The sequence below is a fragment of the Hypomesus transpacificus genome, chromosome 12 (assembly GCF_021917145.1).
Source record: "Hypomesus transpacificus isolate Combined female chromosome 12, fHypTra1, whole genome shotgun sequence".
Classification (NCBI taxonomy): domain Eukaryota; kingdom Metazoa; phylum Chordata; class Actinopteri; order Osmeriformes; family Osmeridae; genus Hypomesus; species Hypomesus transpacificus.
In genome coordinates this window covers 10,275,710-10,347,798 of record NC_061071.1, presented here as the reverse complement: position 1 = coordinate 10,347,798, position 72,089 = coordinate 10,275,710, and the positions used below count along the sequence as shown (strand labels likewise).

The 72,089-nt window shown below is 46.8% G+C and overlaps 1 protein-coding gene and 1 long non-coding RNA gene across 2 annotated transcripts; both read left to right on the top strand.

The window, feature by feature from the left end:
- Window positions 1-1,008: 1,008 nt before the first annotated feature.
- On the top strand, window positions 1,009-13,465 carry xirp2a (xin actin binding repeat containing 2a). Its single transcript, XM_047030471.1, has 7 exons — window positions 1,009-1,143; window positions 1,797-1,866; window positions 2,201-2,304; window positions 2,733-11,233; window positions 11,426-12,297; window positions 12,808-12,941; window positions 13,379-13,465. Exons 1-6 carry the CDS (start codon window positions 1,024-1,026, stop codon window positions 12,900-12,902), a joined length of 9,762 nt encoding a protein of 3,253 aa, XP_046886427.1. The 5' UTR covers window positions 1,009-1,023; the 3' UTR covers window positions 12,903-12,941; window positions 13,379-13,465.
- A 2,897-nt stretch (window positions 13,466-16,362) lies between these two features.
- On the top strand, window positions 16,363-44,622 carry LOC124474842. The gene is made up of 3 exons (XR_006956864.1): window positions 16,363-16,483; window positions 43,523-43,577; window positions 43,977-44,622. It is a non-coding gene; the product is annotated as an uncharacterized LOC124474842 (long non-coding RNA).
- Window positions 44,623-72,089: the final 27,467 nt, after the last annotated feature.

Below are 72,089 nucleotides of genomic sequence, written 5' to 3'. Positions count from 1 at the left end.
CATGCTCGCAGACACACACACACCCTGCTCACAGACACACACACACCCTGCTCACAGACACACACAGACACACATGCTCTACGCACACATGCACACACACACATACCACAGCCAGACTCACACATAAAGACAGGTACACCCACACAGACACACCCTGCTCACAGACACACACAGACACACAGACACACCCTGCTCACAGACAGATGCATATACACACTCACACACACATCATAACATCCCACCCATAAGAAAAAAAGTGCAAATCTGCTAAACTGGTTTCCTCTAACGATACTGTTGGAAAACAGACACAGCTGGACACGCCTCTGATGAGCGTTTTTTTCCCCCTCGTTGAGTTTAATCGGGTGACAAACTTTTACTTCCTTTGAAGCCTTTCTGTTGACGGTAAACAGAAGTCAAGGAGTGCATCTTTAATATCGCCGAGGCAACAGACAGCTTCTTTCGTGGGCGAGAGACTGTGGGAGAGTCAGTAGGCTGAAGGTGTGAAATGAGTCAGCATGCAAGATGCGCATAGCCATCTCACCTGAGCTCACAGCCAAGCTAGAAAACAGGTTACAGTCATCCAGGTCAGCCCTAACCAGGGAATACTGAATTATAGATAGAGACAGGGAGGTGAGATGTAAGAGTGGATTTGGTTGCGTGTTGTTCCTGAGGTGAAACTTAGGGACTCTATCTGTGAGTGTCTTACACATTGTAGGGAAGCGGATTACGCCTGTTTAACATTTGCTGTAAGACAAACTGTACACTGGGTGAAACGGATTTGTTGATGTGGTACAGATCTGTGGAGATGGTTTAAAATGCAGATACCCTGCCAATGCTTGTCTTGTTCAAGCTTTATTCCAAAACAAAAAAACAATGTAAATGAGTCCATGTAAAGTATATCTGCCTGTCTGTCTGTGTGCCTGATGAGATGGACATAGCTCAGTGGCACAGCATTTGACCGCAAGGTCACAGGTTCGAATCCCCCCTGAGGGAAAGCATCTGCTAGATTGATGTGTAGTTGTCATGACCACAGTGTGTTCTCCTCTTCAGGAAGTGTCCAGCTCATCAGAAGTAGTGGTGAGGACCAGCACCAGAGAGGTCGTCCCTGGCAACCAGCAGGTGACCGCCCATCATGATCAGCAGGTAAGAATCAAATCAAACTTTATTTGTACTGACCTTTTTTACAAGCAGAGGGGTTCAACAATGCTTCTTCAACTCTTGACTCTAAGGCTCAGTTTCCCAGACATGGATTAGGTTGGATTACATCCAACTGTGTTGTCATGGTGCAGAGTACAGCTACAAAACCAATGAAATACAGAATATTAATTGCAAATAGTAACACACCACACTTTAATTATCTTAGTATTTGTGTCTCTTCCCAGGGGAAGTTTGAAGCCTTGCCAACAAGCTTGTATCTAGTCAATACTTCACTGTGTTTCCACAAGGCTGTACCAAAGCAAACCCTTAAAACATGTTTTTTCTACAGTAGCCTAAGAAAAAAGCACCTCATTAACTCCACAAACATAGCAAACAGTATAGCTAGCATGTCTGTATATTGCAGATTTATTGTCTATATGTTACATCAAACATCCCAAATATCTCAATTTTATTTGGTAAAGAATTAAGGAATGAATTCAAAGTACACTAACCTCATGTTTCAAGTTGATTGGATGGACTGTGGTGAATAAACAACATAGTTCTGGGCATTTTCAAGTAACTCTGATAAGAGAACAGTTTGAGGTCACTGCTGCAAAACATCCATTGTGAAAACCAGTTACCTTTTTTTCTCTTAACAGATGACTCATGATCAAAGAGTCCAGCATATGAATGTGGCCTCCGGATATGAAGACCGTTACGATGAAACAGGTAGAGTATAAAACCATTTCATCTAGTTCTTTCATATTGCAATTTGTAACACCCTCCTACATGTGTATTATGCATTAATAATCGCTGGATATCGACGCGTACCCTCCCACTGGTCTAAATTAGGGACGAGGTGTGGAACTAAAGGAAGCTGCAGATGGTTGTGCTTTCAGAGCCGCCAAATATAATCTTGGCACATAGGGAGCTGATATATTGTTACTTCAGTTTGAAATATATAAAGAAAAACACAGTTTGTTAATGAAACAATACAATTTCTTTTAATTTGTTCGTGCTTCCAAGCGTGTGTAACGAGACCAACGTTTCCCCTTTGCAGCAGTCAGGGTCATCGGACGGGAGGATTTGCCAAAGGTTTCCACTCAAGCTTTGAAGCAGCAGTATGAAAAGACGATTGAGGACGCTGCACCAAGCAAGCAAATTAAGGTAATGATGCTCGATGTTTGGCGGTTTGGAAGATTTTAAAAACATTAGCATTCATCTGTGGCATTCTACAAGGTCACAATCAACACAGTGATGCAGGTTGCGTCATTAAATCATTAGTCGTTAACTGGGATTGGATCAAAAAGTGTCACATTAGCAGTCATTCGGAATCTGAGTTCAGAGAACAATTATTCTCTTTAATCCACTTCTTATTCCTATGTACTCTGCTTTACTGCAACAACACTATTTTCCCCTCAGTTCTCTCCTCCAAATTAGTTTTTCCGCATTTTAAAAGAGGCTTATAAAGTATGCACCTCTTGGCAATTCTGATTACTTTTGGTCGACACTTTCTCTCTTTCCTCACTATCTTCTTCTGTCCCTGCTTTCCATTTCTGCCACATTAATATCAACAACAACACACACACACACAGATTGATCTGGACTTCAACCAGTTTCAGTGGGCACCAGTCGCCCAGTCCTCCCAGGAATCCAGCTATGAAAGCTTGTCCGCTACAAGGACAGCTGCAGCCTCTTCATCCTTCACTGCCTCTGCCTCTGCCTCTGCCTCTGCCTCTGCCTCTGCCTCTGCCTCTGCCTCTGCCTCTGCCTCTGCCTCAGCCTCTGCCTCTGGCTCATCCGTAGCTTACGAGAGCATGGAACACTTCCCGGCTCCTCCCCCAGACCTAGAGCAGGTGCCGGAAGATATCCTCGAGCACTCCCCCTCCCTGCAATCCCACCTCCAGGCCTCCCAGCAGAAGTATGCCATGACCAAGGAGCAGCTGAACAAGCAGAAGAGCTACAAGGAGCTGAAGCGTCTCTGCAAGCACGTGCACCCAGAGGTTCGCGACAACCTGGAGAGAGACTTCTTCAGCGAGGTCACGGAGAGAGATATCTCTCACCTGGACAGCGAGGAGGACGTGAGCGGGGATTTCCAGCAGGCCTGCTACGTGTTTGAGAACAACGGGAGCAGCCCCGGTAAATGCATGAGCCCTGAGCGGGAGTACCTGGAGTGGGACGAGATCCTGAAAGGTGAGGTGCAGTCCATGCGCTGGATGTTCGAGAACAAACCGCTGGATGCTATCAAGGACGACACCCCGGATGAAAACGATACGAAGAACATTGGCCAGCATGAGATCATCGCCGGGAAGGATGTCAGATACGCCACATGGATGTTTGAGACCCAGCCCATGGACGCCCTGGGAACAGAGACCCCTGATCCCACGGACCTGACTGGGAAGCAGGCAGAGCTGGCCAGGGGAGACGTCCGGACCGCCACCTGGCTGTTCGAGACCCAGCCACTGGACAGCATGAACAAGATCTACCAGGAGGACGAACAGACCATGGAGGTCGTGTTCACTAAGGACATCACGGGAGGGGACGTGAAAACCGCCAGGTACCTGTTTGAAACGCAGCACCTGGACTCACTGAGCCAGACCGAGACTATCGATGAGAGCCGCTTCCTCAACCTGAAGTCGGAACTGGAGGAGATCAAAGGAGAGGTGAAGACCACCACGAGGATGTTTGAGACGTACCCAATGTGTGTCATCCGGGGAGACTCCGGCCAGATGCTGGAGATCACCACCATCTGCAGGGAGGAGACGGCAAAGGGCGACGTCAAGACCTCCCGCTGGCTGTTTGAGACCCAGCCTCTGGACATGATCAACAAGGACCCTGCCATGGTCAAGCTCATCTGCGGCGTCTCTATGGAGGACAACCCTCAGGGGGGGGTGAACAGGGGCAGGTGGCTGTTCGAGACCAAGACCCTGGACTCCATTAAAGATGAGGAGTGGGAGATGTCCAGGAGCCAGAGGGAGGACATCATTGGGGCGGACGTGAGGAAGCACTGTCTCGTGTTCGAGACGCAGCCGATGGACTCTCTGAAGGACGACGCTAATGCTAGGCCTTTGCCCTCTGAGGAGATCGTGGGAGGGGATGTGCGTTCAGCGAAACATCTGTTTGAGACAGTGCCAATGGAGAACCTGAAGGATCTGCCTGAAGTGGGCAAACTCCAAAAGACTGTGGCGGCGGAGGATGAGAGAGGCGACGTCAGACACCAGAAGTGGGTTTTCGAAAGCCAGCCCCTGGAGAACATAAGGGAGGAGAGGAAAGAGATCACACGGACTGTGAACATCGAAGCTCTCGACAAAGGTGACGTTTCGAATTACAAGGAAAGGTTTGAGACTCTGGATTTGAGCAAATGTGAGGGGACTCAGAGAATACAAGTTGAAGGTGTTACAAGTGGGTCTGTGAAAACCAACAAGGTTCTGTTTGAATCCACTCCCACATACGCAATGCAAGATAGCTCGGGTCACTACCACGAAGTTAAAACCGTGCGACGTGAAGAAATCGTGAAAGGAGACGTCAGAAGCTGCAGGTGGATGTTTGAAACTCGTCCCATCGATGAATTCGATGAGAGCATCAACAAATTCCAGATCATAAAAGGTATATCGAAAGAGGAAATCGAATCCGGTGACGTCAAAACAGCCAAGTGGTTGTTTGAAACGCAATCTCTTGACACCATCAAATCTTTCAGTCACGCTGAAGCAGAAGAACACAAGGAGACAAAGGAGGGTGTGAAAATCGAGAAAGGCGACGTGAAGACCTGCCGGTGGCTGTTTGAGACTCAGCCCATGGATGTCCTGTACGAAAAGGCAGAAGTGAAGAACGAAAGCGAGGTTCAGGACGTCCAGAAAGGAGACGTCAAAACCTGCACGTGGCTCTTCGAGACCCAGACGCTCGACAACATCCGTGACCACACAGAGTCGGAGTCCCAGACGATGCTGAGAACGTGCACGGTGAACCAGGAGGACGTCCACGGGAAGGACGTCCGCCTCGCTCGCTTCCTGTTCGAGACGGAGAACCTGGACAGCATCACAGGCGAGGACGCCAGCTCTTTCAGGAGATTGACCAAGATCGACATCGAGTCCGGGGACGTCTCCAGGATGAAGTACATCTTCGAAAACCGGTCGTCGGACATCATGACCTCCACCTCGGAAGAGACCATGCAGAAGCTAAAGACTCTTAAGGCTGACGACATCCAGAAAGGAAATGTGGTGAACTGCATGTGGCTGTTCGAGAACCAACCGATTGACGCCATCCGGGAGAACCCAGAGGAGGGCAAAGACTCCCGCACGGTCACCGATGTCCAGGGTGGAAATGTCGACAAAGGCCGCTTCATTTTCGAAACCTACTCCCTGGATAAAATTCAGGAGGAAACCACTGAGACGGAGATTTCCAACCTCACCAGCATCATCAGAGATGAGATCGAGCGAGGGGATGTGAAAAACTACACCATGCTGTTTGAAACCCAGCCACTTTATGCCATATGTGACAAGGAAGGACACTATCACGAGGTGACCACTGTCACCAAAGAAGAAATCATGAGGGGAGATGTTGTGGGTGCTCGCTGGCTGTTTGAGACCAAACCTCTGGACTCGATACGAGACACAGAACAGGTCTACGTGATCAAAGCTGTGACGGAGGAGGGCATCAACAAGGGTGACGTGAGCTCCGCGCGTTGGAGGTTTGAAACGCAACCTCTGGATGAAATATCCGAGGACATGAAAGTGCAGACTAAGACCGTCGAGGACATTCAGGGAGGCGATGTCAGAACGAACAAACAACGCTTCGAATGTGATGACGCGTCCCAGAAATACGTGAGGACAGTCAGCGTGAGCGAGATCCAGAAAGGAGACGTCAGGAGCGCCACATGGATGTTCGAAACGCGCACGATCGACAAGATCCACGCAGAGGGATCCGAGTATGAAGAAATGGAGAAGGTGACGAAGGAGGAAGTGATGAAAGGAGACGTGAAGCAGTCCGTGTGGCTGTTTGAAAAGGAACCCTTTGACAGAATCAAAGAGTCAGACGGGACGGAGACGGTCGCCACGCGTGAGGAGATCCCAGCGGCTGACGTTAAAACCACAACGTGGCTTTTTGAAAGCACTCCGTTCCACGAGTTCAACAACAGTTGCGTGGAGAAGACTCAAATAATGGGGAAGAGCATCAAAGGCACTCTGGAGGAGCTGTACTGTCAGAAGATGGTGGATTCCCAGGGGATCCTCATTGAGGCTGACGAGATAGGGGACGTGAGGATGGCGAAGTTTAAGCTCATGAACCAGGATGCCCCGGAGATCCAAAGAGAGGAGATCATCAGGGGGGATCTGAACAACATAATGATGAATCTCCTGAACCGACGGGAGAGCACTGAGAAGGGCATCGTTGTCGACAAGGAGGAAAGAGGAAACATCAACTCTGCGGTGAGGCAGCTGTTAACCCAGGAGAAGGGAGTCTCCGCGGAGAAGGAGGAAATCATCCGCGGGGATATTCAAGAGGCCATAAACAACCTCCTCCGTGAAGAGGGCTCGTCCAAACGAGGGATTCTCATTCAGGAAGATGAAAAGGGGGATGTGAGGATGACCATCTACTCCCTCCTCAATAAAGAAGATGGGGCAGGCCTTGAGAAGGAGGACGTTGTTCAGGGAAACGTAAGAGGGACGCTCCACAGGCTCCTGTCCAACCCAGGGTCAGAGGACTCTAAAAAGATCAAAGTAGGAGATACAGAGAGGGGGAACGTCAGCTTTTATTCCACCTGTATTGAGTCAGGGGCTTTAGATTACCTTAAACAGCTTCAGTTGGAACCCAACGAGACCCCGGAAAAGAGAGAGAAGGAAAAGATCCTTGGAGGGGATGTTTTCGAAACCAAACTCACACTGACAAGAAACCAACAGCAGATTGGACGCACCGTGGCCGAGGACGACATTGTTCCCGGGGACGTTCACAGCACCGTGAAGGTGTTCATGACCCAATCAGCTCTTTCTCTGACCAACCTGCAGAGAGAGGAGGTCGTGAAGGGGGACCTGAGAGCAGCTCTGGACTCACTCACTCAAGCTGTTAACCAGAGAGTGGAGGTGGAGAAGGAGGAGGTGGTGAAGGGAGACATCCCAACCACTCTGCGGTCTCTGGAGGAGGCCCAACACCAGGCCAAGGACATGGAGAAGCCAGAGATCGTCCGTGGTGACATCAGAGGGGCACTTCAGTTGCTGGAGAAGTCTGTCACAACCAAAACTGAAGTCACAGTGGAAGATTTAGTGCCGGGTGACATCAAGGGCACCCTTAAGTCCCTGGAGGAGGCCAAACAATCTGTGAAAGAGGTGGAGAGGGAGGAGGTAGTCAGAGGGGACATTCACACCGCGCTGCAGAGTCTGCAAGAGGCCTCGAACGAGAAAAAGGTTTTCCAACACCAAGTGAGTGAACAGGGGGACGTGAGAGGGACAATTCAGCTGTTGCTCGAACCCTCGACCTCCCCGCGCATGCAGCGCAGGGGCAGCACCGAGGGAGACGTGAAGACCTCCATCAAATCCTTGTACGAAGGGCAGGAGCAAGCCCAAGGGGAGAGAGAGGAGGTGGTGAAAGGAGACGTCCAGGGAGCGATCAAGTGTCTGATGCAAAGAAAGCAGTATTCGAATCCTAAACGCATGTATCCTTCCAAGAAAGGCAAAACGACGGTAAGAAATCCATTACCCGCACAGCCAGCAGAGCATAAATACTCGCATGCGGCTCAGAAGACTGAGGGGGAAGCAGTCAATCCAGCACCTGCTGTGAAGAACCTGTCTCAGAGCACTGAATCTCAGAGCTCCGCACACAGGCATGTGGAGAGCAAATCAACGAAAAGCAAGACCGTAACCCAGGATGACTGTTCTGTGACTGCTGTCAAAACAGTCAACACAACTGAGGCCTCACAACATATGAATGTTAAAGACCAACAGCCTGCGAAACAGAAAATACCGCCTCCTCCTAAGCCTATGATCATAAAGAAGAAAAACATGGATGAAAACAAGTCTGTTATAGAAATTAATGTAGCAGAGGGGGTGCAAAGCACATCAAAGACAAATGTGGTTGAGAAACAGACACAGGAAAACCAGTCTGCCAGGGAGACCCAGGCCACGGTGATAGAGCACAAGAACATCACACAAGAGCACAAGAACATCACACAAAAGCAAAGTGTCAAAAACCTCAAAACAGAAGTAAAAACGCAAAAGACAGACTATCGCAGTCTTGAAACTAAGGGAAAAGGTTTTATTAAAAAAGCGAAGCCAGAGATCCACTTCCCCCCTCCTCCGACGTCTCCCCCGCCACCCTCCGAATCGGAGCTCTCTCTACCTCCACCTCCATCACCAGAATCCGGAGGCCTGCTTTCTCCCACGTCTCCCCCCCTGCTCGCAAGACAGGACAGCGACCTCCCTCCCCCGCCCCCTCCACCCCCAGAGGAATGCCTCAAGTCGGAGCCTGAATTCTTCCCTCCTCCCCCACCTCCGCCCACCACCCTGATGGCAGGCCAAGACTTCCTCCCTCCACCACCCTCCCAGCAGGAGCTTAACGCCATGCCCAAGACCGCTCCACCCCCGCTACCCCCTGGCAAGCCAGGGAAGACCACAGGGAGGCCTTTATTCAAAATCCCCAAGCCTGAGCCTCCCAAACAGCATATACAGGTCAAACCTAAATGGCAGAAAAAGCAACCTACAGCGACACCACCTCCTCCTCCACCTCCTCCTCCTCCTCCTACACAGCCAGTTGTAACTGAGACTGTGCACAAGGAGCTAACTAAAACCCAGGAGGCTAAGATGGAAATGTCTCAGCAGTCAGAAGCCGTAAACACGCAGGTTCAGTTTGAAACCACAGCTGTGTCCTCGGCTAAGGTGCCCTCGGTGACCCCTGTGGTAAAACTGACACAAGAGGATTTGCCGCGGCCTCCGAAAAAAGTTTTCATCCCCCACCTCAAAATCCCCCCCTCACCTGAACCCGCCCCTACGGCTAAACCTCGGCCCTACGCCCGCAAGTTCAAAACCCCCCTCATGCTTGCGGAGGAGCGATTCCGCCAGCAAAGAGAGGAGTTGGAGGCTAACAAAGTCACAACTCCAACTTCCCCACCGACTAATATCCAGATGCAGGCGTCAACGGTGACCTCCAGTGGAGCTGGAGTCTCCTCAGCGCAGCAAGCGGAGAGGACGGAGGTGATCGTGGAATCAACACAAGAGAAGCAAGAGCAAGTTCAAACGACGGCCAGCGTGAGCACAGCTTCACAGGACGCCCCGATTAAGAGACCCCCCTCCAACATCCCCTTTAACAAGCCCTTGATTTCTGGGCCGAGAAAGAAATCAACAACCGAATCTACAAATATTGCCTCTGATAAAAAGCACGTTGCCGTTAACTCTTCTATGACCTTTTCAGAAAAACAACTTGCCTCGTTTGAAGCCTCTAAAAAGAGTCAGGAGGTCTCTTCTGCCAAGCAGGAAGCTGTGTCTGTCCCACCAGCCCAGCTTCCTCCTGAATCCAACATGAAAGTCCACTCTGGCTCGAATCGGATTACGACGTCTGTAGTTGAACAGCAGAGTTCGATGAAAGCCAGTTCACACTTTGTTACCTCCACACTGAGCACTGCCCAGGAAAATGGAAATATTCAATGTGCCCTCCCACCGAAAGCTGAGGAGGCAAAGCGTGCTAATGTCTCCCTCAAGCAGGGGGGGAAAAACACACCCTCACAGCCCACCAAAATACCTAAAGTTACACCTAGTTTCAAGGTGAAAACATTTAAAATGCCCGCAGAGATGAAAGAGGAGAAAGCTGAAGGAGGGCACAAAGATCTCCATGTAGTCAAAAGTGAAATACACTTGCAGAAAACAGATATGGAGAGTAAGAGCGAGACCAGGCTGGTTCAGGAAAGCAAAGCAACAAGCGGTGGTTCAGAGAGAACTGATGTGAAGGAAGAAACTCATGTAAAACATGAGAAAACTGCAGATATCGAAACATCTCCGGCAGTAAAGGAAACTAAACTGGAGGTTCAAATGAAAAAAGCCAAACAGATTTCAAAGAAAGAGCAAGCCACAAGGCAGCCATCTATTAAAGTTGCCCCTCTGCCTAAAGACAAAACGAATGCTTGTGTGGAACGACCCCAGGGGCAGGGACACATGACCGTGTCCCACACTTACCAGGGGACACATTCAGAACACAGCCAAGTGCGCGAGGAGACAATCATCACTGAAAAAGTGGTTCATCAGAGCACATCGAAACAAGAGGCAGTCCTCATAGCCAAGCAACAGGCCAAATCTTCTCATCAGCAAAGAGCAGAAGCGAGCAGAACCCAGCAGATTGAAGAGAGGGTTACGGGAGAGTCAAAGGCCGTCTCAGTCGAAGTCAATCTGAATCAGACAGCTGCAGCTTCTGTGGAACTCACGGATGCAGGGAGATGTCAAATAGTGCAGAAGCTGTTATTTCAAATAAAGGAGATTCAAGGAGCACCTGGCAAAATGGAGTCCCACTCCATCAAGGCAGTCCTAGGAAGAGTCCCAGACTGGCTGATGGGATCTGACGACAGACAGAAAATGGCCCAGTCGGCTAGTGAGCACAACAAGAAAAAGCTTAAAGAGATCATTATCAGTGTGAGAAACCTCGCCCAAGCAAAGCTCACGTCTCTAGAAGGACACATAGCAGTTGAGAAAAAGCAGCAAACTGAGAATACGCCCGATAAGAACGTTTTCCCAGTCACCAAGATCTCTAAGTTAAGCATTGGCTCGTCTAAAGTGGAAACCCAGAAGAAAGCAGTCAGCGAGAGGACGACAACTCAGATCAAAAAGCAACAGCTGGTGGAGACCGTTGACCCCAGAGTCCCCTCCCCGTCCGTCCGGACCCGAACCCCGTCACCCACCTTCATCAGCATCGAATCAGCCAGGCGCACAGACTCCCCCCTCAGGGTGACACCGTCACCTCCGCTGTCATTGAAGTCGGCCGCGACCCCGCCTCCCCCCATTCGCAGGACGGACACCCCCACCTCCCGCTTCAGCGGGGCCTCCCCCTCCCCCACCCTCGGACGCTCCGCCAAGCTGGCCAAGATGAAGGACACCACCGCCAGGCTCTCACAGGGCATGACTCCTCCTCCTCACATGACCCCGCCTCCTCCCGTGGCCCTGCCTCCTCCTCACATGACCCCGCCTCCTCCCGTGGCCCTGCCTCCTCCTCACATGACCCCGCCTCCTCCCGTGGCCCTGCCTCCTCCTCACATGACCCCGCCTCCTCCCGTGGCCCTGCCTCCTCCTCACATGACCCCGCCTCCTCCCGTGGCCCCGCGCCCTCCCATGCCCCCTCCAGAGTTCTTCTCTGAGCTGGCAGGCGAGCGAGAAGGGCTGGAGGAGAGAGAGATCTGGACGGAGACACTGGAGGAGACAACCATGGACGTGACCCAGATGGTGGACTCCATGCTGACCGTACGGGACAAGAAGGAGTTCTTTGAGGAGGCGCAGAAGGCGGAGGTAAACAAGATGTACCTGCGGAAGGACCCCATCGAAATCCCTGAGCGCCTGGGTCCAGACACGGAGGAGTCTGCTGATGGGGTGAACGTGGACATGCTGAAGGTGGAGCTCCCCAGGGTCGATTTGTCAAAGCTGGTCAATAAATTTGAATCCCCGCAACCGAAAATCTACGCGAGGAAAGACCCCATCGTGATCACGGAGAGACTGGGGAGCGACGTGGAGGATGCGGAGGCCAAACTCAAAACACCCAAAACGGAGGAAATGCCCACTTTCAACATCAAGGCGATCAAGGACGTCTTCGAGACGGGCGACCACACTTCCCAGGCCGCCAGGGAGCTGCGCAGCAGACAGGAGAGGAGAGAGTCAGAGTGCTCAGAGCAGACCGGCTACTCTGAGGTAAAGTCGGCGAGCGGGCAGTTCTCCGGCGTGGCGAGAGGCGGAGTGCAGAGCACGGAGGCGGATCATGGCGAGAGCGCCACGGCTCGCCTCAGCCCCCCGTCGTACGCAGACGTGGTCAGGGGAAACGCTTCTGATCTGCCGGCTCCGCCCGAAGACTCCACCGAAGACATGCTGAAGACCTTCCATCAGTCTTGGGCCGAGAGCCAGAGCGTGTTCCAGAACTTGGGCTTCAACGCCTCCGAGCAGAGGTCGTCGCAGGTCGTCACACGGCAGCAGGAGACGGTGGTGACGGGTAAACCAGGATGCGCGGCATGAGACACTAATACAGAGTGATGGTGTGTGAAACTTTTTTTTTTAAAGGGTTTGTGTTGAAAATGCTAACAGCTCTTCAGATTTGTGCATTAACAACTCTGTTTTTGTACTTTTCTCTCTCTGCATTTCCTTTGTTCTTTTATTCTCCCTAACAGACACTAAAAATCTCTTAGGGGACTTATCTCACGGGTGCTGACAGTCATTATCCATGCAAACAGCATGAGTGCATCCTAATATACAGTGAGCCTACAGGGGCTGTATTATGTTTTCACACAAAGATTATTGAGAGCACTGTGCAAAGATGGGTTTCAACATGGATTAATTACTGAAAGTGAAGATTTTTTTTTTTTCTATAACTAAATCAGTTATGAGTTTTATTATATTTCATTGAGGAACATCGTTTATGAAATGCCTGGGTTTCGTAACTGCTCCACCACTGCTTTCTTGAGTGGCTCGGTCAAAAAAGGACCAAACGTTGTTGTTTTTGCAGAAAACACGAGTTCCAGAGTCCGAACTGTGCACAGCGTGCAGGAAGAGGGTGTATCCCATGGAGTCACTGATCGCAGACAAACAAAACTTCCATAAAAACTGCTTCCGCTGTGAGCACTGCAGTGGGAAACTAAGGTGAAACTCTAACTTCATTAACAACTCTTATTTAAACAGTATAGATCTACATGTCATATAAACAGTATACAGTATAGATGTACATGTCATAGAAACAGTATACAGTATAGATGTACATGTTATATAAACAGCATTGATGTACATGTTACAAAAACAGTATGGAAAAAAGTGTTTGGCTTTACTGCCTTTACATTTACATTTAGTCATTTAGCAGACGCTCTTATCCAGAGCGACTTACAGTAACTACAGGGACATTCCCCCCGAGGCAAGTAGGGTGAAATGCCTTGCCCAAGGACACAACGTCATTTGGTTCGGCCGGGAATCGAACTGGCAACCTTCAGATTACCAGCCCGATTCCCTAACCGCTCAGCCACCTGACTCCCCACATCATGTACTTGATAAATAAGATTTTTTTTAAATCCTTTCATCTTTTATAGCCTGGGCACCTATGCCTCTCTCCATGGACGAATGTACTGCAAGCCACATTTCAAACAGCTGTTCAAGTCCAAAGGAAATTATGACGAGGGATTTGGACAGAAACCACACAAAGACCTCTGGAGTGATAAAAACCAACTGAATTCAGTAGAAAACACAACATTAAGATCCCCGTCCCCCGAGAAGAAGGTGTATTTCACTGCCAGGAGCAGTGCTGCTTCCACCAAGATAGAGGCAACAGTCCCACAGGACACCCAAACAAACAAATCAGGGGATGAAAACAGAAAGCCTGGCAGTAAGATCTCTGTCGTCTGGCCCCCTCAAACCGACACTCAGAAGAAACCCGTCATCGCGGAGGAGGAGGTGAAGCTGGCCAAGCCGTCATGGCCCCCTCAGGACACGCCTCCTCGGGACACGCCCCCTCAGGACACGCCCTCTCAGGACACGCCCCCTGGGGACACGCCCCCTTGGGACACGCCCCCTCAGGACACGCCCCCTCAGGACACGCCTCCTCAGGACACGCCCGAACAGGCAGAAGCAGAGGAGCAAAAACAACCGCCTCCAGATCACTCATCACAACACACAGACACCCCGACAGAGAACGCACAAAATGGCCGTCAAGAACATGTCACTTTCCTAGACAGTGGGGATGTAACTGAGAAGGCAGATGAACAGCCACCTCAGGAGACAGGGGCCACGCCCACAGAACCTGAGGCTGTCACTCCCACAGAAAATATCAAAGGGTCAGGTAGCGGTACAGAGGCTGCAACACCGGTAAATCTGGAACAGGAAGTGAAAGAGATAAGTGAGGTTGCGAAGGAAGTAGTTGTGGAAAGCGTCAATGTGACAGAGAAGGTTGAAGAGCAAGGTGAGCGCATGCCAGAGAACGTGATATTAAATGGGCATGAAGGAGAGAAGGAAAGTGCAGGGGGAGGAGAAGAGAAGGAGGAGAAGAGAGAGGGAAATAATGGAGAAGGCGGAGAGCGTGTGAAGGTCACGGTAATAGATGAGGAAACCGCAGTCGAGCAGGCAGTGAATGCAAACACACGTAATAACAACAACAACAACAACAGCAACAGCCATCTGCTATCTGATCATGAAACCCTTTTGAAAGTATTCTCTGATGAAAAACCTGAGGAGAAAGATCTGGCACTGCCCTTCAGAAAACCCCCTGCCAGGGAAGGCATGGGCGACGGGGAGGCAGGAACCAGCTGGACGCCAACCAATGTTCTACGACTGGCACAGGAGGAAGATGCTTTTGTGCTGGCGGACGCCAAATGTACAGAGGCCATAGACGACCTTACAGTTACTGATTTCTTCGGAGGGGTAGATCAGAGCGCGTTCGCTTTCCAATCGGAACCAGCGATTGCTAGCCCGAGTTTACTGGATGACATATTTGCTGGGTTTTATAACAGCTCCTGCCTGCTAGCGGATTTCCAGGCTGATATCCTTGGTCGGTCTGCCAATGAGAAGCCTCTTGTGTCGATGCTGGACGACCTTTTGGATTTTGGCATGGAGTCAAGCATTGGTGCTGATGAGGAGGGGGACGGCCGGACTGCCTGCTTAGCCTCTGACGTCTGTGCACACGGGGCCACAGGCACTTCCTGGGTAGATGATCACCTGACCGTGGAGGAACAGATCAAGAGGAACAGATATTACGACGACGAAGACATTTAATCAGAATCCAACCTATCAATAAACCAGCTTTTGTTCTCATGCAAAATCCTATTTCTGTCCATGGAGAGATGAAATGAATTGAGCAAAATGTATTTTCTTCTTTCAGCTTTTTTTTTTGTACTGTGTTCAAGAATTATATTGTTACTCTTTAATACTTTTATCTAATCTTGTTTTTGGATGCACCTGGTGTGCAATTTAGAATGATAAATGATGCTTTGAATAGGTTTAGATTTCTGTATGTTACTCATATATCATCTCATTAATCACACTTTAGAAATATAAAAACAGTCCACATTTTGCAATACAGTACATTGACTATATTCCTGCTAATAAAGTTTGAAAACTGCCTACTTTTTTGTTGACGGCTGTCAGGTTTAATTTGTGATTAAAAATGTTTTGTTGTATGAATTGATTTGTAGTAGCTAATAATAAAATATCTATCTGTCTCGGCAGCGTTACTTTTTAATCTCTGTGAGAAGAAAGAGTCAGGTGACTAGTAAGTAATGGCATCTCTTTGTAGCTTATTGCCTTGTTGTGTAGTGTGATACATGACCTACCTAGACAAGACTGCCTGATGGCCTGAAACTCTTAGGTTAGAGCTATCGATTTCCACTGAAGGGGCCAAGCCGAGTTGTGATCAACATACCGTTTTCCATTGAGGTTACCTACAAAGGAAGGTGTGACTTCCTGGTTAATTATCCCAGGACAATGCCCATACATTCTGAATTTATTTCAAGGTTATTCAGCTGAACAAGAGCTGTGCAAGTGATCTGCCTGAATACTCCAGCGTGTCACTTTTTGTCCATTGACAACTTTTCTGAATAACATTATTGAGAATGGAAGACACAAAGTTGAAAATACTGCCTAGAGGCCAATTATCACAAATAAATCAATATGAGCCTTCATTCTTCTCCACAAGACCCCTGCTGTCTCTAGAGAGGTCAAGCGTTAAGGTTAACTGCTGAGCCAACCGGTGCAGAGGAGCTACGTGCAGAATGAAATCAAAAACAAAAACATGAAATAACAGGAATAGGGGTGAACAGTCCTTTAACATACTGTTATGTATTAAAAAAAACTCCAATACATTTACAGTCCCCAAAGCATTAAACTGAAAATGACTGTCACATTTCCCCTTTTCTTGTACTATTTTGGAAAGATAATTTCCTCAAGTCCCATCGGCGTTGCATGTCAAGAGCTTCTTGTTCCACATCCTTCCAAAACAATTCAGCATCCGCAACTTCAAGACTGATTGGCTACGATTCTCCTTTCGCAAACGGTGGTGATTGGACGGCTCCCTTGTCATCCGTGACCCGCAATCACTCACACTTCTCACCGTCTGGTGCACGTTCTCGCTGTGAGATGCGGAGGACGGTGCAGGACGGACCCGTATCATCTCCGGTTGGATCTGTGAGATGTAGAGGACAAAACCGGTAGGTTCAAATAGTTTTCTTCTTATTGCAGCATCTCCCACTCTCTCTTTACAAGGGTACCGCTGATTTGTGTTTGGTGTAACCTTTTCTCTCTTGTGAACGTGTTTTCAGTCATGCCGTTGCTCAGAACAAAACATATTACGTGATATGTTTTGAACTGTTCTTTTGTGAACGAGGCTTTAGTCAATGTTGCAGACTCTCCCTTTGTATGAACACAATTGAATCTGTACCACCGCGTTTTTTAAAATCTTCGTATTCTTTGCCTTCAATGTTAGCGTCCTCAAACTCCCTCCGCGGAATGCTATTCACGTGCTATTTCAGTGCACCATGTCAGCTTCAGTGATTTTGACTGCTGTCTCGTCAGATAACATTTTTGTTATAGCACCAACCATCACAAAGTCTGTTATGTTCAGATGCAGTAGTTTGCCAAGGTTGAGACGCTGGCCTCTTGAAACATGGTGTGTTAAAACTTTGTGGGCGAGTGAGGGATGTGAGGTCACGATATCAAGTGAGAAAGATGAAAAACAAAGATGCTGTTATTGATATCAGAGAGAGAACAGTAAATGCAAGCCGCTTGTTTATGACCTTGCTAATTCCAGTCCAGATAATGCCGCTGCATCCTGTTTAATCTATGCAAAGTTCCTTAAATGCTAATATGGTATTTAACTAGCCTACTTCTGATTACGGTCACAAAATGTCTTTATGTTCAAGGAACATCGTTTTAGAATACGACCACACTGAAGGAAAACTGTAGGCAAACACAGAAAAAACAGAGAATAAATAAAGGAAAAGATAAGGGGATAAACCTGTCCAGTGCTAAGATCCCATACCTCCTCAGAACTGTGGATTGTCGACAAGAAGTCACAACGACCATTCCCTCACATCTTCTTGTCATGCTGTGAACACTATGTGCAAACGTCAGGAAATCCTTTTCCAGAGACTTATTGTGACAGGGTCTTTGTAATGTGAACGTGACGGATCTCAAAGGCTGTTGCTCTGTGTGGCTGATCCTCTTGTTGGACTTTCACTGCTGTTTGAAGTTTCTACATCAATACTTTCTAGATGCTACAGTTATTCGAGTTATATGGTATCTAAACAGTGTCGTTCATCTTTAAAGAGCAAGGTTGTTAATACCATCAGTCCTGCCAAATTACTTAGCTGAAGGCTGGAGTTGGCACTCTACCAGTAACTGATATTTTATGATTCGAAAAAAAAAAAATCCATTTAATTTCTAAATGTCCGGGAGGCCTCTATTCATCTGGTGGCCTGTCAAAACATATGGTAGTTTAATCTCAATTAAACAATACAACCCATCAAAAGGTCTGTTTCTGAGAGACATCTAAGATAGACCGTGTTGTGAAGGGGGTTACAGCGTCATCTTTTCAGGCAACATACAATTCAGAGCATTTAATCATAGAAGGTCGTGTACATTAGTGTGTACTGGACACAAGTAATTACCTCCTTCTCTTCCCTTTCTGGTTCCAAAGCACCTTCACTTAATGAATTACGGTTTTAAACACAGTGATATCAGGTCTTTTGACAATCATGAAACAACCATGAAATATGGAACGCTACTATTGTCCCCCTGTCTATCTGGGGCTAATCCTCCACTCTAGGTTACTTTCATACACTGGCCTTTTCACACAGAGAACCTGGATGCCTCAGTCATTGGCTGTGTTTGACAGTAGAAATCGATCTCACAGAACAACACTGTACTGCCCTGAGATTGTGTTTAAATGGAACGGAATATTGAATTTGTATTTGTTTTCTTCTTCAGAACTAAAACCAGGAGCACAGGTGATGTAGCTGGGGGCTGAGTTCCTAATTACATTATTTGTATAGATGTGTGTGGACATTATTAGTTTTGATCCGTATGGATGTGTGTTTCCATAATCCGATAAACTGAATGTGACATTGATAAATGGCCCGGTTGCAGCGCAGTGGTGTTTTCAAACCGTCTTATTAGGGCTGTTCTGTGTTCACATGTTCCCTAGCGTCTATCATTATTCTTGTAATACTATTTGAAAATCCGTCACCTTAAGTACCGGCTTGTGTGTAGTAAAGACTGTAGTATATGTCTGTTTGCCCCCTCAGGAAATATGTCAATTTTTAACAAGTCTTGACACACATGAGCTTGTCAAAATGTCAAAAACATTATTTATTTTTTCGTTTTGTTGTTGGCCAAACTGAATTCATTTCAGCGGCTGCATCTTTAGAGGAAAATGCTAGATGTTTGTTTTTTGTGCGGTTTGTTTTTTAGCCTTGGGAGGTAGGGTCGGACTAAAGTGTTTGTTTCTGTCTTTTACCTTTGAGAATGAAAAGCCTGGATTTGTTCTTATTGAAGGACGTCATTTCACTGTGTACTCTTTAGTGAAGTGTCTGTATTTTTGAACAGCATACAAGTACACTTATACACAAGTACACAATTATAAAGGAGGTGTTGAGCAAACGTTTAAAACCAATTCACATCCCTCTGTTCACACAGATACAGCTGTAGAATAACATGTATAATCTTTAACTTCTTCACCTACACATTGAGTCATTAAACAGATTCTCGAATCCAAATCGACATTCCATTGGTGCATAGTAAGAGCAGCAGACAATCATGGACAGAAAGTGCACAGTTCAGTTCCAGAGGTAGGTGCCAAAGGTAGATCTGTCTTTCACCAGAGACCGTACCACAGCATTCAAATCCCTGCTACGAGACCTCAGTCCTGGATGCCCCTTCAGAGACAGGGCTGGGAGCAGATACGTTGGGCTTCATCCATCTCGCTCGTGAATAGCATGTCTGCCATCATCTCTTGTCATCGCCAGCCAAAGTTGAATTGAATAACCCGATAATCCTGTTAGTCATGAGTCAGATTTGGTCCAAGTCTGATGCTCTCTTTTCCAAGGCTTATGTCTGACATGAGCCACCCAGAGCAGTCAGACCAGAACCTCTGTGAACACACAGATATCCCTCACGTTTTGGACTTCTCCACGTACCAATACAATAACAGTGAGTTTACACAATATACATGTTAATAATTTTTCAGTGTCAACATTGTTTGGAAACATTACTCATCGTAGCAGAGAAGCTGAGCTGGAAACAAAACAAGCAACATGTGTTGACATTTGTTCCCCGGTATTTGTTGACAATAATAGCAAACAACAGTGAACGATTGAATGCCAGATAGATCGAGATAAGCTATTACGCTGAGTGTTTGGCCGACAGATGGTCCAATCATATTCATTTGCACAGGATCAGGTAGAATATGCGTGAAATGATAGGTCTCATGCAAAACAGTCAACCGGCCACATAACGCAAGGCTGATAAGGAGTGATGACCGTGTGAGATGAAGACTCCCAACTAGACGCAGCCCGTTAACGTGTCCCTATTGGATCACACGGCTGATTATGATTGGCTGATTATGTGTGGCCGCCAGAAGTGCAGAGTTGCAGACTCTGTCCCTGAAAGCTGGGGATGGCACATTCCCCTCGAGGGACAAGGTGAGTGTAAACACCACCACAGCTCAGTGAACGGCTTCACCCCATCCCCCTTCCTCAGCGCACACAAGCTGTGTGTTATCTCTGCCTTTACCTCCAGCTGCTGCCTCTGGTCCAGGGAGCCTACGGTCCAGGGAGCCTACGGTCCAGGGAGCCTACGATCCAGGGAGCCTACGGTGAGTGGATATACAGCTTGAGAGGAGCCAAGTCCCAGGCACTGAGCTCTCAAAAAACCACCGGCGTCGGCTCTGGATGAACTCAGTCTCCTGAGTCTGTGGGTATAATTGGGTTGTGCCGTCGGCTCCTGCGCACTGCCAAGCAGGCCACTGTGGCAATGGATGCTTCCCAGCTCCCCTGGTCAAATAGATGATTGGATTGGTTCACCAGTCGGCAAACAACAAGCATAAAGCAGCCTCCTCTTGTGGCCCCGTATCAACACAATGTGGGACTCCTTTGGAGACACACACACACAATCCGGTGACAAGTTTGAGTTTGTCTGAGCCGTTGAGCCAGATATCACCCATCTGGGAGAGACACACTATTGTAACTGTTACAACTTCGTAATCCTCTCCATCCATGGTTGGGAAGTGGTTGGAAAATCATAAAGATGTACGATAGGGGACACAGGATGAAGAGGTTGGGGAGTCAGGATTGTGGCGTTTTCAAAAACGCTCTCTTCTGAAGCACAGTTCCTCCACTCGGGTTCTGAAGAGCACAATATCCAGGCATGGCAAAGGGCAACCCAGTTCAGATTTGGACCCAGCTGGTGATTACTGTACTCCTGTAGTGCTGAGGATAGGTGGCTATATAGCTCAGTGGCTTGAGCGTTTGCAGATCAAAAGGTCACAGGTTCAGATCTCCCCCTGTTGCTGTATGTCAGACTGAGTAAAAACCTCTGCTAAATGAACACGTAGTGATGCCAAAACATAATATCCCTTTGTGGAGTCTGTTCGTGTCCATTAGACTGTTTGGATGAAGCTTGTTTTGAGCCTCACAGTCCTTATGAGGTGTGAATGCAGACGTGACATTTGCCTCTCAACATTATCTCTCGGAAATTGATTTTGAAGGCTGGCTGATTTAATGTAGAGCAATCGGATCCAGTTGTTCATTACCCGCCTATACTCAGGGCTTTTGACACAGTGAATCAGAAGCACTCTTTCAAAACCCTATGAATTAAGCCGATTGAAAACCATTCTTAAAAAAAAAAGAAGGGCTTTATCTCGTCCTCACCGCCAAACAGGTGTGTCCTACGACCCAAATAAATTAGATGAGAAGGAGATACTGCAGATGCAATTCTCAAATGTCTCTCTTTGTGCTGAACCGTCTGTTCTCTGTTGCGTTTTCAATTAATAAGTTCCACAGCTTGTCTTGTGAGCACAGCGTGATGTCATTGTTCCAGAGTGGGTCATTGGTACACTATAAGACTCCCAGGCTTTCAGCCCAGAAGCACTAAAAGGGAGCCTGGGTTAGCAGGACAGGCAGGGGGTAGGAGGCAAGGTGACCAAGTTAATATTTTTAGCTCTCGGAATTGCTCCAGAAAACATTCTGTTCTGTTGCCCTGGGAGTTGAATGAGAGGCTTTTTACATTAAAAGCTGAAAACCTTGTTTAGTCACTGTACCTGAGGGCCGTTGGAAATCAGTTGTGAACTTTTCTGACTATATTCAATTTGTGGTACATTATTCGGAAGCTTCTCATGATTTTTTAAAAAGCCGTGTCCTAACATTAAATGAAGAACATTACATTTTGCCAGGATATCATTTACATTTAGTCATTTAGCAGGTGCTCTTATCCAGAGCGAATAACTGAATCTAATCAGACCACTGAATGTTTATGATGTCCCTGTGTATGTACCTTGTTTTTACAGTCAATAGTTTATACTTTTGAATGGGTGTTGAACGTTAAATGAATGTTGATAATGTCAGGCTTCGCATTCATAGACCAACGGCAGTCTAACCAGCAACTTGTGTGACATCCTTTAGCCAATAAATTAAATTTTGCTGAATGATTGAAGGGCTGGACAACGAACGTTCTAATGAGTTAACCACGGACTATCAACTCGGAAATTAATGACAGATTTCTCATTACAAGAAGCGCCACTTCGCGATCATTATGTGTCAGTAACACTATCGGATGACTCGTGTGTCATGTGAACGAATATCTGCGCTATCAGTAAGAAAACCGCCTCGCGCTCAAAGAGGTTCCCCTCCAATTGTTCGGATATTTAGATGCATCGATTTGCTCTACAGGGCTTTGATGCCCCTCTCGTTGTTTATTGCTTTAACAATCGATCAGTCCCACAACAATTCTAGCTCAATGGCGCAAATACATAAAAACAAAGTTGACGAAGTGTTAGCTAACTGGTTGCTAGCTAGTAGTGTAGCTGGCTACTAGCTACATGATCCGGTGGTTTGGAGAATTGGATATCACAGAACTACCAGCAGGCATAATGTACTGTTGTCCCCTGGAGAAGCCGGCTTTGCTTTGTTTTGTTTGGCTTCACACCTGACTCTGGACCGGTAGTTAAGTAACAGCTGCTAAATACTTGCTCTGTTTGGGATTGTGACGTTGGTGACATGTGTGACCTTGGCTTGCTGATTAGCTATCGTTACCTTTACTTGTCACAACTTGTCACCACAAAAACTTTAATTATGCCTAACCCGTTCAACGGAATTTTCCAGCCGATACAAGTAAGCACACCAACAACAATAACAGTTTAAGCTACATATAAACCCCAAAATATATTTGAATTGGGTAAGAGGGATTTTGTATTTGGTGGAAGTTTTTGTAGCTGATTCTTACATCTGAAAGTTTCTCTTTATAACTGTTATAGCCTACACTTTGTTACCCACTACACCCACAGTCTTAGTTGGCATGAAAACGTAGTAATGTAATCTACACATAGGTGAAACTCCTGGGGAGGACAGGGGGAAAATCCTGGGATCCTCCATCCTGGGAAAAATATGATTTGTCCCCCCCAATAAATCACTGTAAACATAAGGACATGTCAATAATATTAATAATATACATTTAACATATTTCAATGTAGGCTATGTGTTACAGTAGTAATTTTGGTGTCCCCCTCAGGAATTGCTCTTGAGAAAATGTTATATAATTGTTCCCACCCAAAATGGATAGCAGATCTTTGTCACAGAATCTACGTCATACAGAGTTAGTGAAACGGAGGGTTTGGAGAAGTTGAGGCAGTGACCCGTTATGTCTTGAATGAACGATCGAGACCTGACCTCTGCTCCAACCACCATCTAGTTACTTTGACTAACAACGCTAGCTAACGCTACCCACCACATGCAAAAACAATACGGATTTATGATAATACCACTCTCTGATGCGTTGTGTTCATGGTGTCATCCCTCATTTGTCGCGCCCATGCATATTTCATGATCCAGTTGATTACATTTTCTAGATTTATGTTCATATTTAATAAGCACAGAACATCTTGACACAAAGGGAAAGTGCCTGTACAGCAAAGCGTATCAGAGAAAAGAGTGCATATTTAAGATCGTAATTACAGCGATTCAGTAATTCTGTTGCTTCTTCGCGTCGATGTAAATTACATCTGCTATCAATTACCTTGACACAAGCGCAAATTCACTCATGTTAGGAGGGCGGTAAGAGACAGCAAGCTCAGAGGAACTTGGCGTGTGTTCAGTACCATAAATACAATTTCTCCTCTTGTCCTCATTCCAGTTGATCTGGAATTCAGTCTCTGCATCATAGCAACAGACTCTGCCAACCCTGCGATGTTGGTCGCCTGCAGCCCAACTTTTGATTAAATCTCAGATGGCAAACTCCTTTATCTTAATATAATACAGATTTAATCTCATTGTGTAAAGGAGTGTCTGCCAGCGACCCCGAAAATTGTGAAGAGATGGACTGATAATGATGAGTGATCTGATAACCGCACCTGATGGGGAAGAAAGCCTACCGAGCTAAGATCCTGGCTGGCTTTAACTGCATTCTTATATTATTACCAACATCCAAACGTCTCAGATATAATCACATGCCTTTATTCATCAACTCACATTTGTAGTGAAGACTAGACACCGGTTGACACTTGAATTAAGGACATTTATTACAGCTGGTTCAATTTTTTTTTCCATGTGTGTGTCTTGAAATGGCAATCTTTCATTAACCAAAGCATATTATCATCAATCATGATTCGACAAGAAATCCATTCACACAGTATTCTGACCTTGTCTTGACCCTTTGAGAAAAAAAACGGTGGTGCTGTGAGGGTGATCTAGTTAGAGTTTTGTATTGTGTCTTTTTTAATGAGTATATTCTATATCCAACAAGCAGTGTTGTGTATTCTGAAACTCAATATCGAGGTGTGTTCATAACGTCTGTCGTATGGCTTCTGCTTCGTCATCAGATGTTGGAAAAACAGATTTGAAAGTCATCCCCAACTACTTTTTTGTAGTTTCCTTCTCAAATCGACATACAAACAGCACCTATAGTGAGCTTAACACTGGTACAGTTTTACACCTAGCGAGCAGGTAGCCACAGAGATAGGGTAGACACCAGAAAGTCTGAGGTATCGCTACATTCGACTGTTAACTACAGTATGACAGAGATACCTAAGGGAGCAACAACATGACTCGTTACAAATCCATAAAGGCTCTGGTTTTATCTCTCCTCCCGAAGCTTTAATACAAAAGCTTGAATAATGTTTCTCTCGTTTCCATCTCGACTCAATACTCTCTATCCTGTAGGACCATCATTTTGCAAAATGTAATATATTTACTGCTTATCTAGTTTGGTTGAGACAAAGAGGACTTAAAGAAAAAAGCTTTCATTTTTTCTTTTCATTTTTTTGAAATTCAAGCGAGTTATGAATAAAGGACTTGTGGGAACGCACACACACACACACACACAAACATATAAACGACTGATGAGCTGTAATCAGAACCCTGTGTATCGGAGTTCAAGTCTGATTTGTGTAGCTATGGGCCTGCTATTTACTGTGAATTCATCACCATTAAGAGTGCAATCAATGCTACTGAGGACCAGTGTAGTGCGGAGGTCCCGCGGTCCAGATGGCAGGGTGAGGTTGGCTCCTCACAGCTCCGCCACTTTATTGAGTGCTGCAATTTATTGGGATAGAAAGCTGGGCAGGTCTTCAAATAAAAGCAGTAACTCTTTTTAGCTGCTCGGAAGCAGGTCAGGCATGGCCCCCATCCGGTACACCAAAAGTCTGTCTCCTTCTTCCTCCCTCTCTCTGTTTCTCTCCTCTTTCTGACTCCTCTCTTTCTCTCAGCCTTACTCTCTTTATCTTTCTTTCCCCTCTCTCTCTCTCTCTCTCTCTCTCTCTCTCTCTCTCTCTCTCTCTCTCTCTCTCTCTCTCTCTCTCTCTCTCTCTCTCTCTCTCTCTCTCTCTCCCCTCTCTCTCTCTCTCTCTCTCTCGCTCTCTCTCCCCCTCTCCCCTTTTCTCAGTTCCTCTCCTCACTCTGTCGCTCTCTCTCCTTTTCTCTCTTACTCAGTGCTCAAGTTTATCATTACCAGTCCCTGTAGATGGCTTATTACCTCTTCCTCCCTCGATCGCCCGGTTGAAAGGCCTCCCAGGAACGGATTACAGATCCAATAACGCTGGAGAATCCTTCCCCCGGCAGCTGTTCATGGTGAATGCTGATGAGCATCCAGCAGCCTGTAATAACAGGTGGCTCCGCTACCTGGTGGACAGGCCTGAGAGGCCTCGGGGTGGAGGCGGCCCAGGGCGGAGGAGAACTCGTTCCTGCTAAGTGGACTCGTCTGGGCTTCAGATTATGTTCTCTCGTCGGCCCATCAAGGACACCTCTCTCTGCCTCCTCAGATTCGGGTCATTAGTGATGGGATTGAATAGGCTGCTAAGAAACGGTTAACATGGACTGAGCAGCACCAAAGACTCCTAGTACACCTCTACCTGAATTTGGTGCAAATTACAAATCAACTTGAAACAGATGCGGAGGAGTCATACACGCCCTCTGGAGAGGAGAGAGACAGCCAGCGAGGGCTCTGTCTCTACTGACGATAACTGTTCCCTTTTAGACTGACTTGGATTGACACGTTTCATTTGGATTCCCTGGCTGGGGATGCGGCTGATGTCTAAACGTATGAGTCCTCTCCTCGTTCGTGACGGTGACCTCAGATAACGGCAGGGAAGGAGAGCGAGCGACGAGGAATACACAGGACCTCAGGGGATTGGCTGGCCTTCGGTAAAAGACACAAAGTGTCGTCGCCTTCCGTGGCCATGAAAGAGGGACTGTTTCATTACCCCTACACGGGCCCGGGTGAAATTGAAACGACAGAAATATCTCACATAAAGCATCTTGAGATTTAGCTTTCTCTCTGTGTGGTGTTCCAGTCCTCATTGTGCACCAGGAGAAAAGACCTTCCACTCAGTGTGTGTTTCGTGTTTATGTTGTGTGTGGGGTTTTTCCAAACCCTTGCTTTGTATATGGCGTGCTTTGTATCCAGACAGAAACAAGCATCCAGTGCGCTGGTATTTACTTCTGCGTCATGGAGGATCTGATAACAAAACCAACACAGATCGAGGGTTTCTCCTTCTGTTGTGTTCTCATGGTTGAATCATTTGGGGTTACTGTAATCTTCTGGAAATGTATGAACAGTCACACACAGGTCACCACTTTGTCAAGCGTTAAGACGAGCTTTGGAGGAAAGATCTCACGGTGACAAATTGTATTTGTGATATAAATACAGCTGTCTCAGACAAGTTGAATGAAAGCATGGCACATTAACTTCTGAGGTTTACAGACGTGAAAGACTAATAGGTCTTTTATGGCAGAGCGTTATCATCTGTTTTCATTTCACAAGTATCAAAGTTTTTGTAATTTACAAGGTTGCATCCTAAGATGCAATGTGTGATCCAAGACCCAAAAGGATCGTAATGATGCCTTCCTACTTAGTGATGATCCTGTTATGAGTTAATTGAGTCTTGTAATCCTTCTAGTATGCTTAAATACAAAAGTCAAAACAACCGCTAGCTCCAAGTCATGTCGGAGTCCCTAATGGGCCAGACTCTCCCCTGGTATTGTGAATAATTTATTAGCACAGACGTTCTGCTTGGTTGTAGTTTGATTACGCGACTGCAGAGATTATGGCAGCTTTCTGAACACAGATGTAACTGTGACTGATAAGGTGGGCAGAGAGTGAGGACCAGGCCCCCTCCTACACACACAGACCAGCTCTGTTCCTCCGGCATTACCCAGATCACAGTGCCCATGCTGGAGCTAAGCAGCTGCCATCAAAGCAGGGAGATGAATTGATCTCCACACATCCCTGATTGGTGGAGATTTGAGTTGGTGTGGCGTGGGGGCCGTGATTGGCCTGTTTTGCTGGTTTACTGATGTGGGCCATGTCTCTGGTGAGGACAGAGGGCTGGTCTCCTCGCAGGCCAGGGGGGACAGCGGGGCCTTTAACAGGGTGTTGATGAGCACGGAGCAAGCAGAGGAGGTACATCAAACCATGCTTCTCACAAGCTGGATACATGTATAGCAGTTCATGTTTAGTGGGGTGTGAAATAAACAGCTTTCTGTAAATATCCCCCAAAGAACTGAGGCGTGTGGACTGGCTGACTGGGTGGTTGACTGGGTGGTTGACTGGGTGGTTGACTGGGTGGTTGACTGGCAGGATTTAACACCAGAGGTTTTGATGTGAGGTTTTAGTTTTTAACGGTTTGTGTGTTAGAGTGAACACCGTTTCACACATTTATTTTGACTAAGGTCATGGAGCTTGTAGCCCATGGAGTGGAATTCATAAAAACATATTTTTAGGGAACTCTATTTCCTCCCCAGTTCGGATAAGAAATCTCACATATCCTGTTCAGAGAACAGGAAAAGAAAACCACTCTAGACATTTTCCGCTTTTCTTTCTCACAGACAATCTTTTGTTGAAGATGCTTTGATCTTCTCTTCTGACCAGACAGTTTTCTCTACGTACCTGACTCTATCGTCTATGGTTAACCATCCACTTCGACCGCATGTGGAAAACTGCAGTAGGGATTCAACTAGAATGCTGTACCTGCGTAAAAAATAAACAAGCTGTTCAACGTGTGCTCTTGGAATTGAAGTAACACATTTTCTGTCACATTATTTCTTCAGTACCCAGTGGTGTTATAAAACAACCGTTTGTGGTTGACAAGTGTGAAAGGCAAGATTTGTAGCCCTGGTTGGTATTCACGGCAGATCTTGCTGTAGTGTTCATCTGGTGTGGTTTGCACACTCTGCCGTGGGGTCAACCACCCCACACAGTCCATCTCCTCAGGGGAGATACCCCACTTGTTTTTCTCTTATCTAAGAACAGATAAGCTCCTTCCCTGAGACAGAGAGGCAGCCACATCATCCACTCCCCCCTGTCCATTTCCTCGTCCTGAAATTGCTTGTTCTTTTCCCCCCAATAAAGGATAAGTGAGCCAAATCCTGTGTTTGGGCTCACACACAGGAACTGCGACAAATATTGGCAGTTGCAATAAATCTGATGTATTTGTTCTGTAGATGTACTGTAGTGCATGAATGTCTAGGATTCATGGGATTTCGATTTGCGTTTGTCCCCCGAACCTCACAGGGGAAAAATGGACTTATACACCAGGGTTGAAGTCATTTTCTACTTCCTTGTAGATTTTTGAATTATATTATGTGAACCAGTACTTATTTCCACCTAGATGTGTCCTCAACCCTGAACCTGCCTCTCCAATGACAGTTTCATATTCATCAGTGTTTCTCAGCCGTGTTGACTTGGTTGTCAATCTGCTGATGGCATCATTGCATCTGGCTTGTCAGAGTCCTTCACACTTTGAGTCATCCTTGGATCTCTCTCTTTTTTTTCAACCCTCCTGTAGTTAACCCAGCGAAGGCTTTCCTCTGGTTTGCTGCTGTATGGCTACACAGCTGTTAAAAGGGTTACACTTAACGTGAAGGTTTAGATCAACTACAATATAACTAAATCGCTATACTGACAGTCTAGTATCAACATTGTAGCTGTTAACACTTTGATCCAGTCGCTTGTAAGTTGAACCATGAGCCCCTCCAACGCTTTAATGTGGAGACTCTTTGGGGTTTTATCGACTGTCTTCTCTGTATTATCACTGACTGTGACGCTCACACACTGTCTCTCTCCGTCTGCCTCTCTCTCACACACACACTCACCTAAATTAGACCCCCCCCACACACACACACACACTCACCCAAATTAGACCCACACACACAATTAGAGTTCAGGCTGGCTTGTCTTTCTCCCGCCCACAGCCTTGGGTGTGACACGGTGGCTCTGTGATATGAGTTCCATCCTTCTTCTTTTATCTGATATTCAATCACCTCGTTCTCCAGATGCCTTTTCCCCAATTAGGTTGGCCAAGCCGGGCACACGAGGGTAAGAGGTGATGAAACGCTGAGTGGAAGCGGAAGGCAAATTACAGAAAGAAAAAAAAAGAAGAAAAAAAAACGAATGCCAAAAGAACACTCCATATCAAAGGTCAAAATGGACATTAGAATTCAGGATGGAGGTGCGGTAATTTATTCCCCAAAGTGCTGTAATTCGTTTATGGCTCCATGCCATGTTCAAGGTGAAGGCTGATGAGTAGAGTTTCTGTGTTGAAAGTCACTGGAAGCTACAGTATCCTACCACCTACATTACCATCTGAAACTCTGGCTAGTTTAGTCAGGATACCACAGAGACAATGCAGTGTTTCCCATACATTGATTTATTTGTGGCGACCTTCTACAACAAAACATTGACCGCCACAAATGCATTTTAAACCTAACCCATTGTTTAGTTTTTTTACAGTTTAACATGGGCAAAAAAACTTTGGATTGTAGAGCTCCCGCAACTCTTTGATTTGCTCAACCCCTTCTTGAAAATATTCAAGCTTCAGAAATTCAAATAGAACAAAATGCATGCTGCTCAAATTTGAATGGTGAAATTAGAAAAGATTTGACTGGGAAAAAATGCATTCTGAAAAATTTGAGCCAGAATTTTCAAGATGGAAAATTTGAGAACATGTTCTGACAAATTTATTAGAGGTCCGGTCTGAGGAGAAGTACCATGGTATCCCGGATGTTGCAATCAGAATAAATTGGTCTAAAATTTTGAGACTAAAACATTGGAGACAGAAACATTTTGACAAATTTATTCTAAAAACTATTTAGCGCTCAAATTAATGCAGAGAAGTTTCTCGCACGCAAGGTGCGCTCGCAAGTCCCTGTCTACACTCACATCTAACTGATATGAGGACATAGGATTGGGCTGAACCCCAAATGTTTACTAAGTCTGGCTCCACCCCTGCCTACCGCCACAAATATAATCACATTCTGTGGGAAACACTGCAATGGCCACATTGATCAAACAATTATTTGCAATAATATCAACAAACAAATGTGAAACGTTCCCATAATTCATATATGAATGTTTCCACACATTCTGGGAGCCACAAGCTTTTTCCTCTTGTGATACTCTGGGTTCTCTGGTTTGAACAGCCATCCCTGTCAGTCACTAACACACTCCTCAGCTAGCCTAGCTCACTCTCCATGTTCTCTCTCTTTCTCTCCCCTTTTTCCACTCTCTCTCCCTCCCCGATTCTCTCTCTCCTTCTTTCCCAGCTTCTTTCTCTCTCTCCCACCATTTCTCATCCTCCCTCTTTCTCTCTTCACTCTCGCTCTCTCTCCTTTTCTCTCCCTCTCCCTGTTTGATTAATAGCAGGGGGAACGTTGCGGCCTTAGATGAAGCAATTTGTACAGATTCCTGAAAAAACAATGGCAGTTCATTTTATTGGAAGATGTCCCCAGGGAAAAGGGTAGCGTCCCCCCGCCTCTGCTCCTCCCAACTCCCTCTCCCTCTCCACGATGAACCACGTCATGAGACTGGAAGAGGAGGACGGTGCAGCTCCCACTACACTGTGTTCTTGTTTCGTATGGTCTCGTCTGGTTTTGGTGTTGGGCGCCTGTAGATCTAGGTGGTGCTTCTGTTCTCTTGATCAGTGACCTGAGATGAATCAGCGTTGCCACGCCTGGCTGCGTTCACCCAGTGTGGTACCAGGCAGGGTTCACCCAGTGTGGTACCAGGCAGGGTTCACACAGTGTGGTACCAGGCAGGGTTCACACAGTGTGGTACCAGGCAGGGTTCACCCAGTGTAGTACCAGGCAGGGTTCACCCAGTGTGGTACCAGGCAGGGTTCACACAGTGTGGTACCAGGCAGGGTTCACACAGTGTGGTACCAGGCAGGGTTCACCCAGGGGCTCTCCGTGGTGGGCTGTGTGGGTCACCAGGATCCCTGTGACCGTCCTGTGTTGCTCCCTCTCTCAGGTTTTCCTCATCAAGGTTTGGTTATGAATTAGGCAGTGTAGCACAGGAGGGGGAGGAGGGTGGAGGTGAAGATGGAAGTGACAAGCGAGGGAAGTCAGCAGGTAGGTGAGTCAGCAGGTGGGCGCACTTGGATAATGCACTGCTCTACCTGCAGTAGTCCTCTAGCTAGCTAGCCTCCAGCTCCCCCTCCTAGCTTGCCTCCAGCTCCCCCTCCTAGCTAGCCTCCAGCTCCCCCTCATAGCTTGCCTCCAGCTCCCCCTCCTAGCTAGCCTCCAGCTCCCCCTCCTAGCTTGCCTCCAGCTCCCCCTCCTAGCTTGCCTCCAGCTCCCCCTCCTAGCTTGCCTACAGCTCCCCTTCCGATCTCAAACACTCAGGGCTCGCTCTGCTCCACCTCTTGGCTGGAGTTCAGGGGATCATCTGCTGGGCCTGGTTCTGCTGGTTCTAGTTCTGGTGGGGCTGGTTCTGCTGGTTCTAGTTTTGCTAGCTCGAGTTCTGCTGGGGCAGGTTCTTCTGGTTTTTGTCTTACTGGTCCTGCTGGAGCTGATTTTGCTGGTTCTGGTTCTGCTGGTGTGGGTTCTTCTGGTTCTGGTTATTGTGGTTCTGCTGTTTCTGCTGGTTCTACTGATTGTGGTTCTTCTGGTGCTGGTTATTTTGAAGCCCTCTCTGTTTGACAGGCTGGACTATCTCCTGTTCTGAGGGAAGGGGGATGGATCGAGGCTGAGGGAAGGTGTGTCTCACAGCTGTGAGCCACAGTGCATCACATGCAGGAAGGCTATGTATACTCACACAATATTGTCTGACTGTTGAAAGAGGTATGAATTGTGAGGAGAGAGAGAGAGAGGGAGAGAGAGAGAGAGAGAGGGAGAGAGGGAGAGAGGTAGGGAGTTACAGACAGAGAGAGAGGGAGGGAGGCAGGAAGAAAGACGGCATCAAGGAAAATATTCTGCTCAGTTCACTGCCATCTCGGGCCTATGCATAAATGAATATAAATAGCTTGTTGAAAGCTGTACTGCTTAGAACTATCTAGACACATGGCTGATATTTGTAATCAGTGAACTCACAGTCTCCAGGATGAGCCGGTGTGATAAGACAGGGCAGGGGCGGGTGTATTTCATCCAAACACTTTTATTATTATCGCTTCTTTTCTGTCTCTTTTTTTCCTCGGCCACATAATTTTTTTTAATTAATAGTATTTTCCCCCTGTGTTCATATTTACCACCTGTGTGTACTTGAATACAGGTAGAGTTTGTTGGCTTCTGTCCATTCGGTGATTCCGGCCAACCACTTTCAAAGCACGTTGTGTACTAGCAGATCCAGGCGGCCATAAACACTCATTTTCCCAGTCAAGTGAAATCTTTTATGAGGGCTTTTGCATTGGTTACTGTACGCATCATCCTCCTCTATCCACAGGGCTGCCCACCCACTGCTGTGTGTGAGTGTGTGTGTGTGTGTGTGTGTGTGAGTGTGTGTGAGTGTGTGAGTGTGTGTGAGTGTGTGTGTGTGTGTGAGTGTGTGTGAGTGTGTTTATGTTAGTGAGTGTGCTCCTGAATCACTCAAACGTTGTGTGCTTAAGTTGCAGTGTTTGTGAGTGAGTGGGTTAGTGAGTGTGTGAGTGAGTGAGTGAGAGTGCACGTGAGAGTGCACGTGCTTATTTAAGTGTGTGTTTGGGCTCCATCTGTGCTCCAGTTATGATGTATTCCCTCCCCAGCCTCAGTCTCATGAACACAAGTTTGTTTTTCACGCTGACTGACCGTGCCCCACCTGGACGGAGAGCCCTCTGAAGAGAGATGACATTCTGACACGATATTAGCTGTGGAGGGGTTTTAGCTCATGACTTCACGACAGAGACTGGCTAATAATCCAGTCCAGGTTCGTCCAGTGTAATGGGTGTTCCATGGTTAATTGTATTTTCTGTCATCTGTTTAACAGCTGTTATTATAATTTTTTTCCGTTTTGTTGTGTTTCTGCTTTTCCATCTGCTGTGCTGTCAGGACTGTCCTACCCATGGGACAAGAGTGATGAGGAATGATGAACTATATATAGGTTTTCTTCCTTCCTACTTTACTGTCATCCTTTCTGTTATTTTTTACTTTGAAGGGAGTGGTAATAGTTACCTTTTTTCAAGGCACTTGGCCACAAGACTCAGACATGCAGTTCTGAACACAACCGGCTGAGCAAGACAGTTGGCCTGTCTCTGTTAACAACTGGGTTCGTTTTTCATATTAATGTAACAACCCTAACTGCTTTTCAATAGTGTGTGTGCATGCAGGTTTTTTAGCGTGGTGATACATACTCACTCAGACAATGTTTTTGCAAAACCTCACACTCCGTGGATTCCAGTAGCCCAGAGCAATATTTCTGTGTTTTGAATCCAGTGGTGATTGTGATCAGATCTGTCTGGACTCCACAGACACACAACAAGCATCCCTGTTCAAGGAAACGTCTTTCCATCTCAACAGAGGGGAGATCTGGGAGAACAATTACATTCATGTTTCATTTAGCCTGTCGAAGGACTGTGTGTTTGCTGTTGGTATGTAGCCCGGGGCGTCTGTGTGTATCTCTGAGCAGAAATAGGCTAGTCGAGACTGCTCTCTGTGCAGGAAGAGGCTGGTAGACCTGCTCTCTGTGCAGGAAGAGGCTGGTAGACCTGCTCTCTCTGCAGGAAGAGGCTGGTAGACCTGCTCTCTCAGGCTGGTAGAGAGCTGCTCTCTCAGGCTGGTAGATCTGAAGGTGGGGTGAGAGCGGTGCTTAAAGCTCAACTCGCTGCCTTCCATTGTATCCCCAAGCACCCACCCTGCCTGCTCCATGATTAAGTCTCGACAAAGGGGTTAAAAGCTGGAATAATCCTATTGATCGACGACGACTGAACCTTCTCTGTAATCCCATTGTGGGAGAATCAGTGGTTGAATGGAAGGGGGGGGGGGGGGGGGGGGGGGGGGGGGGGGGGGGGGGGCGGTGAGTGTACACGTCAATACTTCAGCACAGGTGGATTTCGGTGGGAAAACGATTTATTTATTCCTCGCCACGTCGGTTGTTGTGGCGCGTGTCTGATTGCTCACTCAGTGGCCCGTTTTAGAAACATTAGGAAGATGGAATGCAGAGCCACAGCTTCAGTTCTGAGCTGATCTGGCAAGCGCTGGGACTTAACACAACCGTCCTAATGAGTCACTCTCTTCTTCTTCTTCTTCATCATCACACTCCTGTTCTTCTCTCTTCCTCATCCCTCTGTCACACACCTGCAGTCGTTTCACTCCACAGAACTTTCCATCTTTTGTCTTCTGCAGCTAAACTTTCTGATCTCTCTCTCTACCATCTCTCTCTCTCTCCCTACCATCTCTCCCTCCCCTTGTCCTGCTTGACTGTGGCAGGGCAGGTCTGTGGCAGCAGATTCACTAGAAGATTCACTAGCATGGTTGCAGATTCACTAGCATGGCAGCAGATTCACTAGCATGGCAGCAGATTCACTAGCATGGTAGCAGATTCACTACAATGGCAGCAGATTCACTAGCATGGCAGAAGATTCACTAGCAGATTCACTAGCAGATTCACTAGCATGGCAACAGATTCACTAGCATGGCAGCAGATTTACTAGCATGGCAGCAGATTCACTAGCATGGCAGCAGATTCACTAGCATGGCAGCAGATTCACTAGCATGGCAGCAGATTCACTAGCATGGTAGCAGATTCACTACAATGGCAGCAGATTCACTAGCATGGCAGAATATTCACTAGCAGGTTCACTAGCAGATTCACTAGCATGGCAACAGATTCACTAGCATGGCAGCAGATTCACTAGCGCTAATACGGGCGGTGTCTGTCTATGAAGAAGAGAAAGGCAAGCGGGGATGAGCTGTGTTCCTCTGCCTCCCACTTCTCAGACTTCAGGGAACTCCAACCGCCTCCGGTCGAGTGCTTTTGACAAATGTCTAATGTTGACAATTTCTTAGCAAGACGAAGGGTAGATGTCATTTCCTGCTAAATGATTTGTTGCAACCGCAAGCTACTGAGCACTTTCTGGTGTTCCCACGGTAACTTTAAGTGTTTTGTTTTGAAATACTTTTTTTTTCTGCTTGGGTTGCATTCCTGGGTTAGGAGCTTCTGTAGAACTTGTTGGTTTTCGGTCTCGTCTTTGTTGGATGTTCATTTTTAAGTGTTGTATCGCAAGACTCCAACCTCTGGTGTGAATACTGCTTCCTTCTGTCTCAAGGGCCCTTCTAGATACATACCCAGGTTGAAGACAGGATCTTCTCAATAGATCTTTTCTCTTTCCCCATTTTCTCTCACTCAGCTTTTTCACTTTCCTTTTCTCTCTCTCGCTCTTTCCCAGCTTTCTATCAGCCCAGTCTTCCAGCCAACTATCTCTGAGTAAATAAAACATTCAAGGTTTTGTCAAAACTTCACCATTGACTGTTTTTTTTGTTTTTTCGTTAAGTTAAGTAACTCCAGGGGGGAGAAAAGCAAGAGTTTCCCACAGAAATACATCAATTAGCCTCCATTAAAACATTCAACCTCGCCTTTTTGTTGATTAGTATGTCTCTGCTTTTTGTTAAAAGGCCTGTCAGGGGATATATGGTGTTAGAGTTAGAGTAAGATGCAGTGAGACTTCTGGAACGTACGGCTGCATGAAATGAAGACCCTTTTCAGTGGGGTACAGAATTATGTGTACAGCCATTATGTGTCTCTGTTCGAAGCGTAATTGTGGGAGAGCTACCTCTTTATGTAGCTGGATAAAATATAACTGTCATTAGGGCTTGATAGATGGGTGTTCAATATTTGAAAAATTGCAATGTTTTGGTTTCATAAAAGTATTTCTATTCATTTTTATCTTACCTATTATTATTGATAATTACAAATACGCCTGTCTTGTAATTTTTCCCATGTTTATGTTAAAATCTGGAAAATCGATTTAGAATTCTAACAAGCTTTATCTGATTGGTTATGTTCCCCTTCTGGGTGGCCTTATGTAAATGTGTGTCATTGTTGACGCTTCATTACAGCAACGTGCCGTTTTCCCCATCACCCATAATGCACCTCTGCACCCTTTGCTTTGACGAGCGCTGAACTAACTTCCCCAATGTTTGTCCTTTCCTTATTATCCTAACAAGCATGCCCTCCAGCCTGGTGCGGCAGCTGTAATCCAATCAACTCTCACGGTCTGGCCAACCTCTATCTTCTCTGTTCCCTACACCCTGGCAAGGATAATGAATCTTTTGCATATTCATAGCAGCAATAAGCAAAGGGAACAATGATTAATTGAGTGTACAGTTTCTCTGAAAGTAAAGATAGTTTTTTCAGGTTAAACAGTCACACAGCAAAGAATATCCAATTTTATAGACCAATAAAATGACTATAGTTCTTGCTCAAGCTAATTAAAAGCCCAATAATCTATAAATAGGTGTTTGTTTATTTAGGAGCAGGACATAGATTATGGGGAGACAGGCCTGTGAGCTAGCCAGATTAAATTAACCCTCAGTAGGGCTAAATCAAAGCCCGGGCGCCTGCGCTGAGAAAGCATTGATCTCCCATCAAAACACTGTCAGTTACAGCAAATAGCCTGGAGCAGTGAGGAATACTGTGTTGTGCTGACATTACTCTGCGCTCAGCCTCCTCTACCTTCAAACACTGCTCGCCTGGCCGTCTGGACAAACCAAAGCCAATCTTTCTTCCTCCTCCTCTTCCTTCTCCCCTTCCTCGCTACAGAGTGTGTGTGTATTTTCATGCATTTTCTCCTTGTGCCGGGCCCAACCCTTGCATCAGCCTCTTGCACGTAGTGGCCAGTCCCTCTGTCAGGCCCTGTGGTGTAATTGCAACAATTAGCAATACCGTGGAGAGAAGGCCCTTGGGGTCCACTAATGACTGCACTATGATGGAGAAGCAGGGGCCATTATCCTAGACGGTAGTTTGGGGAGGCAGGGAGGGGCTTTTGGTCTGGAGAGGATGAAAAGGGAGGTGTGGTGGAGTGGGGGGGGGGGGGGTGGAGTGGGAGAGGGTCAGTCCGACGTCGTCTGATCCAGGGCGAGAGACAGAGTGGCTCAGCAGAGCAGACAAGCCACTCTCCAGAGTGCTGACAGACCCTGGCGGAGAGAGAGAGATGAAGGAAAAAGAGGGAGATGGGGAGAGAGAGAGAGAGAGAGAGAGAGAGAGAGAGAGAGAGAGAGAGAGAGAGAGAGAGAGAGAGAGAGAGAGAGAGAGAGAGAGAGAATAGGGGAGAAGGGGGCAGTGATTGAAAGAGTGGAAGAGATGGATAGAGAGGGAGAGAGATGGAGGGAGAGAGAGAGGCTGTTCAGTGAGATCAAAGGCTCTCTCTTCAAGGCAGGAGTTGTCTTCTCCCTACTTTGACTGTGTGTCAATAGAGGCTGAGGGCGGAGCCGCTGTGAAGAGGAACGAAGAGGAATCCAGGTTGTTTGATTAAACTAGCTCCGGTAACCAACTGGAGCTGTCCAGGTCTGCGTTCTGTTTTCATCTCAGGAACGTGACCGTGGCTGTACCAGTGTGTTAACAGCCTGACAGTGTGTGACTCCAGGTCGTCACGGCGATTTATGGCGTGATTCGTTCAAATGAATTATGTCAGGTTGCTAAGCGTTTATTTCCATGCCCCCACGTGTTGATATCGTAACATGGTCACATTAGAGAGAGAGACAGAGAGAGAGACGGAGGTTAAACATAGCGAAAGAGCGAGATTGATGTTAAAGAGAGAGAGACCGAGAGAGAGAGAGAGAGAGAGAGAGAACATGCTTCCACTGATGGCAGACTTAATGATGCCTGGAAAGCGCGTTTCTCATTAGACATGACCATAATGAACCGCGAGGTTATGCTGAGAATCTGGGCCTGGGTGACCTATATTCCTCTGGGAGCAGAGTCTCATCAGGCAGACAAGACAGGAGAGATGTGTGTGTGTGTGTGGGGGGGGGAGGGAGGGCACCTGCAAGGTGGCGCTGGTAACTAAGCCGACACTTATGATCACTGAAATATTCAAACTTTTCATTCCCGTACATGTTAGAATTTATCGAATGGAATGTATTCACCAACCTGCCATCCTGGTGAAATTATAACATTATTATGTATGAGCATCAGAGATATTTATACTGTTAATAAGCCAGATAGTGGAGAGTGGCGGTGTATTAATTATATATATATAAAAATTATTGGGGCATTTGTGGAAAGAGATATATGTACCGTTCAAGTAACACTAGAACTAAATAAGCAGTGCATATTTCTGTAGAAGTGTGTGGATGTGTGATATTGTCGAGTGTAATGCCCTCATTACATCACTGTCCACGAAAGATGGCACTTCAACGAGCTCTGCATTTTCTCCCTCACCTCTCTCTATTCCACCTCCCATTGAAGCACTCGACAAGAACAGTGGGCAGAGCCTTGGAAAGACGCATGTTGTGAGGACATTATGTGCGTGAGGACAGGACACGCAAAGCTCACTATTACAACATTTAACTTGCAGCAGCCGTAACAAGCAGGCCTATACTGTAGGCCGGTAGATTTGTTCGGCCCACAGTAGTGTAGATGCATGCGCATACGTGGTTTCAGCTATTGCAAATTCGCGTTTGTTCGCATTCTATTTATTTAGGCAGGCGCTTATTTTCAAAGCGATGAGCCTATAAATGGTGCATGGGATACAGTAGCCACCCCATTTACCGTTTTGTGTCGTTTGAATTCACACGGGGTCAGTATCGTAACTACATCCTTAAAGATCCTGTAAAGTGCAACTGAAAATGAGTTTAAAGTTCATAACAATAACTATCCATAACGATGGAAAGATAACTATCCATCCAAATTAGAATGAAAAACAACACCGACAAGTATGTTAAATTAGGCTTTGAAATCGTGAGAAAGTCAGCAGTCTTCTCTGCTTGATACTGTGGGGGCATGCCGCCTGAGGAGCTGAATCTCCGCCCCCTCAAATTTATTGAATTTTGCAACAACAGCTAACGTAGCTAAATCAATTGCAGATATCAGAACAGACCTACCTGCAGTCTCTGAGTGTTTTATGTATTAATGACTTTGTCTTTGCATCGTACCAGCTGAGTAACAGAATGCAACCATCTGTGATCTGACGTAGATAGGTCGCTGAGACGTAGATCGGTCAGGTTTTTGCTCCGCTTATACAAAACCTGAGCTGAAAACGGGTGAGAAACTGTTCAACGGTCTACATTTCAGTGCAACGTTTTCGCGCTTTGCACATGCTTTCAGGAACTCATTTCACACGTATATAATGTACTGAGAAGCAAATCATGGAATTTGCTTTACAGGATCTTTAAGTTTTTTAAGTTGTTGTTCTGGTATTTTCCAACTTTTGTTCCTCGATACACCCTTCCTTCATTGAACGTCACCTTACACCAATGTTTGTAAAGCTATTTTGCTAAATATCTCTGAGGGCCACATCCCACACAGTAGATCTGGTTGCAGTGGGACTAATTTGTCAAATCCCATCGTTTCCAAGCTGTGCCTTGACGACACGATGGCTGGCTGTGTTTCGATGAATCTCACATGTTTAATGTCATCCATCTCCAGAGACTTCTCAGGCTCTAACGAATGTTGACAGCGGTCCTTAAGGACGTACGGGGAGCTGAAGGTTAATCGTCCTGTTTCCCCGGTGGTGCTGTCGGGATTCGATTGGCATCCCTTTCAACCGCCGGCGCCTCGCTTTGAATTCAGAACGCAGCCGCCACCAGCTCTCCACTCCGTAATTGGGATCGGAAAGAGCTGGGCGTCGGGGGAGAAAGTTTAAAGGAACAACGTCCACTGGCTGATGCCTTAGGGCTCCAGTCACATGGATGGAACTGATGACTCAGATGAAGGACGGGGGGGGCGTGTGTTGGGGATTATTCATCAACATGTAGGCTTACATCCGTGATATCTGTCATAATGTCAGTCTTTTTAACAGTTTAACACTTTTTTTTTTTTTTTTTACAGTTAGTAAAACAGGCTTGGCAAACCAATTGAAATGAATTAGGTAATACCCATTTTAGATTAAAAAACACGTTGAACCGATCTTGAATGATCATCACATTCTCTAAATATGCTTTCATAAACCTCGTACAAATGATATACAATTATTTTATAATACAAGGCAGCAGAAGCTGCTTAGAAACCTGTAAAGTCATTGCAGTTTGTTTTCCAGTTATGTACTTCAGTATTACATTGAAATAACCTTTGTTTTAGCCTGCTTAGACATCAGAATGATGTATCACACTGTTCCAAAAATATCACCACTCACACCAGAAGTTAGGTGACACTGTTTATTACGAAAACAAACCTGTCACAAAGGAGTCTGTCTGTAAAAAGTATTTGAAACAAGTTCAAAATAAGAATTAAATTGTTAGCGCTGTCTGAGTCGTTCATCGTCAGGAGGGATTAAAAGGATAATTATTGTTGTCAGCTGAAATAAAAATGCAGCAATTTTCATTTATTCTCCCATTGTCGAATAATAAAGTGACTTTTATTTCTTTCCTCGCCTCCCTTTGTAATGATAGCGATAACTCACATTATGCTGATTAGCGCACAGACAGGCCTGCATAACGTATTCAAAACGGTTCAATTATTCCCTCTCTAGATAAATGGAATAAACTGCAAACAGTGGCATGTTTTTCACAGGGATAAGTGCACCGGAGTTATGGTAATAATAGCCCGTGGTATTGTAGCAAGGTGTTAGTACGCCCTGTCTGGAATACACTACTGTTTGGGTTTCTCTGGAGCTCTGTTGGTTGGGCCCAGGGTGTGCACTCTATAGCGGTGGTCCTCACCTCTGGTCCTCACTCCTGGTCCTTACTCCTGGTCCTCACTCCTGGCCCTCACCTCTGGTCCTCACTCCTGGTCCTCACCCCCTGGTCCTCACCTCTGGTCCTCACTCCTGGCCCTCACCCCCTGGTCCTCACCTCTGGTCCTCACCTCTGGTGCTCACCTCTGGTCCTCACTCCTGGTCCTCACCTCTGGTCCTCACCTCTGGTCCTCACTCCTGGTCCTCACCCCTAGTCCTCACCCCTGAATCTCACCCCCTGCCCTTCATGTTCTTGATGTTTCCCTGCTCCAACACACCTGGTTCTCACCCCCTGCCCTGCATGTTCTACATGTATCCCTGCTCCAACACACCTGGTTCTGAAGAGTGGTCGTTACCAGGCTTCTACTGAGCTTCATAACAAACAGTAATTGGAACAACAGGATGGGGTCCCTGAGGATCAGGGGTGAGAACCAAGTGTGTGTGAGGTGGGTGGGTGAGGGTGTGGGTAAGGTTGTGGGTGAGGGTGAATGTTTGCTTGGTCTGTATACTTTTGGTAGTAATTAGTGTCGGAATGCCGTATCGCTCCTAGCTAGATCAGTTGTTAGAATCTGGGTTCAAAGTTGACATCTTCTCACTTTTCTTCTTCATTATTATCTCTCTCTCTTTCTCTCTCTCTCACACACACACACGCACGCAGCATGTAGTTTGACCTAGTAGGGCCTGAGGCAGTCTGTGTGAGGCCTTGTTTTCTACCTTTACAGGAAATGACACGGCCGTCTCTCTGTCTCCGGTTTACTGCCAGCAACCAGCTACCGTTACAAAAACCAAACTTTTTACCACACATCCATGTTTCGCCTTAACGCACTGTTTTCTCAAGTCAGAGTACTCTCCATTATATTCCCATTTCGAAGCACTGAAGACACTCGGAGGAGAGGGGTTCTCAGTAACGACTTGCAATTCATTCACACTCTTACCCTGTACTGACTGAACCAGGTTTCTGCCTATTTTTCTTTTTTCTGTGCCTACCTGGTTTACACGTTTTTCTTGTGAGAACAAGTAGTGGTTAGTGGAATGAACCTCAGAACTGGTCAGAGTCTACTGTAATCTGGGACAGTAAATTATAGTTATAATTTTTTCTCTCAACCTCGGATCTGTGGTAAACAACAATTTGTACTGCTTCTGAAACTCAGAAAGTGACCAAAACATTTAACAATGCTGTTGAAAGAGTAAAGTGACAAACATAAACTCTAAAAGCAGGTGTTTTTGTCATTGTTGCTATATACTTAAGCAGGGGAGATGTTATCGTCGCACCGTAGTGCTGTATAATTGTAGTGCACACTCACAGTAGTTTTATTTTTGTTCATGTTTGCTGTAATTGCGATGCGCAGGCTGATTCTTGACCACCAGATATTTCCAAACTACGCACTTCTGATCCTCGATCTTCTGCTGAGGATTCTATAACCACCTGTCATTTGGGATACAAGTGTGAGCTAAATTAAGAATGGGATACGTTTTCTTATTTATGATGTTTATACAATTCTCAAACAAATCCCCCTCAGAAATGAGCTCTTGATCAAACGACACTCTTACGAGATCACATGTATTTATCCCACATAGGAATACTACCATCCAGAGAAATAAAACCACAAAGTATTTCATGATTATTTCAGCAAATTAATTTCATCGTGCCACAGTGAACCACGGAAACATATTAATCAGGTGAAAAACTCAATCTGATGCGAAATCATTTCATTTGACCTTTTCTGGCGTAATTGAGTGTGAATGATGTGTCCTCATGAAAAAACGTACATCAATAGCTCCTCAGGCTCCTCCTCCTTGGCTGTTGCCATGGGAGACAGCCAAACGGCTGCAGAATACTGATCAGCCATTGGCTGATTGAACTTCAAGCTTGCCACATGTTCGGTGTCAGAATGAATTTGCTTTAAACCCTGCCTAGTTTGCTTGAGTTGGACCACATCTGTTGTGTGAGATTCCTACACTCTACGACAGATGGAGAACTTCATTACTTTTGAATGATGATCTTACATACAAGGTGTTTGGCTTGTTAATGAATTCGGGGTTTTCATGGCTTCTTAATGCAGATATCTGCAGTCCCTGCATCCATGAATTACCACAGTTATAACAGACAGGATCTGATGTTGAAACGCATGTGAGGACTGGATAGATGATTCCTTCTCTTCTGCTTCCTCCCTTATATTTCAACCCTTCCTCCATCTCTCCATTTTTTCACTAGTCACACTTTCACACTCTCATCCTCTTTCTCATCCTCTTTCTCATCCTCTCTCTCTCTCTCTCTCTCTCTCTCTCTCTCTCTCTCTCTCTCTCTCTCTCTCTCTCTCTCTCTCTCCAGTTTTTCACTAGTCAGTACCTCTCATCCTCTCCCCTCTCTCTTTCTCTCTCCCTCCCTCTGCCTCCTCTCCGTCATGTATCTCTCCTCTCTTTTCCTCTCCCCCTCTCCTTCCCCTGACGTGTGTTGTCCTGTTTGCAGGGAGGCTGTGAGGAGGGAACCTTCTGTTCTGCTCTGGAAGAGAGCCAGCGGTGAGGTATGCCACTCTGACCCTCCTGCAAGCTTCCACACACCCAAACACATGCAGGCTTCCACACACCCAAACACACGCAGGCTTCCACACACCCAAACACACGCAAGCTTCCACACACCCAAACACACGCAAGCTTCCACACACCCAAACACATGCAAGCTTCCACACACCCAAACACATGCAAGCTTCCACACACCCAAACACATGCAAGCTTCCACACACCCAAACACATGCAAGCCTCCACACACCCAAACACATGCAAGCTTCCACACACCCAAACACATGCAAGCTTCCACACACCCAAACACACAGGGATTTTGTAGCCCTGAAAGCAGTCTCTCACGGTTAATAACAGGAAATGTTGACATTAGATACGTTCTTCTGTCCGCTCTTCCTGTTTAGGATATGGAGCCCTGATGTGTCCTCTGAAAATCAACCTCCCTCCTTCTCACTTCATCCTTCTCCATTTCTCCCTTCTCTCTCTCTCTCTCCCTCCTCCTTCCCTCGCTCCTCCCCCTCCCCCTCTCTCTGAGCCTGCATGATGACCCTGTAGCGGAGCGTGTTTTGATCAAACAGTGGGGTCAGACTCCAGCTCCTCCTGGGCCGCCCGAGGTCACCTGGCGAGGAGCGACGACCTTCAGCAGCTCTCTCTTGCTGTTGCCGCGCGCGGCGTAAAGGTCACCATGACGACCTGAACGAGTTTAGAAGCCGCAGCAGTGCTTAGCTGCTGCAGGGCCCAGTGAAGAGTTCCTCCCACACACATAATTACAGCTGAATAGTTATTAACATGTTTTTTTTTTTCTTTGCAATTGAGAGTGTTGTATCGCACTAATAATCTGTATTCGATTTGCATTTTAAAACCCTATTGTGTTTGAGGGTCATTGTTCATTTCACGAGAAGGCCCACTGACTCCCTCCTCATTACGTTCTGCTGCTTGAGAACACGAACGGGAACCGCACTGATAAAGAAGGAGAACGCAGAACGATAACGTAATGACATTTAATTAATTATCTAATTAAAGTCACAGAGATACAGTTACAAAATTGGTTCTGACACAGGAGTAACAGTACCATAATTGCAGCGTCACATCTAATGAGTTTATTAAACATTCACATTTACTGTACAGTACATGTACTCTAGAGAGACAGAGTCGCTTTATTTATTGATTGTCTCATTTTCCTCATTCATTTTTTATTCAGATTTTTAAACAGAATCCAGCTCAAAATGTCTCTGTGATGATTGTCTGAGGCTCTGTGTAATAACAGAGCACAAACCCAGGTCTCACAGCCACAAAACACATCATGTGAGATGAATACTGATTGAATTATAAAATGCCACACACACACACAGACACACAGCTATCTCCATAGTGAGAGATTAATCAAAGTTCCTGGCTATGTGAGATACCAACATTTGGCAACAGTTTACATTAAGGTTACATAACTAATATGTAAATGTACAACCTGTAATCATAGTAATGACACTACAGGTACATAAACGTTGTGTAAATAAACTGGATGAAGCGGCTTAGGTGTAAGGAGGTCCAGTAAGGGGGTGTGAGGGGGTGCTGAAAAGGGGTTTAAAGGTTGTGTCACCAAAACAAGATCAATGTTAACATCCACTTACCCAGTTTAACTTACCACTAAACCGTAACGAAGTGTTATAGCTGTGGTATGTCATTACATAACTAATGAACTGTTACTAAAGGTGTTGTTATGGTTATATGATGGTTTTAATTGTTAGTTTGATAATTATGATGTAACCTCAATGTAAAGTGTTGTGTAACATTCGACTTCAGACTTGTTTGAAAGCCTGTAGCCTAGAAGGAAGATTAGCCCCCAGAGGGAAGATAGATTCCTCCTCTTCACCCTGGTTCAGGTTCCTGCAAACTCCCTGAAAGTTCACCAGTAAAATGTAGAAACATTTGAAAGGAAATCAATTACCTCACTTGATTCCATTTACATTTAGTCATTTTAGCAGACACTCTTATCCAGAGCGACTTACAGTAAGTACAGGGACATTCCCCCCGAGGCAAGTAGGGTGAAGTGCCTTGCCCAAGGACACAACATCATGTGGCACGGCGGGGAATCGATCCGGCAACCTTCTGATTACTAGCCCGACTCCCTCACCGCTCAGCCATCTGACTCCCAGTTCTTTCATTTATAACACGGGTTGTTACATATTCACCGAACCCAACTCGGCGCCGCGATCGTTTGTCTGAAAAGACAGGAGATGTGATTCAGCGTAAACGGAAGAGTGAACCAGCACAAAGGCCCTGTATGGAATTATGCACACATCATTAGTGTGAGGATTACTGGAGGACCTGTTCAGACATACGTCTGAGTTGTGTGTTTAATTGGACGACCTGTGTAGAGTTCATTGTCAGGAGGCAGGAGGGTGAACATCTGCATTAAATATCAGGATGCTTTTCTGATTCTAACCGACAGACAAGTGACAGACACTTAAACCTGTAGAGCACACAACCAGAGTTAGGGCAGGAATAGGTTCATTTTCAATTCTGAAATTCAAGATGGAGACATGTAAATACCTTTCATGTAAAATGCTGCATCCCCCAAAAAGTAGTATTTTGCTTCAACTGCACACACAGTGTATGAAGTGGTTTGTTGGGAGTATGGTCTTGGACATGATGTCAACTAATTGAAGTCACACACTTGTATACACATCCCTGCAATGGATTTGCGGTGGAAATCAATGTAGTAATCTACAATTTCGAAATATGTTGGTGAGTTGTATATTTTAACTATTTTAATTAAATTCCAGCAGAATGGCTTGATACCTCCAATGGCCGGCTAATTGAAAAGTCTTGTGAAATCTGAATCTATTTGCATCGTTTCGTAATAATTTGTGGATGGCACTTCGACAGGTGCTTCATCATGCCTGAAGACCAATTTCTTCATCTTCTCCCTACGAATACATTATCCTACCAACTCATACATCTTCCCCGCTGTCCTTGTGCGGAGGGGACGAGCTGTGTTAGGGGTCTGATGTCAACTTGGGCTCGGGGCTTTTGAGTGGTGGGATTGGGTTGAGTTATTGGGTAGTGCAGCCAATCACTTTGAGGTATTGGGCAAACAGGAAGCTAATAGAGTCATGGAACAGCCAATCACCCCACTGGGCGTTGTTGGGTTTTAATTCATTAGTCGATGTGACTGATCAATTGAACTTGAATTACAGACGGTAATTAAGCTAAAATTAGCTAAATGTTGCTCCTTGCAGTAAATCCATTCTGGCACAGCTGGAAGAGGAGAAAGGACCTGAGCTACTCCAGTCCTCAATGTTTTTCTCTGTGTCTCTGATAGCTCAGAGGGGCCATTAACACGACTGATCTACAACTCTGCACCCCTGTGAAAGTATTATCGCTGAAGGATTGTTGAGCTGTGAGTGTTGCGCTAGCTAGCAGTATGTTTCATTGGCAATGGGAGAGAGAGACAGAACGAGGGCAATATATATGATGTGACATACAAACAAATGCATCAACTCCAACCTAATAACTAATAAACCAACACGAGGTAGCACGGGTGACTTCTCATTGAGAGGAACAGGACGGCGTTATTTCATCGGGAGGTTTATTTACTTTTCATTAGTAGGGAATCGCAAAATAGTGGCCCTTAGTTTCCTAACACCGGTGTGGCCTTGAATAACTAGAGAAAGGCTTCCTGAGAATACCCACAATGCAACAGCAGGACATGACCCCAAGCAATATTGTGTGATGTTTATGGTCCCTTGTTTGTGTTGAATGTCGTATCAGTACTCAAACGAAACAAAAACCGACATGCTGATGGGAAATATCCATCTGTGGTGTTCGGAGGAGAGTGAAGGGCAGTCCTTTGAAGGCGTGGGACCAGAGGTGTGTTCATGCGTTTAGGCTCAGACTCATTCCACAGTGCAGTAACAAACATTCACACACGTTCATGTCCAAAGTTTGACTGCAATGCTTTACATCATCCGTTTAAGATGCAGAATGCAAGCCAGTAAAGACAGACCACAGTTTAGCTGTCGTTATACTGGAAAACCACACACATTACAGCACATCTCTGATCGATATGTGAATGCAGTGAAACTCAAATATTGATTACACTTCCTGGTTTGATAGTGTGCGTTTGGTGAGGCGAGACAGGGCTGGGTTATGGGAGCTGTAATTCATCATCTCGTTCTTCTGTACCTTTTAACCTTTGACCTCAAACACGGTAGTAAACTGAGGCCCGCCCCGCGCTGGAGCCAGAGGTTAAACAGAGGTCACGCTTCACTGGAAAGGTTAGCAGCTGTCAGGAAGAGAAAAACAACAAAAGCTAAACACCTTTTAGTGGTGTGGCTGTGCTGCTGAAAAAAAGCAGCCGTTTTGGTGTCGCCTGCAGACAGCGAACTGTGTTAAACAAGCAGTATTTTAGTCTGGGTGAGCAGCTGTTTTAAGGACGTAGTTATGTTTTTCTTGTAAGTGTCTGTCTAGAGCATTGATGTCCGATATCTGAGAGGAAGAAGAGCAGTAGAATGAACGTTCTTGACTTGAGTAAGTGAAGGTCACATTCGCTGCTCTTTGTAAAATCAATAATAGGGCAGAAAGGATGAAAACACCTTTTCTCTGCTCACCTTGAAACAGCGTCTACTGAAGGTGAACGCGTCTAGCAGCTGTCTCACTCCTGTTCCCGGGTTCTGGGTAGACATCAGACTTTCTCTCATTCTCTCTCTCTCACACTCTAGGTCTCTCTATTTCTCTCTCTCTTTATCTCTCTGTCTCTCACCCAGCAATGAACACTTAGAAGAGCCTGTGCTTTTTCCACATCACTTGGTTTCTTTAAACATCTGTAGTGTACTGAGTTGTGTGACAGGGTTGGCTGTGAGGTGCCAGTGTGTGTGTTGGTCCAACAGCCTGTGTGTGTGTGTGTGCTAGTCCAACAGCCTGTGTGTGTGTGTGTGTGTGTGTGTGTGCTAGTCCAACAGCCTGCGTGTGCGTGTGTGTGTTCTATGTCAGAAGCAAGAACAGCAGTTTTCAGGTCTCAGCAGGAGAGGAAAACATTTCAAGGGCTTGAAGAAAAAAACAGGACAGATAAGTAAAGCAATAGTGAAAAGTGAAATGAAGATAGATTTCATAAGTAAAGTTTATGCCTTTTAATTCATCATGTTCTCCCTCCACGCCCAGTTCATTCATCATTTAAAGACTCTTCTTTTCACGAAAGAGAGAATTAATGGGTGCGTGGCTGTTCCCATGACTCAAACACTTTTGTTTCAAATTATGCTTTGTGCATTAGTCTACGACTCTCCTTGCATCATCTCACTCCAGGCTGGTATTGACGTCCCCATCAAACAAAGCAGAATTGAGTGTCTGTGAAGGAACATCACAAAGGATGATGTTAACTTAGAACAAAAACCAATGAAAAGCCTCCAGGAGGAGATGTAAGGTTGGCAGCAGGCCTTAGTACAGCTCACAGCAGCCCAGGCTGTGTGGGAGGCCTCTCTGCTGACTGGAAGCTCTGTGTGTGTGCGTGTGTGTGCGTGTGTGTGTAGAAAGAGACCAGATCAAGGTCTCAGGAAGGTCTGAGGTCCTGGGGGAACCTGGAGACAGAGGCGAGCGATGAGTCCCTTCTATCTCCCCCATCCTCCCCCATTCTCCCTCCCCCACACATCCTCCCCCACCCTCTCTCTACCCTCCCCCACCCTCTCTCTACCTTTCCCCATCCTCCCTCCCCCACCCTCTCTCTACCCTCCCCCAGCCTCTCTCCCCCCCTGTCCTCCTGTGTCCTGTTCAGTGACTCTGAGCAACGATGTCAGTGTTGACCTTGAAGCTGCAAACACATTCCACAAGTCTTGGGATGACAACACACACCGTAGTACACACATGCAAAACACAGACTGGGGTTATTTGACTGTATTGAAAAGGGTCATCTTCTTTCTACCAGTCTCCCAGCAGACCCTTCACTAAGCTGGCTGGTCATGTGACCTAGCTTTGCAGCAAAAGTGTCCAGTGCAGACTTGACTTCTCTCAACACCAGACACCCCCCCACCCCCCCGTTCTGTCACAAACACTCGACCATTTCACCATCTGGCCGTCTGCATCGATCTGTCACAAGGACACCAGCTGTCACTGAGCTGGTGTGCCCCAGTCTGCCCCTCATCCACCTCTCATCCCCTCTTCATCCACCTCTCATCCCCTGCTCATCCCCTCTTCATCCACCTCTCATCCCCTCTTCATCCCCTGCTCATCCCCTCTTCATCCACCTCTCATCCCCTCTTCATCCACCTCTCATCCCCTGCTCATCCCCTCTTCATCCACCTCTCATCCCCTGCTCATCCCCTCTTCATCCACCTCTCATCCCCTCGTCATCCACCTCTCATCCCCTCTTCATCCACCTCTCATCCCCTGCTCATCCCCTCTTCATCCACCTCTCATCCCCTCTTCATCCCCTGCTCATCCCCTCTTCATCCACCTCTCATCCCCTCTTCATCCACCTCTCATCCCCTGCTCATCCCCTCTTCATCCACCTCTCATCCCCTGCTCATCCCCTCTTCATCCGCCCCTCTTCATCCACCTCTCATCCCCTGCTCATCCCCTCTTCATCCACCTCTCATGCCCTGCTCATCCTCTCTTCATCCGTTCCTCTTCATCCACCTCTCATCCCTTGCTCATCCCCTCTTCATCCAGCCCTCATCCCCTGCTCATCCCCTCTTCATCCACCCCTCTTCATCCACCCCTCATCCCCTCTTCATCCACCCCTCTTCATCCACCCCTCTTCATCCACCCCTCATCCCCTCTTCATCCACCCCTCATCCCCTGCTCATCCCCCCTTCACCCACCACTCATCCCCTCCTCATCCACTTCTCATCCATCCCTCTGCTCTCTTGCCATACAAGATAAAGTGTGTGTGGAGATCAGAGAGAAAGAGAGAGAGAGAGAAAGAGAGAGAGGATCGTCTTTCAGGGACACCTGAAAATGCGCAGTGCAGGGGGACCTGCCGTGAAGGCAGTGGTAATTGAAGAGGAAATGAAGAAAAGAGTCCAGAGTCATGTTGTCAGGGGGAGGACAGGAGAGGGAGGGGAGGAGAGGAGAGGGGAGGAGAGGAGAGGGGGGGGGGACGAGAGGAGAGGAGAGGGGACGAGAGGAGAGGGGGGACGGGAGGAGAGGGGACGACGAGAGGAGAGGGGGGACGGGAGGAGAGGGGACGAGAGGAGAGGGGACGACGAGAGGAGAGGGGGGGACGGGAGGAGAGGGGACGAGAGGAGAGGGGGGGGACGAGAGGAGAGGGTACGACGAGAGGAGAGGGGGGGGACGAGAGGAGAGGGGGGGGGGGACGAGAGGAGAGGGTACGACGAGAGGAGAGGGGGGGGACGGGAGGAGAGGGGGGGGGACGAGAGGAGAGGACAAGGAATAAAGAGAGAGGAGTGAGTAGTGAAAGAAAGTCTGTACTAGGAGGTAAAATCAAGTGGAAGTTAAACAAGGAAGAAGTAGAAGAAAGGACACTTTCTACATCTGGATGAACTTACATCTGGATGTGTCTCAGAGCAGGTTGATGAACTTACATTCAACCCATTTTGCTCAAGTCAAAGTTAGATTCCCTGCTTCATTGTAAGAGTCACACAGTGGCCTGCAAACTGTGTGCTTCAGTGAGTCCGGCCTCTCTGCTGTGGAACCACCAGATCCAATCAGTCCTCAGTTAAGCCACACACCTCCAGTACCTGCTCTCAGCTAGTCTCTCTACTACCTCACTTCTTTTGATTCCTGTCTTTCTTTCTTTGTCTTTTTCTGTCTGTCTGTTTCAAAGACTTAGACCGTCCTGAACCTTCTGTAACCCTCCCTCCCTCCCCACACACACACATACACACACTCTCATACACACACTCTCACATACACACTCTCACACACACACTCTATTCAGGGCTGGCCCTCTAACCAGGTGGGGGTGTTGGGGCTCCAGGGCTGGTTTGTGCTGTGATACAGTCGAGTCTTTTGAAGGTTGAGGCAGATAGGTTCAGTCACTATCGTGATGCATGACAGATTAGCATTTGCCAAGACTTTTTCTCAGGGGAACATCTCTTCTTTGGCCTTGAAGGGAAAATAATAATATTTATTCAGTTTTGTGATAAAGCTGAGATATTTAGTTTTTCTCCCGTAATGAGCTATGGTACTGGGGCTGCTTCATCGGGTCAGATAACGAGTGCTTCGGGATCCTGTTGTCAGATTAAGAACACTGCATGAAAGGCCTCGAGACTCGAGTCCTTAGGGCCTGAAATCAGTCGAGCGACGTGTGTTTTCAGTGATTGTGTTGGACTGTGTGTTCAGGGAACAAACAAGCTGACTTCATATGGTGAGTCTAGTCAAAGCCTGAATTCATATGGTGAGTCTAGTCAAAGCCTGAATTCATATGGTGAGTCTAGTCTGAGCTTGACTTCATATGGTGAGTCTAGTCTGAGCCTGACTTCATATGGTGAGTCTAGTCAAAGCCTGACTTCATATGGTGAGTCTAGTCTAATCCTGACTTCATATGGTGAGTCTAGTCTAAGCCTGACTTCATATGGTGAGTCTAGTCTAAGCCTGACGTCATATGGTGAGTCTAGTCTGAGCTTGACTTCATATGGTGAGTCTAGTCTGAGCCTGACTTCATATGGTGAGTCTAGTCAAAGCCTGACTTCATATGGTGAGTCTAGTCTAAGCCTGACTTCATATGGTGAGTCTAGTCTAAGCCTGACTTCATATGGTGAGTCTAGTCTAAGCCTGACGTCATATGGTGAGTCTAGTCTGAGCTTGACTTCATATGGTGAGTCTAGTCTGAGCCTGACTTCATATGGTGAGTCTAGTCAAAGCCTGACTTCATATGGTGAGTCTAGTCTAAGCCTGACTTCATATGGTGAGTCTAGTCTAAGCCTGACTTCATATGGTGAGTCTAGTCTAAGCCTGACTTCATATGGTGAGTCTAGTCTGAGCTTGACTTCATATGGTGAGTCTAGTCTGAGCCTGACTTCATATGGTGAGTCTAGTCTGAGCCTGACTTCATATGGTGAGTCTAGTCAAAGCCTGACTTCATATGGTGAGTCTAGTCTAAGCCTGACTTCATATGGTGAGTCTAGTCAAAGCCTGACTTCATATGGTGAGTCTAGTCTAAGCCTGACTTCATATGGTGGGTCTAGTCTAAGCCTGACTTCATATGGTGAGTCTAGTCTAAGCCTGACTTCATATGGTGAGTCTAGTCTGAGCCTGAAGCAAGAGGTGGTCAGAGGCACATCCCAAAAAGCCTGTCCTGTCTTCTCCAGTGTGTTTGATCTGTTCCCTGATTTTCTATCTATTTTTAACTCACCTATATTGGCCCAGTTGATATCAAGTAAAGGTCAAGGTGAACGTGATCGTCCCTCAAGGAGAACCTCGAGTGGTCATACATGTTCCCTTTAGAACACAGAGGTATGTAAGAAGCCCTTGAGGGTTCTGAAAGACGTCCCCCATATAAATAATCATTATTAAATCTGCCCCTCTCAAGTGGTTGTTCATCCGTCCACCTTCAAAGCCTGTCAGGGATGTGATCTTCAGACAGCGGAGAGAGATCAGAGCTTGGTCTCCACTGGAGGAGACGACAGTCAATGAGATGAGGAGACTTGGGAACAAAAGATGGAATAAAAGAAAGATCTTGAGCTATTGACGAGATATAGCCAGCTCGTCACTGCAGTCATGCTGTGAGATTGTATTGACACACCTCAGTGCTTTAACACTGTAAAACCATGTACGTCTTTAATAGCAGGCAGGGGAGTGGAACTGCAGGATATTAGAACAGTAATGATTTCCCCTCCCATGGACACACACACTGAGACACACATGCACACACACACTGAGACACACATGCACACACACACTGAGACACACATGCACACACACACTGAGACACACATGCACACACACACTGAGACACACATGCACACACACACTAAGACACACATGCACACACACACTGAGACACACATGCACACACACACTGAGACACACATGCACGCTCACACGCATCATCACCATTAACATCCATGCATCCCTGCCCTTCTCCAGTGCTGATGGTAGACAGCTCACAAGGTCCGGCAGACTTCTCCAGTGCTGATGGTAGACAGCTCACAGGGTCCGGCAGACTTCTCCAGTGCTGATGGTAGACAGCTCACAGGGCTTGACAGACTTCCCCAACGCAGAACACAAAGGTTCAGCAGAACGTCTACTGCTCGATGAACATGTCTTTATGGTTCAGCCTCTTTTCACTACTCAACAGCTTTCCTGAATCCAATCAAATCATTCTCATTTCATCTGCGTTGCCTTTGGTACGAGCAATTCCTCAGAGGGCTTCACAGATGCCCACAGATCAGCACCTGTAACCAACCAAACCTTTTTGTGCAGTACACAGTAGCACAGGTTAGACACGACACAGTGTTTGGATTACTGCAGTCTGGTTCCTTTGCTCCTCACCTGAACGTGAAGCGCTGAGGCTCCAGGGTCAGTTCTCCTTCTGAGACGGCTTCACGTATTCATCCATCTCAGCTATCTGCATATATATACCTGTTCGTTCTGATCACCATGGATACAGGGTCATAGGGCCTGCCTAGCCGTTGTGAGGAGAACAGTGTTTAGCTAGCTCACCTTCAACAGGAACGGTGTACACATTGTACACAGTTCTGTATGGGTAGAAGGAGCAGAATCGGTCTGTTTTGTTTGACCCTGATACAGCAGCAGATATCTGTGGGCTTGAATGTTTACATTTTTATTGAAACAGAAAAGTGAAGAATCCTGCTGTTGACCCTATTTGTTATCGCTATTCTCTTCTACAGGATAGTTTGCAATGCTATTGGATAAATGTGGATAAATGTGGTCTTAAAAAATAAAAAAAAAAGAGCAATTAGAGAGCTAAAGTTGCCGTTGTAATTTTACAAACAGGGATCTTACAGGGTAGGAACGACTGACTCAGTGTAGCTACCCACACCTACCCACCCCCCCCCTCTCTCTCTATCTCTCTCGCTCTCTCTCTCCCTCTCCCGCTCCCTCTCTCTCTCTCTCTCTTTCCCCCCCCCCCCAGGTTGTTGTTTCCACTCAGAGCTGTGAGGAACTAGAGATTGCGTGTGCAGAGTACGATCTAACACACACACACCCGTACACTCTAACACACACACACCCGTACACTCTAACACACACACACACCCAGCACACACAGGCACGCTCACATAGAGCATCAAGACTTACATACTTTGGTTGTGCACAGATTTTCAAGATATGCACACCCACACTCACTTATGTTTACTCACACACACACTCACTCACATGCACATACACACGCTCAGTCATGCACACACTCATACACAAACACACACACACTCACACAAATATACACGCACACACTCTAAATAGCACATATACCCTGTAGTGCATCTGCCCACACACATTGAAACAAAAGACTGCTTCTGGTGTGGTGTATATGATATTATATCAAGTCAGCAGAACCTCCCAATGCAACAAAGACCGGTTCACTTTGTGTAGTTCTGCAACCTCATGATCACTGTGACCTTAAAGTGTCTTACAGAAAAACGATTTCCTGCAGCATTTTCAGCAACTCTTTAGATCTGGGTGCTTTTAATAAGCATAGGTTAATATGTAGGAAGGCCCTAATAAGATGTGAATCAACACTGATATGTGTTCATAACACTAAAGAAGTGTTCAGGGTTAAGGTAAGGGATTTTGTAAGATGAGAACTGCATCCTTATAAGATGCTTATCATTAATGTGTTGTTAGGACTTACTAACTTACCAAGGCCTTATTACCTAATGTGTTGTTAGGACTTACTAACTTACCAAGGCCTTATTACCTATGGAAACCTCCTGGATGAAACGTGTTAAAGAGTTTCTGCTCTAGAGCACAAAATTGGGTCTCAAAGACTTCAAGTGAATACACATTTAAAGGGCGTTTCTTTACAGCTTCTCCAACAACATGACCAGGCGTTTCAGACACACTGCGGGTTCTGGGAAATATCCACAACACGTTCATCCAAACAACCCTTATTTCTCAACAGGGTCTCAGCACGGTTAAACTCATCTTCGTTTCCGTGGTTTCTGCTGTACACACGCTGTAGATGTAAGTAGCGCACGACGCTAATTACATCTTTGAAAGGAAAAGTGCACTTGACACTTCTGCTATTGTGATGAATTCGTACAAATTGCTCCGGCTGAAATAGCTTTACGTTGCCCCTCATGTCCTCATCCTGGGCTTTGCTTTAACGGGAGCATTGCAATTACCACGACGGTGAGCCAGTCATTCAGCCTGGGTGTTAATTGCAGGGTGATTAAATTTGTGACGGCTATAGAATGAAGTCTCAAAATGCAGGTCCTTTCTATGCTGTGACAGCCTAACACTTCTTCTAACAGGCTGTTTTTTGTTCATCTGGAAAGTTGAGCGCGCTGTAAAGAGACTGGTTGTGTATAGCGACCACATTTTGTATCAATTGACCGTTGTCTGCCTGTTCTGCAGAGCTCCATTGGGTTGAATGCTCTGCGAGACCCATAGGTCAGTCCAGTGTGCCTGTGAAGGAGCCATGGAAACCAGGGAAAACAGCCTTCAACTTTCCTCCATGAGATGTTTATAGTGGCAAGTGTTTCTTTTATATAATAATGTTCCCCCAAATGTATTTTCGAAGTTCGGGAGGTCAGAGGAAATGAAGGTTCACACACATTCACCTCCCCCCCAACACACACACACACACACATACCATGCAGTTACTCAGAAACTCTTTTGACTCCCAGACTAACTCCCAGATCTGCCGTCACCGTCGATGCTTTGATGAGGGAACGTATCGTTCTATCTGTCACCCGTCGACCGCCCTCTATTCCTCCTCTCCTTCCTCTCGTCTTTTAAATATTCCCTTTGATGATGCTAATGTGTGGAAGCGAGTCAGACACACGCATGGCCTGGTGTTCAAAGCCGTGTCGAGCATCCGCTACCTGGTCCTCAAGATGCCAGCACTAGCAGTAACGAGCTCTGCTTCTGCTCTGTTTCATGTTGGGATTCTCTCTAAATGTTAATTATAGTACAGGTATATAGCAAATAAGACTCATCTCATTTGATTTCCTGTGCAGAAATGTTGAAAGTTGGAAGTGGATGAGGAATAACAGGTCGGATTAGACTGAACACGGTAGTTTAGCTTTTGAAGATTTTATATTTGCTATTTTTATTTTTTTGGACATATATTTTATATTTGTACTTTGATACCTGATAAACAAACCGCAGTTGCTTTCATACACAACAACATGCACATTTGATGTAAACAAGTTTGATTTGAAGGCTTAAATGACATGGAGACAGGCCTGCACCAGACATTATCCTCACAGTGAAATAGTTAATGAAACATTCCCTGCTGTCTCATTGTTAACTATGGATGAGCCTGGCATTTAGTTTTGCAGTTTTTTTTACATTTGTTTACATTTTCTGCAACAGACGTTTCAGAAACTTCCACTAAGCCAACCAATCGTAATTTGCTTTCAGCTACTGAGAAAAATTATCAGGATTACTGAGACACTGTCTTCTACACAAGCGTTGTGTTGACATGGCTTTCATCTGCAACGTGGTGCGCAATCCTTCGTCTCCCTGACCACAAATTGGCCTGAGTGTTGGTGTGGTCATTACTGGGCAGGTTACACACTGGCTGGCGTGTGTGGCTACACAGGGAACATACCGAACTGCCCTCATTATAGCATCTTAGGACCAAAACAGATTTGTCTGATTTGCGAAACTAGACTTGCTGAGTCTGGGTTGTCCTGACAACAGTAATAATTGGTGAATATCTTTAGCAGTCAAACTAGGGCTTGCAAGTAGGATCTGTGTGCAGCAGCTGACCTCCTTCCTGCTGAGGTACCCAGGATGGGTTAGAACCAGAGGGAAGTGTGTCCTGTCCTGCCAGGACTGGTTCAAACCAGTTACGTAGACACAAAAAACAACAGTTTCGTCAGACAGACAACTGTCGTTTAGGATCTGTTTCAGTTTTGTCAGGCAAAAATCTGTCTTGTTTATAATAGATTTTTCATTATATTAGTACTGTAAGCATGGATTTATATTTCAATGTTTTGATCATAGTTTTTAATCCCCATTGAGATTTGATTAAAATTAATAATAATAATAATATTCAGATAATCCTGTGTACAGTAATAGGTCATGTAAACTGACAGACAGTAGGAAAGGAAATTAAAAGCTATGCTAGTTAGACAATGGATATATCATGCTTAAGCAGAAGATCATTTAAATTAAAATAGTTAAGTCAAACTTATTTTTGTCATTTTCCTTCTAAATGGTCTCTTGATGTGGCAATAGGTAACTAGGCTGTGAAGGTTTTCCTTAAAGTCCTCTAATCTTCAATTTGCCCCAGCCATTTCTCTCTCTCCCCCTCTTTCTCTCTCTCTCTTTTTACCCAAACGGATGGTACTGGGATGTAAAGTTGTAAACTCTTTGCATCAGCAGAGATATGCAGGCCGGAACAATTTTGGTTCCAATTAATCATCTCTGCTTTCATGGTTTACCTGTGTATCAACTCTTCACTCACCAGTAAACACCACAAACCCTGGACTAACACCAGAGAACTAGCGCAGCATGATCAGTCTCACTAATTGGACTCCATTAGAGTCCATAATTACAATTTAAGAAACATGATATGTCGTGTTGTGATTTGGCACAGATCTTTAAAAAATAATAATCTTGAAGCCGATAGCCCCCGAAATATACGGATAGAGCTGCAGTTAGTTTGTGTTTAGTACTGAGATATTTGCAGCTTCTAATTAATGCCCAAAAAGTCTGGAGTTCATTCTACTTATGTAAATGATCCAGGTGTGGTTTAGTTCCTTTGTGAATAAGGTTCATTTAACACAACAAAGAATGTAATTAATAGGATTAGCATTGTATAATAAAGAAGACTCATTTGCATGTACTCAGGGGAATAGATGTGCTCTGTAGCATTCATGGATGGGTGAAGAATGCTTACTGTTGTGAATAATATTAACTCAGGGAACAGACCAGAACCTTTCAGAAGATCCTAGTGTTCAACTAGATCTGTCATCTATTGCTTTCCTTTAGCTTGAGTTTGGAAGGGGATAGAGGGAAACAGAGAGGATCAAACAGATACATTAACAAATGAAAGTGAACATCCTCTGTAGAACACGCCGGTGCTGATTCATAGTCTCTACAGTATTCACAGGGATAGCACAGTCTCTACAGTATTCACAGGGATAGCACAGTCTCTACAGTATTCACAGGGATAGCACAGTTTCTACAGTATTCACAGAGATAGCACAGTCTCTACAGTATTCACAGGGATAGCACAGTCTCTACAGTATTCACAGGGATAGCACAGTCTCTACAGTATTCACAGAGATAGCACAGTCTCTACAGGCTGGCATCACAGGTGAGTGGCTGGCCTCACAGGTGAGAGGCTGGCCTCACAGGTGAGAGGCTGGCCTCACAGGTGAGTGGCTGGCCTCACAGGTGAGAGGCTGGCCTCACAGGTGAGTGGCTGGCCTCACAGGTGAGAGGCTGGCCTCACAGGTGAACTGTACGTGTGGAGTAGGACACAGAGGCTCCTCCGACCTCTGACCTTGCCCTCGTTTGAGAACGAGCACTCCTGTGAGAACTTACGTAAGTATGTATATTCATCAGCAGTGATGAATCACAACCAAAGTCCTCCAAAACAGATGATTATCTCGTATCAGATGTGGGTTGTTTGTGTTCTAGCACAACAATGTAGGCTGAAGCTGGTGTAGGCTGGTGACCCACGCAACCAATCTGCTCTCGACGAGGAGAGCCTAGTGTTTGAAAACACAGAATTGCAAGTGTGCAAAAGGTGCAATTCAATAAATCACACTCAATGCAATACATGAAACTATTGAAAAATGCTATGATGCATCTTGAGCAAAGCCATTCTTGACTACCACCCCCAACCACCTGTCATTCAATAGCCCACCCCAACACATGACCACACAGTGCACTGCAATAGCCCACCCCAATACATGGCCACACAGTGCACTGCAATAGCCCACCCCAACACATGGCCACACAGTGCACTGCAATAGCCCACCCCAACACATGGCCACACAGTGCACTGCAATAGCCCACCCCAATACATGGCCACACAGTGCACTGCAATAGCCCACCCCAACACATGGCCACACAGTGCACTGCAATAGCCCACCCCAACACATGGCCACACAGTGCACTGCAATAGCCCACCCCAATACATGGCCACACAGTGCACTGCAATAGCCCACCCCAACACATGGCCACACAGTGCACTGCAATAGCCCACCCCAACACATGGCCACACAGTGCACTGCAATAGCCCACCCCAATACATGGCCACACAGTGCACTGCAATAGCCCACCCCAACACATGGCCACACAGTGCACTGCAATAGCCCACCCCAACACATGGCCACACAGTGCACTGCAATAGCCCACCCCAACACATGGCCACACAGTGCACTGCAATAGCCCACCCCAACACATGGCCACACAGTGCACTGCAATAGCCCACCCCAACACATGGCCACACAGTGCACTGCAATAGCCCACCCCAATACATGGCCACACAGTGCACTGCAATAGCCCACCCCAACACATGGCCACACAGTGCACTGCAATAGCCCACCCCAACACATGGCCACACAGTGCACTGCAATAGCCCACCCCAACACATGGCCACACAGTGCACTGCAATAGCCCACCCCAACACATGGCCACACAGTGCACTGCAATAGCCCACCCCAACACATGGCCACACAGTGCACTGCAATAGCCCACCCCAACACATGGCCACACAGTGCACTGCAATAGCCCACCCCAACACATGGCCACACAGTGCACTGCAATAGCCCACCCCAACACATGGCCACACAGTGCACTGCAATAGCCCACCCCAACACATGGCCACACAGTGCACTGCAATAGCCCACCCCAACACATGGCCACACAGTGCACTGCAATCAATTCAAAAACAACACAAGATGCATAATATATATAAATAAAACATACACATCATCCGTAATACAAAAACACATACCTAAATGCTAAAATACAACACTATATACATCATGCAACACAATATACAGTACACTTTTCTTTTATATATACACTGTATATATAATAACAACATAAAATACATGATCCATAAACAAATACAAAAAACATACATTTGATATGATTTAACTCCCCCGGCCCCACGATCAGGCACCCTCCCCCCGGCCCCCCGCCCCCACGATCAGGCACCCTCCCCTCGGCCCCCCGGCCCCACGATCAGGCACCCTCCCCTCGGCCCCCCGGCCCCACGATCAGGCACCCTCCCCCCGGCCCCCCGCCCCCACGATCAGGCACCCTCCCCTCGGCCCCCTGGCCTCATCGATCGCAGGATGGCGTCTCCACTCTAACTGATCACCTGGAGGCGTGTGTTTCTGCCAGTGGGCCCAGGGAGGCTCCAGGTCCTGCATCACTGCCTGTCAGCACGCCACACAGCCCAGCTCATAGCTCCACATCTGGAGAGCTCTCATTAAGATGATGGACAGGGATTCAGTCAGGACGTTCGCGCTGGGCGCAGCGGTGCGTGTGTGTGTGCCTGTCTGTGTGTGTGTGTGTGCCTGTCTGTGTGTGTGTGTGTGTGCCTGTCTGTGTGTGTGTGTGTGGTCTCTGTTAAGCAGAAGGCAGCAGACCAGATGGTTTTTTAAATATTTAGAGAATGTTGTTGTGCGTTTTGTTTGGACTAGCCTTCGTTCATTTGCATCCCTACAATGTGTAATAATCATTTACAGTGTTTGGATCAAAACACGTGTTTAAATCTGTGATGAAACATATGGAGGGGGGAGCATTCAGCTCATCAAGTCTCATTTGTTGCGATGTTATAAAATGACTCATGGTAGTGAATGCAGTCAGATGAAACCTCATGGGGCCTGACAACACGCTTGTGTCCCGTGTGCTGGCCCACAGTGTGTCAGGGTGTGTCAGGGTGTGACACAGTGTGTCAGGGTGTGTCAGGGTGTGACATAGTGTGACACAGTGTGTCAGGGTGTGTCAGGGTGTGACACAGTGTGTCAGGGTGTGTCAGGGTGTGACACAGTGTGTCAGGGTGTGTCAGGGTGTGACAGGGTGTGTCAGGGTGTGTCAGGGTGTGACACAGTGTGTCAGGGTGTGTCAGGGTGTGACACAGTGTGTCAGGGTGTGTCAGGGTGTGACAGGGTGTGTCAGGGTGTGTCAGGGTGTGACACAGTGTGTCAGGGTGTGTCAGGGTGTGACACAGTGTGTCAGGGTGTGTCAGGGTGTGTCAGGGTGTGACACAGTGTGTCAGGGTGTGTCAGGGTGTGTCAGGGTGTGACACAGTGTGTCAGGGTGTGTCAGGGTGTGACACAGTGTGTCAGGGTGTGTCAGGGTGTGACACAGTGTGTCAGGGTGTGTCAGGGTGTGACACAGTGTGTCAGGGTGTGTCAGGGTGTGACACAGTGTGTCAGGGTGTGTCAGGGTGTGACACAGTGTGTCAGGGTGTGTCAGGGTGTGACACAGTGTGTCAGGGTGTGTCAGGGTGTGACACAGTGTGTCAGGGTGTGTCAGGGTGTGACACAGTGTGTCAGGGTGTGTCAGGGTGTGACACAGTGTGTCAGGGTGTGTCAGGGTGTGACACAGTGTGTCAGGGTGTGTCAGGGTGTGACACAGTGTGTCAGGGTGTGTCAGGGTGTGACAGTGCGTGTTAGGGTGATGCAGTGTGTGTCAGGGTGTGACACAGCGTGTCAGGGTGTGACAGTGTGTTTCAGGGTGTGACACAGCGTGTCAGGGTGTGACAGGGTGTGTCAGGGTGTGTCAGGGTGTGACACAGTGTGTCAGGGTGTGTCAGGGTGTGACACAGTGTGTCAGGGTGTGTCAGGGTGTGACACAGTGTGTCAGGGTGTGTCAGGGTGTGACACAGTGTGTCAGGGTGTGTCAGGGTGTGACACAGTGTGTCAGGGTGTGTCAGGGTGTGACACAGTGTGTCAGGGTGTGTCAGGGTGTGACACAGTGTGTCAGGGTGTGTCAGGGTGTGACACAGTGTGTCAGGGTGTGTCAGGGTGTGACACAGTGTGACACAGTGTGTCAGGGTGTGTCAGGGTGTGACACAGTGTGTCAGGGTGTGTCAGGGTGTGACACAGTGTGTCAGGGTGTGTCAGGGTGTGACAGGGTGTGTCAGGGTGTGTCAGGGTGTGACACAGTGTGTCAGGGTGTGTCAGGGTGTGACACAGTGTGTCAGGGTGTGTCAGGGTGTGACAGGGTGTGTCAGGGTGTGTCAGGGTGTGACACAGTGTGTCAGGGTGTGTCAGGGTGTGACACAGTGTGTCAGGGTGTGTCAGGGTGTGTCAGGGTGTGACACAGTGTGTCAGGGTGTGTCAGGGTGTGTCAGGGTGTGACACAGTGTGTCAGGGTGTGTCAGGGTGTGACACAGTGTGTCAGGGTGTGTCAGGGTGTGACATAGTGTGTCAGGGTGTGTCAGGGTGTGACACAGTGTGTCAGGGTGTGTCAGGGTGTGACACAGTGTGTCAGGGTGTGTCAGGGTGTGACACAGTGTGTCAGGGTGTGTCAGGGTGTGACACAGTGTGTCAGGGTGTGTCAGGGTGTGACACAGTGTGTCAGGGTGTGTCAGGGTGTGACACAGTGTGTCAGGGTGTGTCAGGGTGTGACACAGTGTGTCAGGGTGTGTCAGGGTGTGACACAGTGTGTCAGGGTGTGTCAGGGTGTGACACAGTGTGTCAGGGTGTGTCAGGGTGTGACACAGTGTGTCAGGGTGTGTCAGGGTGTGACACAGTGTGTCAGGGTGTGTCAGGGTGTGACACAGTGTGTCAGGGTGTGTCAGGGTGTGACACAGTGTGTCAGGGTGTGTCAGGGTGTGACACAGTGTGTCAGGGTGTGTCAGGGTGTGACAGTGCGTGTTAGGGTGATGCAGTGTGTGTCAGGGTGTGACACAGCGTGTCAGGGTGTGACAGTGTGTTTCAGGGTGTGACACAGCGTGTCAGGGTGTGACACAGTGTGTCAGGGTGTGTCAGGGTGTGACACAGTGTGTCAGGGTGTGTCAGGGTGTGACACAGTGTGTCAGGGTGTGTCAGGGTGTGACACAGTGTGTCAGGGTGTGTCAGGGTGTGACACAGTGTGTCAGGGTGTGTCAGGGTGTGACACAGTGTGTCAGGGTGTGTCAGGGTGTGACACAGTGTGTCAGGGTGTGTCAGGGTGTGACACAGTGTGTCAGGGTGTGTCAGGGTGTGACACAGTGTGTCAGGGTGTGTCAGGGTGTGACACAGTGTGTCAGGGTGTGTCAGGGTGTGACACAGTGTGTCAGGGTGTGTCAGGGTGTGACACAGTGTGTCAGGGTGTGTCAGGGTGTGACACAGTGTGTCAGGGTGTGTCAGGGTGTGACACAGTGTGTCAGGGTGTGTCAGGGTGTGACACAGTGTGTCAGGGTGTGTCAGGGTGTGACACAGTGTGTCAGGGTGTGTCAGGGTGTGACAGTGCGTGTTAGGGTGATGCAGTGTGTGTCAGGGTGTGACACAGCGTGTCAGGGTGTGACAGTGTGTTTCAGGGTGTGACACAGCGTGTCAGGGTGTGACACAGTGTGTCAGGGTGTGTCAGGGTGTGACACAGTGTGTCAGGGTGTGTCAGGGTGTGACACAGTGTGTCAGGGTGTGTCAGGGTGTGACACAGTGTGTCAGGGTGTGTCAGGGTGTGACAGTGCGTGTTAGGGTGATGCAGTGTGTGTCAGGGTGTGACACAGCGTGTCAGGGTGTGACAGTGTGTTTCAGGGTGTGACACAGCGTGTCAGGGTGTGACACAGTGTGTCAGGGTGTGTCAGGGTGTGACACAGTGTGTCAGGGTGTGTCAGGGTGTGACACAGTGAGTCAGGGTGTGTCAGGGTGTGACACAGTGTGTCAGGGTGTGTCAGGGTGTGACACAGTGTGTCAGGGTGTGTCAGGGTGTGACAGTGCGTGTTAGGGTGATGCAGTGTGTGTCAGGGTGTGACACAGCGTGTCAGGGTGTGACAGTGTGTTTCAGGGTGTGACACAGCGTGTCAGGGTGTGACACAGTGTGTCAGGGTGTGTCAGGGTGTGACACAGTGTGTCAGGGTGTGTCAGGGTGTGACACAGTGAGTCAGGGTGTGTCAGGGTGTGACAGTGCGTGTTAGGGTGATGCAGTGTGTGTCAGGGTGTGACACAGCGTGTCAGGGTGTGACAGTGTGTTTCAGGGTGTGACACAGCGTGTCAGGGTGATGCAGTGTGTGTCAGGGTGTGACAGTGTGTTTCAGGGTGTGACACAGCGTGTCAGGGTGATGCAGTGTGTGTCAGGGTGTGACACAGCGTGTCAGGGTGTGACAGTGTGTGTCAGGGTGTGACAGTGTGTTTCAGGGTGTGACAGTGTGTGTCAGGGTGTGACAGCGTGTTTCAGGGTGTGACACAGTGTGTCAGGGTGTGACACAGTGTGTCAGGGTGTGACAGTGTGTTTCAGGGTGTGACACAGCGTGTCAGGGTGATGCAGTGTGTCAGGGTGTGACAGTGTGTTTCAGGGTGTGTCACAGTGTGTCAGGGTGTGACAGTGTGTGTCAGGGTGTGACACAGCGTGTCAGGGTGTGACAGTGTGTGTCAGGGTGTGACAGTGTGTGTCAGGGTGTGACACAGTGTGTCAGGGTGATGCAGTGGTGTGAGAGGACCCCCTTCCTGTGCTTTTTATTATCTTCTTTTTCCCCAAAGTGTTGCTTCCCTGAGTTGCCATGGCAACTCAATGTGTGTGAAAGACAGGCGTTTCAACTCCCTCCTGAGACTGTACCGTGTCAACACCCACCTCTACACACACACCTCTATACACACACACACACATTGCTCTCACAACTCTAAGCTTCATTGTCTGTTGCCCACACACTCTCTCTGTCTCTCTCACTCTTTATTACAGTTTATCACTAATACCACACACACACACACACACACACACACACACACATGCTGAATCTGTCTGTATGGCCTTCCTGGAGGTGTCTGACAAATAAACGGAGGTCATGTTTCAGGTGAACTTCTTCTGCTCTTTAAACGGTTCCCAGGCCCAGTTGTTTGATTCAGTTGAAAGGACCCTGTGTTTGTGTGTTTGTGTGTGTGTGTGCGTGTGCTTCCATAGGCTGTCTCTCAGACTGAAAGAGTGAAATCCATTTTGTATGGATTCAGACAGAACTGTAAAGTCCAGGCTCAAAACTCCTTTAAATCACGCAGTCCTTTCCATCCCACTGCCCCCTTCATACACACACGCCTCCCTCCCTGCTTGGCAGGCTGAGTCTGAGTGCTTCTGACAAGTCGAATCATTTATTTACAGCGTGTGCTGAGCACTGCTGGATGTGCCCAGCGGAAACACCGCACCATGCTGTGTGGACGGAGCCGGTATCCTCCGCTTCCCCTCCAGCCTCACCCCCCCTCCAGCCTCAACTCCACCTCCCCCACTGCCTCGCCTCCAGTTCAGGACTCTAGGCAGGGAGAAAGGCAGTCGGGAGACCCCAGGCGTGTCAGGTTACGCTCTGTGAAGTGACCAGAGAGACACTGCCGTGGAAGCTGAGGAGAAACAGCTCAGAGAGTGTGTGTGTGTGTATGTTATAGATAAACGGCTCTGTGAATGTATGTGTGTGTGAGTAATGTGTGTGTGTCGTAGATAAACGAGTCTGTGAGGACGTGTGAGTGTGTAGATAAAGACAGAAGAAGAAAGAGACGGGAAAGGGAGAAGGAGTGGAGGGAGAGAGAGAGGCAGAGCAGAGCAAGACAGAGAGAAAACAAGAAAAAAGTGAGATGAACAAAGAGAAAGAAAGCAAAACAAAAAGGGCCTTGTGCTAGCGATGCAGGGCTGTGTGCTAGCGATGCAGGGCTGTGTGCTAGCGATGCAGGGCTGTGTGCTAGCGATGCAGGGCTGTGTGCTAGCGATGCAGGGCTGTGTGCTGTACATACATTTATAACAGACACCCCCCCTCCCCCAATTGCCCTGAATTAGATTTACATTTTAAGTAATATTTTTGCTTACTTAAAATATTTGTTCTTACTTAAAAAAATCTATTATGTGTGTGTGTGTGGTGCTTAGCTTTGATGTTACCTCGCCAGGTGCACAGTCCCAGCTGTTGTGAGTGAGGGGGTGTGTTCACCGGGAGCTGCTCTGTGCTGCTCTCCTGGGGAGCGCCAGGGTGAAGTGTGAGATAGCATCTTCCACTCTCTCCTGGTGAAACGAGCCTGAAAACGAAGGAGGAAATAAAACAACCAATCAGATTAAACCCAGTTAATAATGGTTACCCTTAAAGATGCTTTGCCGATAGTTACACTACAGCGAAACAACATGGCTTGTTGTTTGTTGCTCTAAAGCAACTTGGATCTCATTCATCTGAAGCACAGTTCAGGCAGGACTTCTTGGAGGTTTCACTGAAATATACCTGGACTGCAGCACTGGGAGAAACAGCTCTCTCTTTCTCTAGGGTGTCAGTGGAGATAGGCAGCCTTGTGTGTGTGGTGTGTGTGTGTGTGTGTGTGTGTGTGTGTGTGTGTGTGTGTGTGTGTGTGTGTAATGAATGTAGCAGACCCTCTAGGTGAGATAGAGGTGTGCAGAACCTACCCTGCCTGCTCAGCTTCCTCACTCCTCCACTGACACAGCATTCACAAATCTCAAAATAATATTCATCATATTTATCAATAAAAAAAAGCAATACTTTTCTATTCTGCACACGTTCATTTTTGGATGTATGTCTTATGAAAGAGAAAGATATCACCTAGATTGGCTTTCTTCATGAGAAAAACTAACATTCAAATTTACATCCCTGCTTTCTCAAATTTTGTGCCCTCACATGACTTACCATAAATACCACGTTACTCACAGACTGCAGTAAAAGGAAACACAAACTGAGAAAAATAGCGTGACCAAAATGTCCTTCGTGGGACGGGGAAAAATATCTGCCACATGAATCAAGTTTGTCATTTCCAATTTGAGTCTGAGTTGGACATGCAGAGCAGGGACCTTGATGGTGTGAGAGGATATGAGCTGGAGCCTTTTACGCTTCCCCTCTGTGTCTGTCCTCTCTAATAACTCTCCTGTATCTCACCTCAGAGGAGACGCCTCCTGTATCTCACCTCTCAGAGGAGACGCCTCCTGTATCTCATCTCTCAGAGGAGACGCCTCCTGTATCTCATCTCTCAGAGGAGACGCTTCCTATATCTCACCTCTCAGAGGAGACGCCTCCTGTATCTCATCTCAGAGGACACGCCTCCTGTATCTCATCTCAGAGGACCAGCCTCCCGTATCTCATCTCTCAGAGGAGACGCCTCCTGTATCTCACCTCTCAGAGTTGAAGGATTAGGGTTGTGTTCATGTTCTATACGGCTGGGTATGTTCATAGTTAAAAGTGCGTCAATAGGCGGTGTTTATGAACCGTGTTCAACAGCACCCTCGTGAACAGCTTTGCGTAGCACTGCTGATTCTTATAACAATACTTATGAAGTCCCTTTATGATGCTAATCCTACAGAACTACAATATAGATTTCCTCTCACTCCGGCAGCAACCGGATCACACACAAGTATGTAGAATACATCAATTCAAGTTTTAAGTGCGTCAGCCCTTTGTATCAGGTACAAAACCACCGCAATTATTCTCTTGACAAGTATGTGTACTTGTAGTAAGTCTGTGTAAACCTATAATAAGGATCTAACCCTTTACCAAATGATCTGAACCTGTAAAGAAAGTGTCAGAGCTCTGTGAGTTCCAAAACAGTGAGACAGAAACACAGGATCTGTGATTGATGATGCAGCATCACTATGGGTCACCTGACCTCCCTGTGTGTGAAACCCTGTGTGTGAAAACCAAAAAACAGGTAAATAAGCGGAGGGAGGATTTAAATTGAAAACAGCCTCGTATCGTTTCTGTCCTCTGGTGGGCTAATAGACGGGGGAGTTTTGACCCTCTAGATGGTCGCTGCTGCAGACTTGATTGACAGCAAAGATAATGGAAAAGCACCTCCTTATAGAAAACCATATTTGCCTAAGGATGATAGCCTATTTATTATACGTGTCAGCCCCTGGAAGCTAGGCCTTCCCTGTTCCATCCAGACGAAGAACCAATGAAGCGTGTTGTTTTTCACCAAGATTCCTCCCCCCAAATTATTGATTCCCAACAGTATTTCACAAGGGGCCTCACGCAATGATCTGTAAGAGCGGGATGAACAGAAGAGTCCCGCTGGGAATACTTATCAATCCAGGTTTAATGAAGCTTTTCTCAAAGCAAGAAGGATGAGTAGGCCTCTGGTGTCAAAGCTTCAGGCGTGTTTAAAGGTCTGGAAAACAGCATGGCGGCTTCTGTATGCAGAACAACATCCAGCTATCAGACATGATTGGAGGAGGAAAGCGTTGTCTTTGTTTGTCAAATTATGGACCCTCCCATGGTGAGCTCAGATAGGTACTGGGACAGATAAACAAGGATTGTGTGTGTGTGTGTGTGTGTGTCAGTTCCAGTCCTATATTAAATTGACCACCTATTAGTCCTGCTATATCCCCTCTCCTTCTCCATGTGCCTCGTACAGCAGTAGCACTGCTCACTGCTCGCATCTCAAACCAAAAAGACAAGGGCGACTGGTTCCATGAGGGAAGCATGTGGTCATGTCCACATGAGAGAAAGGTTTGAAGGTGTCACAGAGTGTCTGTGTCCGTAAAGCTGTAGGGGATTTGAACACGATAGAACACGGATCTCCCTTGTGCAAAGTTGAAAGGTTTATTAGCCTATTTACAATCGCGCGGCCTGGATAAATCTGTCCTTCCTTGCGTGTCCCTCTGAGCAAGGTCACTCGACGTTAATGATTTCATTAATTAGCTGTGAAGACAGAGGCTTTAGGAATTCACAGCCGCGAAGTGTTCCCTTGTCCTCCACAATACAGCACTGTGCACAGTACAAGCCTGGATCCTAACCAGTTAACCAGTGAACCAGCGACTGTGAACAAATTACTTCGAGCAAATGAGTTTCAGGCTGGATTGTCACCAAACCACACTTCCATTAGACTGGTCATGGTCAAGTCACCAGGGTGATCACTGGGGTCTGAACCCTGCTCAGCCCAAAAGCAGCATTAAGAGCTACATTGCTACTTGTGTTACCTGTAAATTCTTATTCTCTGCATGTTGTATTTGAGATCCTGTTTTACCATTTTGTCTAGCAACAGAACGCACCCTAGAAAAGGTTTAATATTGCACAATGATAATTGAGATGTTATTGTTGCACTGTGATGTTAAGATATTATGAATCTTGTTCATGCTGCCTGGTAGCTGATGTGGTGCACTGAGCCTGACTCTGACTCCAGAACCGCTCACTTCTGATCCTTGATCGTCTGCTGTACATCTGTACGGGGCTTTAGATAAAAGTGTTTGCTAAATGGATAAAAGGTTTCCAGCCAGCTGGCTCTCAGCTCAGAGGGGGGGGGGGGGGGGGGGGGGGAGTCCAGGCAGGCTGTCATCACGTTGCTGGACCAGCAGTCCTGCTGTGGCCCTCGGGGCCCAGGTCGGGTCACCTGGCCCGGTGGCCCTGAACCACAAGGCTGCTATGATGTTTAGAATGAGGAGAAGGTTGTTCAAGGTCATTAGGCACTAGATGGCAGAATTTGGTGGGTTGTATTGTAGCTGTCTGTGTCTCAGGTTACCCTCTCTCTCACTCTCTCTCCCTCTTTCTCTCTCTCTCTATTGACTTTTCTCCCTTTTTCTCTCTCCCTCTATCACTCTCTCTCCCTCCTCCCTCCCCCTCTCTCTTTTCCCCCCCTCCCCCCCTCTTTCCATCTCTCTCTAATTCTGATTCTCACCTTCTCGTTTTCTTACACAGCACCTCCTGCTGTCATGACAACCATGTACCCTTTATCATTTACAAGGACGTGATTTCCTCATGGTATTAAACATAATCAAATGTTTATGCACTCAATCTGTACGTTGAAGAGACTGAATATTTCAAGGTTAACCAATATCAGTTTTGTTTGTTATCACAATAACTTTGTCAGTGCTGATAAAGGCTTTTGTTTCCTAGACCTTGAGGGATAAAAAATTATGCAATTCAACTAATTCACAATACCGGAGCGTTTCTAGTGACAGTTAAACTTTAATGATCTTGAATAAGCTGCATGAAAGCAGAAGGGCTTTTTCCAGCGTATCAGTGTTCCTTGCTCTGTAGGCCAGCACACCATGCCCCTGCGCGGGGACAGGTCAGCACCTGACCCTGGAGGTGCTCCAAGGAAACATGACTCAAGGTCCTACACCCACAACATTCTTTAAGCGAGTGTTTGACAGTGTCTTAGGTCCGGTGCTAGAGATTATAGACACATCCCTTAGAACTGGCGTTTTCCCAGATGCCTTCAAAACAGCTGTTGTAAAGCCCCTATTAAAGAAACCCAAATTGGATAACAGTCTACTTGCAAATTATAGACCAATATCAAACCTTCCATTTATTAGTTAAGTACTGGAAAATATATTTTTAGTAAAATTACATAATTTTCGGACGGACGGAAAGACATTATTTTCTTGAAGAAAATAACATCCTGGAAGTTTTGCAGTCAGGTTTCAGGAAATATTACAGTACTGAAACTGCTCTCACCAAAATTATTAGCGACCTCAGACTAAACTCTGATGCAAATGAAGTCTCGATCCTTATCCTGTTAGATCTCAGTGCAGCATTTGATACCATTGATCACGACATCCTAATCAATATACTGGAACAGCTTACTGGGTTCACGGATAGTGTATTGAACTGGATGAAATAATATATCACAGGAAGGAAGTTTTATGTTAGTTTAAGAGACCATAGGTCCAAGAAACATGAGAACAGCTACGGGGTTGCCCAAGGAAACTTCCTAGGTCCATAACTTTTTTCTCTTTATATGTTACCACTCAGCGACTTAATCAGAGAACATAACAGATTTCCATAGCTATGCGGATGACACACAACTATATATATCCACTGAACCCAATGATGCAACGGCCATCAATTCCATTACAAACTGCCTGTTGGCAATAAACAAATGGATGAATGTTAACTTTCTTAAATTAAATGAAGACAAAACCGAAGTCCTACTATGTGGCCCCAAATCCAAAAGAGAGATGCCTACTAAGAATCTAGGAGGCTTAACCCCCTGTCTTAAACCAGAGGTGACGAGTCTCGGTGTAATCCTGGACTCAGATTTGCATTTCAACTCTCACATTTATAAAGTGACCAAAACAGCTTTCTTTCACCTGAGGAATATAGCAAAGGTACGGCCATTCATAAACCAAAATGAGAAGTTAATTCATGCTTTTATATCCAGCCGGCTCGACTACTGTAACGCACTTTTCGTTGTTCTTCCCAAGAAAACCACTGAAACTACAGCTCATTCAAAATCCTGCACCTAGATTATTAACCAAAACTAAAAGGAGAGAACACATTAGTCCTGTCCTAGCTACTTTACACTGGCTCCCTGTTACCTTCAGAATTGTCTTTAAGGTCCTTTTCC

What these genes read in the sequence shown, in the direction of transcription:
- xirp2a (XM_047030471.1), top strand. Translation starts at nt 1,024, where the DNA reads ATGACCACAGTGTGTTCTCCTCTTCAGGAAGTGTCCAGCTCATCAGAA. An exon ending in CACCAAGCAAGCAAATTAAG is followed by an intron (nt 2,305 to 2,732) that starts GTAATGATGCTC and finishes ACACACACACAG; the next exon opens with ATTGATCTGGACTTCAACCA. An exon ending in GCAGGAGACGGTGGTGACGG is followed by an intron (nt 12,298 to 12,807) that starts GTAAACCAGGAT and finishes TTGTTTTTGCAG; the next exon opens with AAAACACGAGTTCCAGAGTC.